The 58237-nt window shown below is 39.4% G+C and overlaps 1 long non-coding RNA gene and 1 pseudogene across 1 annotated transcript; both read left to right on the forward strand.

The window, feature by feature from the left end:
* Positions 1–6441: 6441 nt before the first annotated feature.
* On the forward strand, positions 6442–13297 carry LOC140847250 (uncharacterized). Its single transcript, XR_012127065.1, has 3 exons — positions 6442–6531; positions 11894–12119; positions 13144–13297. It is a non-coding gene; the product is annotated as an uncharacterized lncRNA (long non-coding RNA).
* Positions 13298–42351: 29054 nt separating this feature from the next.
* Positions 42352–45506, forward strand: LOC108383968 (olfactory receptor 4C11-like; annotated as a pseudogene).
* Positions 45507–58237: the final 12731 nt, after the last annotated feature.

Here is a 58237-nt window from a genome sequence, read left to right on the forward strand (position 1 = left end):
CCTGAGACGGGGTCTCCTTCCAATATGAGGACACAGTTACATTGGGGACACCAGCTTTAGGAGACAGCAGAATGCCAGAGGGCATGAAATACAGCTGAGGTCTATGAGCTACTCTTTTCTGCTGAGAGCTCCACTGCTCCCTGCCCACTGCCACCTCCTCCGGGCTCCAATCTAGTAGAGTCTCATACACAGACATCGTGAGAGTTTACTAAGAGTTCTGGCTAGTAGTGACTAAGGGTTACAAACAGACAATGAGTAAGGTCTGCCTCTTATGAACTTTTCTTTTTTCTCCCTAGATCCCAAATGAAAGTTGCCTACAAAAGCTTACAGTTTCTTATAGTGACCTACTGCCAGCAATGCTCCCTCCCAATGCCTCCCACCAGATCAGGCAAGTCAACCCACCCCTTGTTCTCACTGTTGTCAGAGGACCTTAAAGGGGCAACCATAACTCTGCCAAGGAGCAAAACACACATCTGGGAAGACAATCAGATTCTTTCTTCTGGCAGGATTTCAGGACCTAAAAAGTAAAATCATGAGGAAACATGACAGAAGCTAGACAGTACAGCATTCGGACCTCTGAGACAGCCTCCAGGCTGTGTGTAAATCCCCTGGAAAGAGAAGGAAGGAAAGAGGCATAGAATTCACAATTAAACTTCATTTCTTCTTCCCCATTTTGTCAACCATTGGCATGCTCTGGGATCGATTTGGGAAACATTAAAGAGATCTAAGAATGTATCGACAGAAGTTTGTGTGGATTCAGGTAATAGGTAATGAAGGGACACAGGAAAAAGGAAAGAAAATGCCAGTACAATGACTTTTCCAATGTCAAGGGCTAGTCCTTAGTGACCAATTCCTAGAGAAGAAACAAGCAGACAGGTCAAGCTTGGCCTAAATCATGTTTAAGGAATTTTTCTAAACTGAAACCAGAGAATATGTCTGTAATAATTTCTTTTTCTCTGACTTCATTTCAAAAAAGATATCTGGTTATGTTATCCAAAGTTAAGACATCCAACTTCCCACTACCACCACTGGCTTGGGTAATTTAATCTCCCTGCAACTTAATTTCCTCATCCATAAAATAAGACACATGCAAAAAGTATTTTCCATGTGTCAATTTCATGAAATCATGCTAAATACTCACTATTTTATAAATATTACTGGTTTTTAGGCAGCCTTCCCTCTTCACCTTGAGTTATGCCAAAAAGCAATCAGTATGTGATAATGTATACTGATACATATTTTAAATTTCAAAAACGCTTGAGGATTCTCATCAAATACACTCGCATAATTCCCTGGGAAATCTTGGGCTCATGTTCAAGATGACAAATAGTCTTCTTCCCAAAACTACAGAAGTCAAACCAAAGTATGAATTCCAAGTAGTAATGCCAACACAAACCCTGGGAGACTCTAGAGCAGGGTGAGCTACCCCTTAACTGGAGGACAGAAGGAGGAAAAACGCAGCTGGGGGCCATCCTGAGGGCCTCATGGGAGGGAGAATTTTAAGTTCTGTTCTTGCCTTTCCTCTGAATTGCTTGGAGACAATCACTGGTTCCTCAGTAGGAACCAGTAACAATTACCCAGTGTCATCAGGACAAAATCAGAGCAGCATTAGGTTGGCTGATAAAAGCAGGACAAGGGCTGAAAAGCAAGCTTCGGGTGGTCACTCCTCTCGTCCTCATCTCCAAAGCCCCCAGGTGACAACCTCCTCAATGCTGGCTGTGCACAGACTCTCACACCGTGACCAGAGTTGTTACTTGAGATTCTATCCCCAGGATCATCACCTTCCCTCATGTCAAATGTACCTGAGAAAAACATATTTCAGGTCCTTGCTTCCACTGAGGGTGACTATATAATACCTCCCCCAAGCCAGGACATTTTAAAAGTGAAAAGGATGTGTAGTTAATAATTATGCTAAGACCACTGCAGGTCAAAACAATCAGACACCTGAGGAGCACAACTGCTGAGAAGGAAATACAACAAACCGAACAACAGACCATCTGAGGCAAAACTACTGGAACATACTCACCAAGATTTTAAATAAGTATGAGAAATACACTTTAAGTTATAAGGGACGACATCAATAACATGAAATGAGAGTAAGAAATCATAAGAAAAAAATCTAAGAGGAAATCTTAAGTATAAAAGTGTAGTTGTTGAAATACTCAGTGGAATAATAATAGCTTGGATCCATGTGAGAGCAAACTAGTTTAGAGTTGGAAGATGAGATCGAGAAACTCTGCAGAAAAGAATAGAAAAGAAGAAAAGAATAGAGAGAACATGCAAGAAAAAAGCCAGTTGATATGGACAATAAAAACAGATCCCTAATGTCTGGATTATAGTTATCTGAGAATAAATGGAAAAAAAAAATGTAGAAGTGGCACTATTTAAAAAATAATGACAAATTTTCCCAAAATTAAAGAATATCACAGAAGTGATATTTCATCTAACAAATGTTTCAGTGGAACTTACTAAGTGCCAGGCATTGTCCTGATGCTTCATGATATTACTTAAATTGATTCTCATTAAAATACTAAAGTTAGTTACTATTACTCATTTTAACCTATTCACAGGCCTTGAAACATTCACATATTTCTAACATCAATCACACTGTTTTGTAAGCCACTAATCTCACCAATCACTGTTTGCAATCTTCACTGTGGAAATGGACAATATTTCAGGTCATTGCTCCGAGATGGGACAGCTGAAGCCCTTGTAGTAGCTGTCTCTGGGAAGTGGCCCTACCCATGGGCAGTGCATCCCCCATCAGGGCAAACAGCTGCCCCTAGAGGAGAAGCTTCAAGGAGGCCATCACTGGTACGTGCACGTTATTACTGGCACACTGCTGAAGCTGTTGTGTTTTTAAGGAAGTTGTAGGCATACAACAAAGTCTTTAAACTGTCTGTGCCAAGTTTCATTTGCATATAGCTTATATTTATTATGAAAGAAGGCACCAATGTATTCCTCATTCTATTAACCAAGGATGTGAATTATGCTTTAAATTCAGTAAATTTGAGTCTTATTACTTACCTATTTCTTTTTGGACATATGAAACAGATATACAAGGTTCTTCTTTAATATCTGCATAGTATTGTTTTGTGGCTCAATTTAATCTAGAATTAATCTAAGAAAAAGACAAGCACATATCATTTTATATTCAATGTGTTTAAAACATATATGACATCCCCCAGTTAGAAAGAAAGTCACACATGGAACTTACTAGATATAAATCAGCATTCTAAACTCTGGAATTCACAAATATAAAATCTACAGTATTGTGGAATTTTATCAATCCTGTGAAACATACATTCTGTATTTGCCCTTAGTATTTTAGTTCAAGAAATAAGGGAAAATTTTTTTTGAATGTTCAGTAAAATTTAATGAAAACTTAAAATTTTAAATAAAACTTTATAAACTTTAAGTTTAGGTCAAGTATAGGACATTTTAAAAGATTGCCCACTTGCTACACAAAATGCAGACAGAATGAAAAAAAGCCTATTTCAAATCAATTTTACATCATCATAGTAATTTATGATATATCCATCCATAAATATTCTGTATAATATATCAAAGGGTGGAAAAGATGGCCCCTCAACAATTCACAGAGCAGATTTATGTCACCCAAGAAAACTAGATGTCATTGGAAAATAAAAAGACTCTGTTGCCAAGCACATTGCCAAGTTAGCAAGTGTAACATGTCTACACTGAGGGAAGCCAGAAACATGCCACAAGCCCCTATTTTAAGTAAGGAGAGAAAAACAAAAGATATAGAAAAATACTTGTGATGGAGGCCAGTGATAGGAGACAGGCATCATGACTAATTTTCCAAACAATCTGAGATATAAACAGTATAGTAAGAAAAGGAGAGATTCCATCTTAAGGCTAAGATTCCATTTTAAGAGCCAGTAAGGAAGTAAGATCCCTAAAATATTCTTTAGCAGACAATAACTCAGCCCGCCTTGGGGGCAAGGCAGGTGGTCTTGACTGATATGTTCCCAGAGGGAAGTCACTATCCTGGGGAGGAACAGGATCAATAAACTCATTGTGTTAAGTATATTCTTATTACTTTAAGAATTAGCTGGAGGACTGATAACAGGAGGAGGCATGGTGTCTATCACCTAAGCGTCTTGACACCACTTGACAACTACACCCCTGGCCCTTTGTCACATTCCTGAAAAATCCTTAAAAACGGGAACCCCCAACCTTTCAGTTCAGTGCCTCCTGAGGACATCCACACTTTTTCTCTCTTCAAGTGGGTGTTTAAATAAAGCTTTCTCACTGCTCAGCTTAATTGTGTTTTGTCTCTCTGCACTTTTACAGTGATAAGCATCTTTACTTCTTTGCTATTTCATTCTATTTCCAAGTCTCCACCTCATCTCCACTTTATCTCTGGTAAGTAGGCAGAGGGGCAGGAGGCTGCTGAGAGCTCAGGTTTGGGCCTGTGTGTCCCTGTCGCCTGGGTGACCCTGACCCAACTAAAGCTTCAGGAGTCACCTGAAAATCTCCCTTCTTTGGGATGTTTTAAGAATATAATCTCACTCCATCCTGGGCTCTGTGGCTCCCTGAATCCTGGGGTGGTGGGGGCTGGTGCCCACCCTGTGCAGATCTGGGCGGACAGGGGAATGCCAGGTGACCCTGGCCTAAGGAGCTGGCCAGGGAGACGTCCCTATGCGGAGAAGTTCAACAGGCTCCCACTCCCCCACCCTGCACTGTCCTGCCCTCAGCTGCTGGCAAGGCCTCCGCCATTCTAGCACTCCTCTCTCCTCTCGCTCTGAAGAATTCCTTCCTCACCTGCGCTCTTCCAACCTGCTGGAGAATTCTCTCTCATTCACAGTCAAGAACCCCCCCCAGTCCAGGTGGAAGTTTCACCTAGTGCACAGGGAGAGACCTCCCAGACACAGCTGCCTGGCAACACTTACAGACCAAAATGAATATAAATGTTCATTTTGAATTGGCTTGGGCACAGTTACCTGTAAATAGTCTTTACAAGTGAACAGGAGCACCAGCTCATGCTCAGTGGGAGTAGGAATTCAAGCTACCAGGCTCCTGACGATTTTTGCTCCAGAGAGGGAGGCCCGAGAACCAGAACAGGCCAAGGCAGAGACGGATTTCTGGTGGCCCCTGAGCTCGGCACGGCCAGGATCCACTTACCTGCAGGTAAGGCTGTTTTTGTGCTTGGAAGGGACTGGGGCAAAGGGACAGCTTGGCACAGAAGGATGTGGTAACTCAGATACTTTTCCTAAGTGAGAGTAAACCTGAGTAGGGATCCTGGTGGCAGTTTCTCTCCTGCTACCTTTCAGGATAACGCCTTTCCCTTTTTATTTTTAACCACCCCCACCCCACTCGGGCCCCAAACAAACCGTCAAGTCAAATCTAGGCCCAATTCCTGGGCAGCAACACTGTCGCTGCTATTTGGTCCTTCATCAGCCTAGTGCCCTGCCCCCAACCACCCAAGAGGGAGGGGATTCCGGGAGGTCCCCAGGAGGAGGAAGGCACTTAAATAGTGCCCCTCACAGCTGAGCCTAAGGCAAACCTTTCTGTCTGTGGGCCCCAAAGAACCCCATCCTTCCTCCTCTCCCCACCCTTCCTCCTCCCCCCACCCTCTAGCTGTCCCTCTAAAACCTTATACTCTTCTCACTCTATGAGGATGAGGGCAACATTAACAGGCATAGAGGGGATGGGACCCCCTTGTCCGCAGACACCTACCTCTAGAACTTCACCTGATGCCTGTACTGAGTCAGTACTGGAGTAAGAATCCTGTGTCCATGGCAACCCCGAACAGTGGATTCCAGGTGGTCGTGAGATCATAGCAGAGCGGGGATACAATACACTTCTTCCAGATTGCAAACTTAAAATTAGACACTGTTCCCCTTAAGATGGGGGTGGGGGTGCCAAGATCAGAGATCCCAGGGTGATCTTAGGGAAGACTGTCCAGGCTGTTAGTTTTTCTCTGGTATCCAAAGGAGGGCATGCTTCTTAAATACTCGGATTCTGAAGGTCACATTGAAGTTTCGGTTTTCCCTGTCGGTTGGAGAGAATACCCAGAGGGCTGAATGTTTTCTGGCTAATAATAAATTTAACGGCCTTGCGTGTGCGCAGTAGTGGCCGCGGGCAGAGGCCCTCGGGCGGCGCCGAGGGAGGCTGGCGCCCACTCGCCTCTGGACGCGCGGGAGGCGGAAGTCGGAGCCCGCGGCGCGGCCTGTGCCGGCAGCCCGAGGATGGGTAGTGAGCCGCCGGCAGGCTGCGCTCCCGGGAGACGGAAACGCCACCAGGGGGCGCAGCCCGCTGCGGAAGGGCGGGGACGGGGCGGCCCGAGGCGGGGACGGGAGAGGGGCGTGGGGCGTATGTCCACGCGGAGCTGTTGGTGGGACGCTCGCGGCTGGCGGCTTCGGGCCCCTCCGTGAAGTGGGGGCCCCGGCGCACGAGGGCCCAGCGCGCGGACGGCGGGCGGTGCGCGCGGGACGCGGGCTGAGCGGGGGGACGGGCTTCTCGGCGCTGGAGCAGGTCACCAGCTGGGACCACGGGGTTATGGTGGTACGACCACCGTCGTGTGTGTGATTATACCAAATAAGGCCGAGCCGAGGCCCGGAGGGCGGGTTTGGAAGGGGCAGAGTTGGGCTTTGGCCGCGCGGGAGCCGTGAGAAGGGCGCAGGGTGCAGGGATTCGGGGTTTCCGTTTAGCGCTGAGCCTCAAAGTCCACCACAGGGGAGGACGTGACGACGGGGCTGCAGATGGTCCAGGAGTAGGTGGGAAGGCTGACGACCTGAAGATCCTGACAGGGTTGAAGAATTGGCGTGTTGAGGACACAGGCTGCAGGGACTGGAGGTTGAGGTCTAAGTGTTGGATGTCAGACTATGACTTCAGTCTCTAGACCCTCCCAGAGGTCAAACTGAGGTCCCCAAGTGAGTAGAAGCAGGTGCTCACACATCACATTATTGGCCTGAACTCCCTGGCACAGCCCAAGGCCCGAGGTGTACACACATTCACCTGGCAAAATAGTCCAAGCGCTGAAAGGTCACCTCCCAGGAGACTGCTTTGCACGTACAAGATTTAAATAGCCTTCACCTGCTCAGTTAGCCCACTTCTACTCACATTTTGAGAGATAGATTTAGAATCCTACTTTAAAATTTTATTTATTCCCAAACCTATAAATACAAATCTAATTACTTTTTACCTTAAAAATATGATACTATGTACAATATACACCTTGGTTTTTTCACTTAAACTTGTTTCATGTCTGTAAAAAATATTTTTTTTTCATTCTTTTTGATGGCTGAAATTTATTGACCAGTTTTCTATTAATAGTTGTTTGGGGTCTCTTTTTCATTTTTTTGTTAGTTCAAATAAGATTGAAATTTATAACTGTGTATGTATAATTTTCCTGATGTTCTAATATGCTTTTAAGATTTATCTGTATAAGTAAAATTACTGGAGCAAATGGTATGTACATTTCTAATGCCAATAGATAGTGCCTGTCAACTGTCAACTACACTTTTCTGTAAGGTTTCACCAAGTTGTAGAGTTTCTTTCTAGCAATCTGAAGAGTGCCTGCTTCCCCATGCTCTTGACAACAGTGAATTTTAAGACATTTTTATGTCTGTCAATACTATAGGAATAATATCTTTGTAGCATTATTTTTATTTCACCCAGGATGAGTAAAGTTGAGGATCTTTTCAAGTGTTTGAGTTGCTTTTATTCCTTTTCAGTGAACTATTTGTATACATTTTTTGTCTAGATTTCTTGTGACTTATTGGTCTTTTTACTGATCTGAAGGAGCTCAAATTTAAAAATTGATATCTAATTGATGTACAACATTGCATTAATTTTAGGTGTATACACATTTGATGTATGCATATATTGATTGCAAAATGATCACCACAATAAATTTAGTTAACATCCATCACCACAAATAGTTACAAACTTTTTCCTTGTGATGACAACTTTTAAGATCTACTCTCTCAGCAACTTTCAAATGTACAATATTGTTAACTATGGTCACCATGCTGTAGATTACATCTTTGACTTACTCATCTTAAAAGTGGAAGTTTGTGCTTTATGAAAAAGTAGTTTTATACTAGTGTGTGTGTGTGTGTGTGTGTGTGTGTGTGTGTGTGTACCAGCCATCTGTATGTATTATGCAATAGAAATATTTTCCTGTGATTTCTGTTATTTCTTTATTTACGTTGGATTGTGTTATATATTTCTTAAGTCCATATGGTTCAATTGACCAGTTTTTCCTTTTATGTTTTTTGGGATTATTTGTTATATTGTCCTTAAAAAGACCTTTCTCCACTCTAAATTATGAAAAATATCCTCTCAGGGTTTCTTTTACTATTTATCATTTTGTATTAAAAATTTAAATCTTTGCTCATCTGGAATGTGTTCTGGTGTAAGATACAAAGTAGAGCTGAACTCATTTTGGTTCCAGTGGCTACCCAGTTATCCCAACACTGTCTATTAAATAATCCATGTATTTTTCATTAATTTGAAAAGCCACCTTGACATTGTATAAACTGCTACTTGTGTATTGGGGTCTATTTATAGACCTCTGGTCTGTTTCATTGGTCAGTCTATCAAATTTTGTGTCAGTACCACTTTTTTTTATGGTCTGAGTGGGCAAATGAGAAAGGCTAGTGTTGTCTTCTGCAGGATGTAAAATTTTGGTGGAGGTACAACATACAGAAAAGTGTACAAATCACAGGAATAAGGCTCAGTGAGAATTCGGGGTCAATTACAGTACAGTGTGTATTTAGTATGCATAACCAGTACTCAGAGCAAGAAACCAATGTCCAGAAGCCCCTTCTGACTATTACACTCAACCAATATCTTGGCTTAATGCTGACCTCTAATAGCTTATTAGCTGTGCCAGTTTTGCAAATAGCAGTTGAATATTCAGTGTCTATTCTTGGGTTTGGCTCCTTTCACTCAACATATGTGTGTAAAATTCAACTGTGTTGGTGCATATAGCTGTAGTTTGTTCAGTCATTGCTGTATATTATATTGTATAAATATAGCACCTTTTATTCATTTTACTGTTAATGGATATTTGGGGATTTTCAAGGCTTTGCTATTATGAATAGTGCTTATAGAACATTTTTTACATGTTATTTGGTGAACATATATTCACATTTCTGTTGGATATGTAAACAGGAATGTACTGGGTCTTAGGGGATGTGTATGCTCAACCCATAGTAGCCAGATGGTTTTCCAAAGTGATTGTATCAGTGCCTGAGAGTTTCCATTGCTGCACATCTCTGCCAAAACTTGGTATTTTTAGTAGAACCTATTGATGCCCCACCCATTTCAGTGCACATGGGCATCTTAAACTGTTTCCCTGAGTTTTCCAGGCCACCACAATCCCTTAGGACTCCCTCAAACTATGTGAGAAGGGTAGGGGATTAACAAGCCCTGAGCAGAGATCTCAACCAGTGACCAATGGGAGGCCAGCTTCCCTGAACTTTGGGCAGTGCAGCTCTGAAGCACATATTCTACCCTTGCTCCTGGAGTTCCCTGGAGGGCTTACGCTCCAGCTGGCAGCAGTGACAACTTGCCTGATGACACATCCTATACCTGTCACCTTGCTTTGCCTTCCCTCTCTCACGTTTCCACTCCCCCCCTGGTGTTTTCAACCCTTGCCCAGGGCCCACTTCTGGGGGAATCCAAATTAAGAATCTTTTTTTTTTCATTTTAGTGGCTGTGGTGGGTAGGGAGGTGTTAAAGGGAAAATATGTCTAAGAAGTCTCTTAAGGGGAGGAGGTGATAATGAAAAAAGGTTGAGTAACACTGGTCTAGATCTATGCTCCATATCCAATATATTGAGATAAGTTTCCAGTTTAATTTTTTTCATTTGTATGTGTTTTTCCAGTTTCAAAAGCACCATTTGTTGAAAACTTTTTTCCCCATCAAATTGCCTTAGCAACTTTGTCCAAAACTAATCAATAACATAGATGTGGGCTCTTTCTGGACCCTATTCTGTTCCATTGGCTTCTTTGTCTGTTTTGCCAGTTCCACATTGTCCTGACTACACTTGCTCTATAGTGTGTCTTAAATCAAGCTGTATGCTCTTCCAGCCCTTTTCTTGCATTTCAAGATCGTTTTCACTATTGGTGCTTTGCATTTCCATGCTAACTTTAGGACCAGCTTGTTTTTTACAAATACCACTGGAATTCTTATCAGGTTTCTGTTCAATCTGTGTATCAATTTGGGGAGACCAGGAAACTTGGTCTTCCAATCCATCATGACATACCTCTCTTTTATGTAGGTTTTTGTTTTTTATAAATAGGTTTATGTATTTGATGCTATTGTAAATGATAATTTTTATTTCATTTCTCAGATTTCTTGCTAACATATAAAAATGAAATTGGTTTTCTTATGTAGTTCAATCAGTCTAGTTGCAAATATTGGATTCATAACAATAATGTTATTTATTTGTGTTATCTCTTAATATAAAACAAATCCAAAATACTGATGAATAGCAATATACACATTGGGTTGGTGCATTCATTTCTTTTTTCTTTGCATTCATTTTTTAGATAAAATATTGTTGGGGTAACAACTACCAATTCATACTAAAGTGAGAGACTAAAGAAAATACTATAGAATATTGTGTTCCAATAATATACAACAAGGATGGTTTTAAGTTTCCTTAATCCCCATATGAAAACATTGTGACTAATTTACCTCTTTTTATTCTACTAGACTTTCTCCAATCTCATACTCAATGTTATTTTATCAGCATAACATACCTTATTATATTTAGGCATATGTATACTGAACCATGTTTAAGTTATATATTAAAGTTTTAAAAAGTCATTAAATATTTTTACTCAATAATTTAATAAATTTAAAATAATTAAATTTGCCCTTATGAAAAACCAGTATGTTGATCACACTTAGGTAAGAGTGCAGAAGCAGAATATACATGGAGCTTACATAGCTGTATTCCTTTTTAATGTATATCCTTATATACTGGTGCTTTGTTTCTGTAGTAGATAGTCTCAAAGGTAGGATTTCTGGATCAAAAAATATGTGCATCTAAGTTAGGAAGCATAACAATAAAATAAACATTCATGAACCCATGAACTCAAGGAGAATGAAAATACTTCTGATCCTGTGGATGCTGCTGGAGGTTCCTCTCCAAGCCATTCCCCTGTTCTCTCCGCAGAGGTGACTGCTCATCTGAAGGCTGCTATGCTCATAGCCCCTTGCTTTTCTTTATAGTCTAGACAGATGATAGATGATAGGTAGGTAGGCAGATGCATACATACCTACATCAGGACTTAGGCCTGAACAGCATATTATTTGTTACATTCATTTTTAAGCTTTATAAAAATGGCTATCATGATGAATTAGTATTTACCTTGAGGCATATTTTGATCACTAAAAACTATTAGTAAAATTGCTGGCATTGTTTGCATAGTTCACAAAAATATTATTCTGTAAAATACATGAATAACATTTTTTTGTTACTACATATCAGTGACTCTTCAACTTAAAAGTGGTGAAAGACAGACTAACTGTACATGCTTTTCATATATATTATCCACATTATTTTCTAGGTGCATGACCCTGTCCAGATTTTTAGAAATTAGTCATTTTGGCAAGAAAAACCTTGCTGAACTTTGTAAAGTACAAAATAGACACATGGGAGGTTTTTGAACCTGGAGAAAGCTAGTTTTCTATACATTTTTTCATAACTGTTTCTTATACAGATATCTTAATTGCTGTAACACTAATTTGTTACACTAGATGGAGACATGAGGCATAATTACTACAAATGCCTTCAAAAAGGAAAAATAACTTGGTATCTTGAGAACATAATTACTTACAAAAGAGAAACTATTACTTGTAAGATGTCATCTTAAAGGATATGATCTTCCATGTAATGAACTGTCAGCCCTAGGGAGAAACATCAGCCAGGGGCTGACACTGAGTAGTAACAGTTCATCAGTGAGCTGAAGGGGCTTCTTCGTTTGTTCACCCACGCAATGGAGGAGATCATCTTCTCATCCACTGACCATGCGTTCTTCAAGCACCTACTGCACCAGGAGCTGGGGTCCTTGACATAAGGAGGACACAGTTGTAGTCCTCAAGAAGTTCTCAGCCTTGGCTGAGTAGGGGAGGTAAGTGTGTAAGCTATCAAGTAGAATATATTTGGGGGAACTATTGAAGGGGGTAACACTGAGTTCAGTGGTGACATCGAGAGAGAAATGGATTTCTCTTACTGAGTAGGAAGAGATGCCTGGGTGAGTTTTCAGGGATGAGTAACTCATAGACGTCAAGGATGGGAAGACTAGAACAGCGGTCCAGACAAAATGCAGTGAAGGCCTGAATCAAGTGGGTACCTGTAGGGATAGAAAGGAGGAGATGAATGTACAAGATGTGGGGCAGCAGAATAGGTCAGGCTTAGTAGCTAAATGATTGTGGGGATCAAGGGGAGGAAGAGATTTCCTAGATAGCTTAGGACGAGGACTATGGAGGTCGGCATAAAAATTCAATGTGACTAAGAGAAACAGAAAGAAATAAAGCACCTCTCCTTATATCTTAACTTGTAAACTAACTCCCACCCTTCCCCTCTTGAGATCTCAACCCATTCTCTGTGTACTCTTGCATGTGAACTTATTCCTCCTGCCAGATGAGTCAGTCTCAGATTTATGCTGATATGTACTAAATTTCCTGTAAAAGTAAGAAACCAGTGTGTCATGGCTCTTGCTCTCTCCTTCCTCTTGTCCTCTTTCTCTCATGCACGTGTGCACCACACACAGCTGCTCACATGCAGGGACAGGAACATAGAAAAAGGTGTAGTGTCACTTATAGAAACTTACAAATAAAAAGATATGAAACAACTATTTGTACAGCAGAAAAAACAGTCTAAATCTCATAACAAATCCCAAGAAACCATGATTATTAGGACAGGTCATAATTTAAGTGTTCTTGAATCCTGGAATAGAATATGGGCCTTACTTCATATGTTTAAGTCATGATACATACTCATATATTTGGAAAGTTAGCTAAGTTGTTTTATAAGTTTTTTAAGTCTAGAATTTTAAGGTTTGGGTCTTCAGTCTTCCTTTTAATCTCCACTGTGACCTTGGCTCTGTTCTGACGTAAAGTCCATCTGTTGAATCTTACCTGTCTCTAACACAGAGAGGACGATACATACCCAAGGAGCATGCAGGATGCTGGGAGAAGCCAACCTGCCGTGGCCCGGCGAATGAGCCCAGACAGCTTCCAGAAGCAAGTTGAGAGGAAAGAGAAGCTAGAGTCACAGAGAGCAACTTCCTTCCAGAGTGGATCAAGTGCCAGAAAAAAAATAAAAAATTCTGACTTGCTTTAGAAATTTGTGCGTTCTTTTGACTTGCATGGTGGTGAAGCAAAATGAATTTGATGTGTATATTTGAGTCCCATCCGGAGTTCTCCCAGCCTACCAATCCTATCAGCATCATGTCTGCCTGTATTGACACTTTTATCTACCTGCAAAACCACTTCTAATCTTCTCACCCTCCTGCCCCCTCATCTCAGTGGCACAAAAAGAGCAGACAGCATAGGGGGTGAGCACAGGCAATGGGGACGATGCGGACAGACTCAACAAGTACAAACCCTACCTGCCTTTAGAGCATATTTCTGGGAAAATTTAGAAAGGCTCAAGCCAAACTGTATGAAGTACCATGAGTTGGTGGAAGGACTGTAAGAGGCTTATGTCAAAAGGTCTTGGGTCATAAGGTTCCTCAGAGAAGTGGTTGATTCTTGGCCTGGAGTAGGGGAAATCTAATTGAGCATGGAAATCTTGTGCCAGAAAACAGGGAAGTACTCAAAACAACAACAGTCCCACAATGATAAGGCATGAGCCCTGCCTAATGGGGTTCCCAGGAGCCACAGCTGGAACAATTAGAGCAAAAGATGAGTAACTATAATATTGGGTTATGATCCATTGAGTAAAATAAGTATCCATGAGTCCATACACCCCAGTATAAATACATTCCAAGTCACTACTGGTAAACATCACAATAATAATCCTGCAGGCAAGGGCCACTGGTAGGTACTAAGATCCAGGGTGAAAGCCTGAGGAAAACAGAATATCAGCATAGTCTTAATGTATCTCCTCCAAGATATTTACCAATTTCAAAGAAAAAAATACTAAATTTACAACAGAAGTCTGACAGATACCATCTTCCCCAAGTGATCAAGGTTCACCTCGTCAGTAATAGGACATGTCAACACTGTGTATATCCCTGTGTCCTGAGAGGATGCACAGAGAAGGACATGCACCTCAGGGGTATTCCTGCAAAAGTGCATAACCTCAACTTTTGGTGGGAAAAAAAACACACCTCATTTGAGGGACTTTCACAAAATACCTGATCATCACTCTTCAGAAGGGTCAAGGCCCTGAAAGTCAAATACTGAGGCTCTCTCCCAGATCAGAAGAAACTAAGGAGATGCAATAACTAAATGCAACGTGAGATTCTGGACTTGATCCCAGAAAGAGAGACAAAAGGACACTAGAGAAAAAACCGATGAAATTCAGAAAAGGTCTGTAGTTCAATTAGTAGTGTGGTAACAATGCTAATTTTCTGGTTTTGACAAACTATGGTTGTATAATTGTTAACAAATGAAGCTGGATGAAGGATATGCTTTAATTCTCTGTACTATTTTTAAAACTTTTTTATAAATCTAAAATTATTTAAAATTACAAGGTTTCTCTTTTAAGAGCTTGGTTCAAATCTTGGATCTAACATGTATTCATTCTATCACCCTTCTGGGCCTCATTTTACTTACTTAAGAGGGAATTTGGATGGTATATCCTAAGTCCACTGTTGAGAACAAGAGAGTTGTGTTTTTACCCACAGTATTTGCCTTCCTTCCCTTCTGCAGACCAAATGACCATGAATCGGCTGTTGTTGAGAGGGGGGTACATGAAGACTGTTTAAAACAGTTGTGAAATGATAATTGCAGGTAATTGATCTCTACAGTTCAAGTTTCCAGTTTAAGGCAGATGATACAGGACTGGAGAATTCTTCCCAGCTTGTTAGGGGTCAGAAGGTATTTTAGTATTATGCCAAGCAGAAATTTACTTGCCCAAAAATATTGCTAAAGAAAGAATTTTAGTCTAGAAGAAAACATAAACAGAGTGTTACTAGTTAAAGTCTATTGGAATTATGACATGTCATTTTGTTTCAAAATTTCCTTGAAGTCATCATTGTCTTTTTAGAATTAGTAATACATCAGCCAAAAATGAAAGAACTGCTTGTTCTTGTAATGGATAAATATATTGTTGAAACTCTCTGCATCTCTAATCCTAGTATCTAAGGAGAATGTCCCAGGCAGGCTTTGGTAGTTAAAAAACAAATCAGCCTGGCAGTGTCCATTTGCCTTGATAGCCTCCCACCCACCCACATATGCATTTTTCTTGACCACTATGGATGTTCCACACTCTCTCCTCCCAGCAGTTTCTGCCTCCCTGTTCTCATTCTCCTGAGATAACACCACGTCTAATTCAACGTGAATCAGAGTTCAAGGATACAATGCCTCAAACTAGGAGAGGTCCCCTTTTCATTAGACTTTCCGAGTTCAGTAAGGTTTTCTTCAGTTGCTGATAATCACAAATTTTCATCCTCTTTGTTCGTCCACCTTTTTCTTTTTTCCAGGTTCTATTCATCAAGGTTCTCCTTCAATGCAACAAAAAGTGCTTTTTATACTTTGCCCACTTGGTACGTTTTCTAAGTGTTATAGGAAGTTCAGTTTGTTTGGTTTTAGTTTTTTAAGTTTATCGGAAAACACCTGCAATCAAATCTCTATAGAGTAGACATCACCCAGGAAACTCTCTAGAAGTTATTTAGAATGATTATTTATTTTCAGGAAAATGAATGAGATGTTTCCATGGGCCTCACCCTACAGAGGGCCTGTAACCGTGGGCCCAGAGGAAGGCACAGGCTTTCGGCCTCACTCAGCAGCCCCACTGCAGGACAGCGGTCACACGGTTGGTGGCAACAGTGTGAGGTCAGAGCTGATCGTATGTGTGACCCCTTGCAATTGCCTGGACCTCCGCTCAGCTGTGTATCGATCACCACCCAATCAAAGGCGGCTCCTCTGTCATCAGTCCTCCATTCTCCTAGGGAGTGGCTTGAATCCCTGACAGGATTAACCGAGATATCTGAATATTTATCCCTTCAAGCACCAAAACACAAATATTATTTGAACTGTTCTCTGTAGAATGTTTATGTGTTTACCCTTTTTTGCATTTAAAGTAGCATATACTGCATATAACTTAACCTTTCGGACAAACCCTACTGTAAAATGTGATGCCCTTTGGCTTGGGAACGTACAGCATCATCTGAATTTGTTTCAGCTCTTCTCAGCCCACACTCTTGAATTGCAGGTTGTACGTTTTCCTTTTCTCCTTCACTGCCAAGGCGTCAGTTCCTGCATGGTGACCAGTGTACCTACCTGTGGGCTTCAGCTGCTTCTAATCCGACATTGGTTTAGGAATGAGATACCCAAAGCCATAATGTTGCACATAAAATAAGAGTCTGTGGAGCCAGAGGCCTGACAATCTCTCACGTTATTAACAAACATGAGCTTTTGATTTAGAATAAGGGAAGGAAGCCAGAAAGAAAAGAAAATGAGACATTGAACTTGATGATTGAAAAGTCTCTTTCGAGCAGCCAAGTATAAAAATATGAAATGAAATTGATCTCTAATTGAGGCATACTTCATGTAAATAAAATGCACAGATATTCAGTGTGTAGTGTAAGTTCTGACACATGTACATACCTGTGCAACCCAATTACTCAAAGCCAGATAAAGAGCATCTCCACCAACCCTGAATTCCCTTGTGCATTTTTAAGCCAGTGCTCTCCTGCTCCCAGCACACACAGACGCAGAGACAGCAACCATTCCCATTTCTATTGCTATAGATTCATTTGCCTGACTTTGAACTTTATACGAATGTAATCATGTAATATGTACTCTTCCACAGCTGGTATCTTTTGTTCAGTGTCATATTTTGGAGGTTCAAGTTGTTACTTGTATCAGTGGTTCACTTTTTTAAATTGTTGAATAGTAGTTCATCGTACAAATAGGGCACAATTTGTTTACCCCAACTTCTGTTGATGGAACTTGGGTTGTTTCCAGCCTGGAAGTATTATAATTAAAGCCCCATGACTCATAAACACAGAGAAAAGACTGGTAGCTGCAACAGGGAAGGGGGATGGAGGATAGGTGAAATAAGGGAAGGGAAAAAAGTAATGAAAGCCCTATGAATATTTAAGAATAAGTCTTTCTGTGGACATATGTTTTTATTTCTCCTAAGAGTAAATACCTAAGAGTAGAATTTTTTTAACAGGCCCTATCTTACTACTTGTTTTCATAATGACTTATACATACATAATCACTTCCTAAATGTTACTGATAGGCTTTTAATTTTTAGGATTAACCTATGGATAAAGCAAGTGAAATGTAGTTATAGTTACAGAAGAGCAAAAAGAGCATGAGAGATAAAAGCAAGAGCCTGTGCAAAGGCCCTGAGGAGGAGACTGCTGACATACCTGAGGACCTGGTGCAGGTCATGTGGCTGGAGCCACTCTGAAGGGAACAGTGGTAATAAATCTCAAGCACTATTTTTGAACTCTTAAATTTATTATCTTTTTGGTATGAGCTGATTTTCTGTGAGACATTAAAGGTATTTCTCTGAGAGCTAAAAGAAATGAGACTAAGGGGAAAGGTAAATTTAAAAAGAATTGTAATAGAAAATGAGATGACTCATTTGATGTCAAGTATTAGGATGCCAGTCCTAAAAACAGAGAAGAGGTCTATCACTGAGTGACCCTCATCACAGCCCCGTCTCACTGAGCTTTACTAGAAGGATGGGCTCAGAGAACTATTTCTTTTCTTGGTTTCCTATCTGCCTCTTTTATGAAATAGGGGAATAATCAAGTCCTTTCCTACCGTGATGTACTCAACAAGTACAAACCCTACCTGCCTTTAGAGCATATTTCTTGGAAAATTTACGAAAGGCTCAAGCCAAACTGTTTATGAAGTACCGTGAGTGTGGTGCATTGTTGTGTGTGGGGTATGGTGGGTTGTATTGTGTGTTGTTTGTTGAGTTGTTTGGTGTGCTGTGTTTGTTGGTTGTTTAGTGTGGTGTGTGTGGTGTGGTGTGTGGTTTTTGGTGTGTGGTGTGTGTGGTTTGTGAAGTGTGGTGTGGTAATGTGCTGTGTGTGGCCTTTTGTGTGGTTTTGTATGATGTGGGTGGTGCATTGTTGTGTGGTGTTTTGTGGTGTTTCATGTGTGTGATGTGTTTTGTGTTGTGTGGTGTGTGGTGTGTGTACTGTTGCGTGGCGTGTATTGCATGTGTTTGGGTTTTGTGTCTATGGTGATATGTGTGGTGTGCAGTGTGGGTGTGTTTTGTGTTGTATGTGCAGTGTGTCATGTGTGTGTCTTTGTGTTGTGTGTTGCTTTCAGGTGTGTGGTGTATAGTGTGTGGTATTGTGTGGTTTTTTTCTGTGTGGTGTGTGGTATGTGTGGTGTGTGGTTATGTGATGATTTTTGTATATGGTATTGTGTGTAGTTTGTTGAGTTGTTTGGTGTGGCATTTGTTGGTTACTTAGTGTGGTGTGTGTTTTGTGAAGTGTGGTGTTCTGTGTGGTTTGGTGTGATATGTGTGGTGCATTCTTTTGTGTGGTTTGGTGCTGTTTTGTTGTGTGGTGTCTGGTGTGTGGGATTGTGTGTCATTTGTTGTGCTTTTTTGGTGTGATGTGCTTGTTCATGGATTAGATTTGGGTTCCATTTTTTTGGATTTTTCGATCAGGTGTCCAGGTCATGGCTTAGGGTTAGAGTTGGGTTTCGGTTTAGCTTTATGGTGATGATATAGTTGTTGTTAGATTTATGTCAATGGGTTAGGTTTAAGATACGAATTCACTTTGTCCATTGATCAACAGTGATGTGTGGGTCAGGGTGAGTTTGAGGATGAGTTTTAGGGTTGGGCTACACCTAGGATAAGGTATTAAGTATTAAGAGGACATGGTTGTTTCTTTTGTCTCCTAATGATCCAGGCAATTGGTCAGGGTGTGGGATGATGGTTATGCTTCTGGGGTAAATGTTAGTGCTCTGATAAAGGTCGAGGTTTCCAGTATGGTTTGAAGGCTTTGAGTACCATGTGCTGGGTAAGTGTTCCTCTTGTGGTTCATGTTCAAGGGTTAGAGTATATGGTTGGGTTCAGGGTTTCTTGTTCAGGTTAGGGTTCAACTCTGGGGTTCTGGTTCAGTGGTTATAGTCATTTTCAGGGGTTCAGGACTTCAGGATCTGGGTCCCAGGTTAGGGGAAAGTGTTAGGGATGGCTTAGGGGTGAGGCTTACAGTGAAGATATCATTATGATTAGATATAGGGTAAGGGGCTCTGGTGAGAATAAGTGTTCAGTTTAACTTTGAAACAACAGTGGAAGTGTGGGTCTGTGTGAGGGTTCGTGTTAGAGTTACATCTAGTATTAGGGTGAAATTATGCTTATGCTTAAAGTTAGGGTAAGGGCTTACATTAGGAGAAAGGTTAAGGTTGTGTTTCAGTTAACACTGAAGTGTGCATGAGACTGAGTTAGGTGTTAAGGGCCGTGGTTTGAGTCAGGTTTAGGTTTAGGTGTAGGATGAAGTTATGACTTCAATTAGAGTTAGTGTAAGGGTTCACAGTTAGGTTCAGGGTTCACTTTAAATTCAGGTTAATAGTGAGGTGTGGGTGAGGCTGAGGGTGAGGGGTGATGGGTGATGGTTAGGGAGAGTGTAAGGATGAGTGTGAAGTTTAGGCTTCATATTGAACATTCTCACTGCCATTTTCATAGGGGAATACTGGGCTCAGAGAGGGGTCACCTGGCATTCCTCCCATACCCATGCAGTTTCTAGGGACATTGCCACAGCACAGTACAGGCACACAGCCCACACTCTCTAGGAGCCGATGGCCGGAACCAGATGGCTTTCTGTTTGAGTCATGTGTGTCACCATGGCTCAAAGCACAAGCAGGAGCATTTAATCTGAGTCACATTTTATCCACTTTCACCATGATTTTCAGCCCCAACATCACCAAAGACTGCACCCACATTTGATGGCCCAGAGCCTGAAGTGGGAACCTGCTCTCCTAACCAGGCAGACTCTGTCTCTAAAACAGTCATCACAGTCTCCACTGTGACAACGTGGATCTCCAGCAAGTGTGGTGCTCATGAAAATTTGGGCTGCAGTTTATTGTTAGGTTTAGGGATAGATTAATGATTAGAATTAGGGTTATGGTGAGGTGTGGGTGAGGGTTAGGGTTATGTGTTATGGTGTTAGGCTCATGGATAGAATAAGGCACAGGTTTAGAGTGAGGGGAATCACCTAATGGGGAAGAATCTATCTAAGCTAACTTAAAGATGATATTCTAATCAGATGAATTTCAACATGGACTTCCCTTAAACATAGGAAACTAAGTGACTGAATTGGGAAACATAATATCCATATCATTGAACAAAATATTCCAGGATAATCTCTTTTGATAATTCAATTGCAGGTATAACCCATTTTCATAGTCCTTGCTTCAAAACTATATATGCTCTTAGAGTTTAGTAGATCCTATACCTACAGTGAGCAGCAATGGGCTCACCTCAAAATGTCTGCTATGCTGAGTACTTTCTGATAATCCAGGCAAGAATTCACTTGCCTTAATATTTCTAGTTCCAAGACCAAGCTACATGACTTGATTCAGGGACACTCTATACCTTCACAGCCAGCAGGAAAATGATGGATTATCTCCCTGACTCTAAATCTAGTTTGGTCTATTTTGTCCAGTCTTTCCATTTGGCTGGAGAATTATGATGACAGTATTTCAGCCTGGAAAACCTTGGCAAATATTCTTTAATCAGAAGATGAGCCACTTGATACCACCTGCCATAATGCACCCCATCTGGAAGACTGAGCTGAGTTTATCTGCAATGGGTTTTCTCACCTTCTGACACTGAATTCAGGGGCAGGATATTCTTCTCTGTTGCTTGTTTTCCTGTACCTTTTAGATGCTGAACAGCATTCATTCTGACATTGCCAAATATCCCCAAAGCAAAAAGTCATTCATACTGGAGTTCCAGTGCCTCAGAGTTGGAGAACAGGAAGCATCTGGGCATAACTGGAAGCAATGCCCACACCCTTACCCAGATGAGAGGTCTTGATGGACAAGCCCGAATTCCAGACCCCTTTTTGGAATGGAAATTGCTTTCTTCAGAGCAGCATCTCACATTTTGATCCTTGTGTGATACAAACATTTTATGAGGAGGATTTGAAGGATGGCTCCCAGCTGATATCCCACTGAAAAACCTTTTTAGGCAAAGGGACCATGAAGCCTAAGGAGTGTCATGACCCACTATAATACAAAGCAATAAAATTTTCCACTTTGTTGATGACAGTAGTTTTCTGGAATGATTGATGGTTATGTGTCTGCCCAAGGTTGATATTTGAAGATTGAAAGAAGTCTAATCAATGCAGATTTCCCAGTCTGTGAAAAGACTCAGGATGCAGATCATTGAGACCTATGCAAGGCAGGAGAAGCAAGAGAAAAGAAGGATGAAAACAAAACCTCAAATGACTCCATTGAGCTATTCTAGAGCTCAGTATACCAGGAAGAGAGATTCAGCAGGAAACATTTCCTTCTGTTTCTACCAGAAACCCAGAAGGAAATCTTATGTCCATAAAGGTGAGGCTACCAAGAGAGCCATGGACATAAAGGGCAGATCCAAGGACCTGAAGAATCACCCTGCTGCAGTCCCTCAGCACATGCAACCAGAGTCTGGAGAGGACATGGCTGCTTTCCTCTATGCCTGTGCCTTTAGGGGAGGGATTAGGTTTAAGGTTCAGGAATTCAGGATTTTGAGATCTGGGGTGTAGGTTTGAGGTTAGGGTTGGGGTTGGGTTTGAGTTAGGTTTATGATGAAGATATCATTATGATTTAAGTTAGGATAAGGGTTCAGTTTAGCTTTTGACCAACCTTAGGTGTGGGTCATGGAGAGTGTGAGGAAGTGTGTTATGACTATAACATCATTTCATATTATGGTTAGGATAAGGTTTAGCCTTAGGTTGAGGTTATGGTTATGGTTATGGTTAAAGTTATATTAAAGGGTTAGGTTAGGAGAAGGGTTTAGTTTGTCATTCCGTCAACACTGAAGTGCCGGTGAGGGTGAGGTCAGGGTTTAGTGCTAGGGTGAGGGTTAGGGTTAGGGTTAGGTGCAGGGGGAAGTTAGGGCTTCAGTTAGAGTTTGTGTAAGTGATTTGGGTTACAGTCAGGGTTCAGTTTAGCTCTGGGCAACAGTGAGTTGTGGGTGAGCCTGAGGATGACAGGTGAGAGTGAGTGTGAGTGTGAGTGTGAATTTTTTGCTGCAGGCTGCTTTCTCATCCCAATTTTTCCAATGGGAAGTCTGGACTCAGACATGGTTCACCTGGCTTTCCTTCTGATCCCTGCCTTTTCTAGGAACATGGCTACAGGTCAACCCAGGATTAGGATTCACACTCGCTAGGGTCAGGGAGGAACGGAGTACTTTCTATATGAGCCAAAGTGTCCCCATGGCCCAAAGCACAAGCAGGAGCCTCAGATATAGTTCCATTATACCTGCAGCCACCAGGGCAATCATCCTCCACCCAGCGAAGAACAACATCCACACCTGAGCTCTCAGGCCCTGAAGGGGGAACAGTCTCTCCTCACCAGGCAGCCTCCATCTCTAGGAATGAGCCTTCACAGACACCACGGTGACATCTGTATCTATGGCAATGCTGGGGCTCCTGCAAGTCCTCCATAACAAAACTGCTTCCCGTTGGATGCATCCACCTCAGAGCTCTGAGGAGCTATGACATAATAGACAAAAGCATGGAGTTTTTTCACATGTATTTAGTGCTCTGTGATGACATATCAAAATTTTTGAACTCCAGCACACATTCCACACCTTCTGCCTTCACCCAGGCACACAAACATTTGTTACCCTTGGTCTGGGCCAGAGATTTAGGGGGAGAATCAAGGGTTAGCTGTCAGGATTCCAGATCGCCCAGGGTTAGTATTGGATTTGGATCCAGTGGTAGAAGGTGAGATTCAGGCGTCAGTTTCATATACAGGAGTCACACTTGGGTTTTGAGTTCAGTCACAGTGGTTATGTACTTGGTATGTATTCAGGGATTTGGGGTCCAGGATGTGGTTGTGTATTCAGGGACTATGGTGGGAGTTTGTGGGTTCATGGGCCTTGAGTTGGGTGTGGGTAAGTTTAAAGATGTAGCTTTCAGGGTTAGGGTTAAGTTTAGTTATAAGTTTGGGGATGATATGTAGGGTTACAGTGAGGTGTACCTGAGGGTTAGGGTTATGGGTTAGGGTGTTAGGTTTAGGAATAGACTTAGGAATACCTTTAGAGCAAGAGGTATCAGCGTTTTTGAAAGGCTATCTCCAAGCTAACTTATAGATGATCTTCTCCGTGACGTGAAATTTCAACCCAAACTTGACTTAAATATGGGAAACTAAATGTATGAATTTGGAAACAGAGTATCCATACATGTAAACAAAATGTTCTGTGGTAATTCTTCACGTGAGAGTTCAATTGCTGGGGTAACCAGTTTTCACAGTCCTGACTTCCAATCTGTATATGCTCCTACACTTAGTAGATCCTAAGCCCACACTGAGCGTCAGGGCTCACATAAAGATGGCTGACAGTCTGGGTTCTCTTCAACAATCCTTCCAAGGATTCAGGTGCTTTAACATTCCCAGTTCCAGGACCAAGCTACATGACCTGAATCATGGACCCCCTACACCTTTATAGCCAGTAGGAAAACATAGTGGAATATATTTTTTATCCATTATCTCTAACTGGCTGGAGAATTGTAAGGACACTAGTCCCACCTTGAACATCATGTGAAATCTCCTTAAATCAAATGATGAGCCTCTTAATACCACCTTCCACAATGAACCCCATCTGAAAGGCTGAGATGAATTTGTCTTCAGTGGTTTTTCCCACCTTCTGACCCTGAATTTTGGTGAAAAGATAGTCTTATCTATTGCTTGTTGCCCTTTGCATTGCTGTTGGTGAGCAGCATGAACTCCAACATTGCCAAATATCCCCAGAGGTAAAATCATCCATGCTTGAGTTCCCCAGATTTGGAGAACAGGAGGTTTCCTGGCATAACTGCAAGCAATGCCCCATTTCTTACCCAGATAAGAACTATTGATGCATAAGTCAACATTACAGACCCATTTTTGGCATGGAAAATGTGTTTGTTTTATTAGTGCAGCAAATCACAGAATAGGGTTTTCTAAAAGTTTAATCCCATAATCCAGATCAGATGTGAGGATCTGTTGCTAGTGTGTACCACATTTTAAAGCTTTTCTTTTTCAGGAACAAACATTTGATGGCAAGGGACTAAATGACAGGTACTTACTGATATCCCAGAAAAGGCTTTTTTACACAAGGATCATGAAGCCTAAGGAGTATCATGGCCATGGTCTCAATACAAAGTGACATTTTCCCCTTCATTTGTCAACTGGTGATTGTTTGCCCCATGTCAGTGTTTGGAGACTACCAGAAGCCTAATCAACACAGGTCTCAGTCTGAGAATAGATTCACCCAGGATGCAGATCAGGTGCTGGCAGAAGAGACTGTTGCAAGACAGAGAAAAGAAGAAACATGAAAACACAACAAAAATAATTCAGCCACTTAGCACCCTATCTTCAGAAACAGAGATTTCAGCAGAAAACATGTCCTTTCTGTTTTTACCAGAATCACTAAAGGTAAACATATCTTCAAAAAGGTGGGGCTACCAAGAGACCAGTGCACCATGGGAACACCCAAGATAACAATTAATTGTTCTGCTACAGTCCTTCAACATGTGCAGTCAGGGTCTGAGAAGGACATGGCTGTTTCTTTCAATTCCTAAGGCTCCAGGTGAGAGGTGAGGGTGAGAGCTGACAGGTATGCTTCAGAGGTAAGTGTTAGGTTTGGATAACCATCCAGTGATCCAGGTTGGGTTGTAGGCTTTGGGATAAGTGTGAGGGGGCAGGTTATGGATCAGGGATCATGACAACAGTTTCAGCTTTGTGTTTGGGTTAGGGTTTGGAGTTCAGGTTCGTGATATACTCTGGGGCTCTGGTTCAGTGGTTAGAGATAGAGTTCAGGATCTCAGGACCAGTATGAGTTAAGGGTGAGAGATGGGTTTGCCTTATGTTGATGGTGAAGATATTGTTATGGTTAGAGTTAGGGTAAAGGTTTAGGGTTAGGATAGTTTTCAGTTTAGCTTTCTACCAACAGTGAGGTGTGGGTCAGATTGAGGGTGAGAATGAGGGTTTGGGCTATGTCTAGGATTAGGGTTAGATTGAGAATTAGTTTAGGGTGAAGTTACGGTTATGGTTAGACTTAGGGCAAGGGTTTAGGTTAGGAGAAGGGTTAAGTTTGTCTTTTAGGTAACAGTGAACTGTGAGTGAGGGTGAGTTTAGGGTTTAGGGCCTCAGTTACTGTCACGTTTAGTGTTAGGTGCAGGGTGAAGTTATGACATTGTTTAGTTAGTGTAAGGGGTTAGATTTAGGGTCATCGTTCAGTTTAGGTCCAAGCTAATAGTGAGCTGTGTTGAGGCTTATGCTGAAGAGGGAGAGTTGGGGGGAGTGGAGGGGGAGGTTTAGGCTGCATGTTGTACCTTCTCATACCATTTTTCCAAGGGAATGCTGAGCTCACATGGAATTTTTCCCAGACATCTGCCTTCGCTATGGATGTGTCTAAAGGACAGCCCAGGAACAGAACCCACACTCAAAAGGGACAGGATGGAAACATTTTGGAAATAATGTCTATGAGCCATAGTGATCACTGTGGCCCAAAGAACAAACAGGAGCCTTGGCTATGGGTTCCATTTTCTCTACATTCATCAGGGTGAGCAGCTCCTACCTTGCTGAGGTCCACACTCACATCTGATATCCCAGGCACTGAAGGGGGAACCTGCTCTCCTCACCAGGCAGTCTCTGCCTCTAGTGAACAGTCTCCACAGTCACCACTGTGACTTCATGTCCAGGTTTTGGATTATGTTCAAGTGCTAGGTTTGTGTTTGGGTTTAGAGTTTGGGGTTCAGGTTCAGGTTCAACACTGCAGTTTTGGTTCAGGGATTCAGGATTTGGGGATCCAGGATCCAGGTTAGTGGAAACTGGGTTTATGTTAGGTTTACCCTGAGAATATCATTATGCTTAGAGTTAGGTTAAAGTGTGAGGGTTAGAAGAAGGGTTCAGTTTAGCTTTTGACCAACATTGAATTGTGGGTCAGGGTGAGGTGAGGATGACTGTTAGGGTTAGAACTACATCTAGGAAGAGGGTCAGGTTAAAGGTTAGATTTAGGGTAAAGTTATGGATATCTTTAGTGTTAATGTAAGGGTTTAGGTTAAGAGAAGGGTTAAGTGTGTTTTGGTCAACAATGAAGTGTGAGTGAGGGTGAGGTTATGGTTTAGCTAGGGTATGTACAGGTTTAGAGTTACATTCAGAGTGAAGTTATCACTCAGTTGTACTTAAAGTAAGTGGTTAGGGTTAGGATCAGTGTTCAGGTTAGCTGTAGGCTAACAGTGAGGTGTGGGCGAGGATGAGGTTGAGGGATGAGGGGTGAGAGGAAGGGAAGTATTTAGGCTACAGTTTGAGCTTTCTCATCCCCACTTTTGTGAGGGGAATTCTGGGCTCAGTGTTGGGTCACCTGGCATTCCTCCAGACCCCTGCCTTTTCTAAAAAGTGCCTGTAGGCCAGGCCAGGAGCAGGACTCACTCTCACTAGGGCTGAACAAGAACAGAATGGCTTTCTCTTTGAGACATTTGGGTCATTGTGGTCCAAAGCACAAAGAGGCTTCTTCAATCTGGATTTCATTTTCCCTACAACTGTCAGGGTGATCAGCCCCCATGTCTGAGGACTGGACCCTCAGCTGAGGACCCAAGATCCGAAGGTCAAAACTGCTCACCTCAACAGGTAGCCTGTGTCCCCAGGAAACCACTGTCACAGTTGCCACTGTGACATCATGGATCTGTGTTGACACTGATGCTCATGCAAGTTCACCATACTAGAAATGCTTACCAATCAGTGTATCCTCTGCACAGCCATTAGAAGCTGCCAAACCTCAGATGGTGCACATCAGGGATTCAGTCACGTATATGTTTCTCAGTCTCCGCCATGGCACATCCCAATCCTTGAACCACCAGCACTCATTCCACACCTCCTGTATCAGTACCTCCACAAGAGCATCCACTCCCCTGGGTCCTGGTAAGAAATCAGGATGAGAGTCAAGGGTTAGCTGTCATGGTTCCAGCGTTGCATGGTTAGACTTTGGACATGTGTTCAGTGGCTTGGGGTGGTTCCAGGAGTCAGGTCCATGCTTAGAATTCAGAACGGGTTTGTGTTCAGTTGCACTGGCTTTTGTTTGAGCTTTAGGCTTCAGGGTTTCAGATCAGGTTTCTTGCACAGGCCTTAAGGTGTGGGTTTGTGGGTTCAGGTTTTTGGTGTCAGGGTGTGGGTAAGGTATAAGATTTAGGGTTCAGTGTTATGGTTAGAGATAGCATTGAGGATTTAGATTATGGTGAGGGTTGGGCTTAGGTGTAGGGATGAGGTTTAGTGTTAAGTTAGAGAAAGGGTTAGGGGTTGGTGTATGGGTTAGTCAGGTGTGGATGATTGGTAGGTTTATGGATTAGGATAAGTGTTAGGCTTAGTGATAGTCATAGACATAGGTTTAGAGGGCAGGGCATCACCTTATGTGGAAGACTGTCTTCAAGCTAAATTGTAGATGACATTCTCACAGTGATGAAGTTTCAACATGAACAAACCATAGGACACTAAATGATTGAATGGGATAAAACTCTATGTTAGAATTCAATTATTGTGGTAAACAATTTTCATAATCCTGGTTTCAAAACTTTATATGATCTTACACTTTAGTAGGCCCCAATCCTCTAATAACTAAAATGCACTCACGTCACAATGTCTGTTCCTTCTAAATCATCCAGGCAAGAATTCAGTTGCTTTAACTTCCCATGTGATAGGATCAAGCTATAGGACTTGAATCATGAACTCCCTACTGCTTTACAGCCAGGAGGAGAACATGGTAAACTACCTCCACAACTATAGATGTTTGTCTGTTTTGCCCATTCTTTCCATTTGGCTGGAGAAATGTGAGGACACTGGTGCACCTGGAAAATAATGGCTAATCATCTGAAATAAAATGATGAGCCATGTGATACCACCTGCCACAGTGAACCCCACATGGAAGTTTTCACTGAGTTTGTCTGCAGGGTGTTTTCTCACCTTCTGACACTGAGTTTTGGGGGCAGCAGAGTATTTTCTGTTGCCTGTAGCTTAGTGCACTGTCAGTGGTTAGTAGCATGCATTCTGATATTGCCAAAATCATACATGCTTGAGTTCCACCACCCAGAGTTGGAGAACAGGAGGCATCCTGGCATAACTGCAAGCCATTCCCCATCACTTACACAGGTGAGAACTCTTGATGGACAAGTCCACCTTCCAGAACCATTTTTGGCATGAAATGGTTTTACTACAACATCATCTAAAAGAATTCACTTTTCTAAAAGTTCAATCTCATAATCCAGATCATACACATGAAAATCTGTTGCTAGTGTGTAACATCTCAAAGATGTCCCTTCTCAGGAGCAAACATTTGATGAGGAGGAACTAAAGGAAATTCCAAACAGATATCACACTGACATGGTTAAAGCTTTGGTAAAGCAATCAAATTGCCCAAATTTCAGTACAAAGCAACAAAATTTGCCCCTTTATTGATGACAGGAAATGTAGTTTTCCAGAAAGACCCATGGTTGTGTGTTTGCCCCAAGTCAATATTTGAAGATTGCAAGTAGCCTAGTTACCACAGCTTTCTCAGTCTCAGAAAATATTCACTCATGATGCAGATCAGCTGCTGGAAATTGACACCTAGGCAGGACAGGACAAACAAGAGAGAAGAAATATGAAAACAAATCCCTATATGACTCCTTTCATCTAGGTTAGAGGACTGTCTACTAGGAAGAGGTATTTGGCAATAAAAATTTTCTTTCTGTTTTTACCAGTACCCCACAATGAAGTCATTTGTGCCTAAAGGGGGAACTACCATGTAATCTATGCTCCTAAATGGAGATCCTAGGAACAAATCAACAATTCTCCTGCAGTCTTTCAGCATATGTAACTGGGGGCTGAAGAGGACATGGTTGTTGTTTTTGATTCCTAAGGCTCCAGGTTGAGAGGTCATGGTGGGAGTCAATGGTTAGACTTAAGGGGCAAGGGGTGTGGTTTGTATAAGGGTCCATCCAGGGTTCTAACTTGTGTTGACAGCTTCAGGCTCTGGTATAATTCAGGGTTCAGGTGCATTTCTGTTCAAGGGTTAGATTTTGAATTAGGGTTCAGTGTTTGGGGTTAAGGTACAGGTTCAACTCTGGGGTTCTGCTTCAGGGATTAGATTTCAGGCTCTGGGGTTTGGCATACTGAATCTCATGTCCAGTTTATGGGTAAGGGTAAAGGTTGAGTTTGGGTTAGGATTACATTGAAGATGCCATTTTGGCAAGAGTTAGGGGCTGGGTGAGGGTTTGGATAAGGGTTCATTTTAGCATTCAACCAACATTGTTGTGTGGGTCAGGTTGACGGTGAGGATTACTGTTAGTTTATACCCACATCTAGGATTAGGATTAGCTCAATGTTTAACTTTACAGTGAAGTTATGGTTTTGGTTGGAGTTAGTATTAGGAGATAGGTGAGGAGAAGGGTTGTTTTTCTTTCGGATAACAGTGAAGTGTGGGTGAGGTTAGGAGTTAGGGCCACGTTCAAGATTAGGTGTTGGGTGAAGTTATGGCTTCAGTTAGAGTTAACTTAAGGGGTTAGGTTACATGCCTCTGCCTTTTCTAGGAATGTGGCTACAGGAGACAGCAAAAGAGCAGGACTCTGTCACTGGGGTAGGACAGGAACCAAATGGCTTTATGAGCCATATGTGTCACCATGGCCCAAAGTACAAACAGGCTCCTCGGATTTCAGTTCCATTTGCTCTCCAAGGCTGTCAGCCCTCACCTGGCCATGGAACACACCCACACCTGAGTCCTTGGACCCTAAGGGAGAACCTGCTCTCCTCTTTGGACAGCCTCGATCTCTAGAAAGTAGTCCTCACAGTTGACGCTCTGACATATAATGGATCTATGGCAATGGTGGTGCTCATGCAAGTAAGTACTCTGTACTAGAAGTGCTTCTCTTGGGACACGTGCACTGTAGAGCCCTGAGAAGTTCTATCATCATCTCAGACAGTGAGCAGCACGGGTTCAGTCACATGTGTGGAGAGCTCTGCCACAGCACATCCAAATTCATGAACTGCCTTTTTTATCCATGCAGCCACACAAGCCTCCACTCCCCTGGGACTGGGTCTTGGGATCAGGTTGAGAGTCCAGGGTTAGCTCTCAGGTTTCCCAGGGTTACACAGTAGGCTTTGTTTTGGGGTTCAGGGATCTAGAGTATTGTTGAAGTGTCAGTTGCATGCTTAGGATTCAGAACTGAAATTTGGGTTCAGTTTCAGTAGTTAGGTTTGGGGTTTATGTTCAGGTTTCAGAGCTCAGGATCCAGCCTCTTTTTCTAGGCTTATGGTGGGCGATTGTGATTTCAGGGTTTTGGTGTCAGAGTGTTGGTAAAGTTTAAATTTAGGTTTGAGGATTAGCATTTGAGTTATTATTGAGGGTTGGTGTTAGGGCTATTATTAGCGTAAGTCTTTGGTTTATGGCTGATTCTTGGGTTTATGTTTAGGGATAGGTTTATGGGTTTGGGATAGGGTTCGGGTTACAGTGAGTCGTGAGTGAGGTTTATGATTGTCAGTTAGTGTAAGTGTTAGGATTAATGGTGGAGTTATTCATGGCTTTAGGGCTGGATACATCAGTGAATGAGGAACACTGTATTCAAGCTAACCTTTAGATGATCTCACTGAGATGTAGTAAGTGCCACAGCAGCTCACAAGCAGGCACCTTGGATAATAGTTACCTTTTTTAATAACTTCCAGTGTGTTCAGCTCACCCCTCTCTGCAGATCACAGCCACATCTGAGGATCCAGGCCTGCTCTTCTCACCAGGAAGCCTCTGTATCTAGGAAACAGTCATCACAGATGCCACTGCCACACCATGAATCTAGGGCAACACTGGGGCTCTTGCAATTCCTCCATACCAGAAAGTGCTGTTTGCAAGGTAACTTACAGATGATCTTCTCACAGAGAGGAAATTTCAACATTCATTTCCCTTAACCACAGAAGAGCTGTGAGAAGCTGCATTGACTCAGACAGTGAATATCAGGAGATCACTCACATACATGGATCACTCCTCCATGGCATGTTGGTATGTGTGAACCCCCAGGATATGATCCACATCTCATGCCTCCATCAAGCCCACAGGCATCCATTCCCCTCAGTCCAGGTTAGGGATCAGGGTGAAAGTTAAGGCTCAGCTGTCTGTGTCTGCTGTGTTCAGGCTTAAGCTTTGCATTTTGGTCCTGGGTTTTAGGATTTGGTTCATGTGTCAGTTTCAAAATCAGGAGTCAGAACTGGGGTTTGTGTTTGGTGACAGTGGTTATGTTTTGGGTTTTTGTTTAGAGCTTTGGGGTTCTGTATCAGGTTTCTTATTCAAGGATCAGGGTTTGTTGGTTCAGGAGTTTGGTTCAGAGTTAGGTTTTAGGTTTGAGGGTTAAGGTGAGGATGTGTGTTATGCTTAGAGTCAGGGATGAGGGTTAAGGGGTTGGGTTAGCATTACAGTGAGATGTGGATGAGGGTTAGGGTTTTGTGTTAGGGTAAGTTTTACACTAATGGATAGAAGTAGCTACAGTCTTTGAGCAGTGGAAACAGCTAATGGGGAGCACTATCTCCAAGTGAACTCAGATGTCCTTAACACAGAGGTGAAATTTCACCATGAACTATAAGATATTAAATAATTGAATATCAAAACTGAATAATCATTATGTTGAATGAAATATAGATGGGTAAATATGTGAGAATTCAATTGCTGTGGTAAACAATTTTCATATCCAGGCTTCAGAACTATATATGCTGTCACAGTTCAGTAGGTCCTAAGTACACAGTGAGTGACAATGGACTCACATCAAGACATCTGCTAGGCTGGGATCCTTCTTGATAATCAGGCAAGAATTCAGTTGCTTTAGCACTCCCAGTACTAAGACCAAGCTGTGTCACTTGACTCTTGGACTCCCTACACCTTCACAGCCAGCAGGAGAAAATGGTGGAATACCTCCCTAATTGTCTTGCCAATGGGTTTCAGCCCCGGGCAAGTTTGCTATGGATTCAATGTGACCAGAGAAATTGACAGTAAAACATTCTTTGGGGTGAAAGGGTTTATTACCCGGCTTGTTCTCCTGGTGGTAGTTGATGCACGTTAAAGTGAAAATTGACAGCAATCAACTTGTTCTTCAGTAGTTAAGTAGATAAACAAATTTTGGTACAAATAGTCAGTGACAAATGTGGATTATTTAGTGATAAAATGAAATGGCATATCAAGACTTAAAATATGCATGAATCTAAAATGTATTTTGCTCAGTGGAAAAGAAAACAATCTGAACAAGCTATATTATGATTCCAACTATGACCTTCTGAAAAAGACAAAACAACTCTGAAAAGTTCAGTCCTTGGTAGAGGTTTGAGGAGAGGGTAGGAGAGTTGAAAGTGAATCACAGGTTATTTTTAGGACAGTGAAACTGTTCTATATGAAACTGTAATGGTGGACACACAACACACTTGTCAAAGCCCATGGAACTTAAGAGCACAAAGAGTCAACGTTAACTCATGCAAATTAAAAAAATCACTGAAAGTGTCTCAAGATCCCAGCAGGGGATGCAGAATGTGAAAAACGAATCCAGTGGTTTTACAAATGTCTGAAACTACTTCACTAAAAGGAGTGGGAGGAACAGTGTTCATTAAGTAACTTTAGAAATGAGTGAAAATGGTAAGATAAAGGCAAATAAAGGTAAAAGAATTACATCTAAATTCTGTAGTCTAGTTAATGTTGTTTCCCGTAGAAGTAGCTATTAGAAATTCTGATTCTGCTCTACATGTATACTAGAACTGGACCATAATGTCCTCCCTCTGAAAGGGTATAAAATCAATGACACTTCAGTGTCAAAGAGGACACCTAACACCCAGATCTCACTTTCTAATACCATTTCTAATAAAAGAACCATGGTTCCTTGGAAAAATGGCTGACTAGGTGTGAGGCCAGGAAAATGAGTCCAAAACCATTTTGTAGTAGCAGAAAGTAAGAAAGTACTAAAAAAAAAGAAACAAAAAAACTTATGATTTTGGAATATGTCAAAGGTCAAAGACACAAGAACCCAACTGAAAGAGCTCTCAATGGCCAAAACCAAAAAGTTTTGAGCAAGGAAATAAATGTAGAACTGGATTACAACCCAAAGTATAAAGTTCATACTGAAATGAATGAATGAGAGAGAGGGGACAAATCTCCCATGCAGAAGAATCCCAGATAATTCACACAGACACTTCACCACCAGGGAGGTGGAACATAAGTCCCTTCTCGATACTCTGGGTTGCTCATAGAAACGTCTTTCCAAAGAGTACAGTGTGGGGAGCAGGAGAGGAGAGTCACATTACAGTGAAGAGACCTGACAAACATTACTTCATCCGGACAATCAAGGTCAACGTGAATAGTATGTGTCCTTGATATGGTGAAGTCAGAATGGCATTTTACCTTCGTGGTCTTCCTTCCAAAAACCCATAATTTCAGACTAATCATGAGGAAAACATCATCCAAGTTCCCAGTTAAGGGACAGTCTACAAAATGACCCACCAGGACTAAAAATGCTAAGGTCATCAAAAACCATCACCACCATAAAGGACCTAAGAAGACATGATGACTGAATATAATGTGTCCTGGATGAGATCCTCAAACAGGGAAAGTACATTAGGTAAAAACTAAGGAAATCTGAATAAAGAACATTATTTAATTAATAATAATGCATTAATATTGGTTTATTAGTTATAACAAATATACTAATGCAAGAGGTTAATAATAGGAGAAACTGGGAATGGGGTATATGGAAATCTCTACAGTGTCCTTGCAATTTTTCTGTAAACTTAAAACTTTTAAAAAGTATATTTAAAAAGGAAGAAACAAAACTGGAAAGGTAAGCCCCCAAAACTTATCAGTAGTTGTGTTTCAGTGATGGGATTTCAGGTGATTTTTCTTTTTGCTCATCTACATTTTTAAAATAATACTATTGGGTTTGGTTTTTCAGATCTTGAAGGCTGGACATTAAGCCTAATGCTCTTCACCATTCCGTCTCTTGCTGCTTCAGGTAGGCAGGGCTTTTAGCCCTTGTTCAGCAGGTCACACCTGTTACCACCTCCAGGGATGGATCCCCACTGCATTGAGGATCTCACCACTGGGATGGCAGTCCTGGAAGGTCAGTCCACTGTGTGGTTTGTAGGTGTTAGAGATGCCAAGAAAGACATGGTTCCCACAGACAGTGGATAGAGTAACACTTTATTCGCACATCCACGAGACAGAACAAGATCAGCCTCAATAGTAAACAATGGTCCTGCACAGTGCCTCTTGCCCCACAGCTGACACAGGTCTGCATGCACCCTTCTTGTGATGCAGGTGAAGAGCCTCCTTCTCTCCCCACCAGGACAAAATACAGCCATAAGGATAGCCACGTGTACATGCTTTGAGCACAACAAGGAAGACCTCATCACACCCAGAACAGGGAAAGAGATTCCCAAACAAGGGGCTATGCCCAATGCAGGCTGCGATGGTTTCTTATCTCTGCGCAAGGACAAGTTCCAGTCCAAGGCACACTCTTAAGCCGCCCTGCAAGCATCAGCGGGCTGTGCATGACTGCCTTTCCCCAAATCATTCATCGGGATACACACCTGACAGGGTAACGTCTTTTTGAAAAAATGTAAAGGAAATATAAATATCTCATAGTGATAGAGGTAAGTCATTTTAAATATCAGGGGGAATACAGTGAGCTGTTATTATTAGAGAAAGAATAACTTCTGAAAATTAGATTTTAGGAATCATACCAAAAAGAAAACAGCAAAACGAATACAGTCGGCCCTTGAACACAGTTTCACCTGCTCAGGTCCACTTGTACATGGATTTTTTCAATAAATATATTGGAAAATTTTTTGGAGGTTTGTGACAAAAAATTATTTTCTCTAACTTACTTTATTGCAAGAATACTGTACATAATACATGTAATGTACAAAATATATGTTCGACTCTGTTACCCATAGGCTTCTGGTCAACAGTAAGTTTTCAGTAGTTCTGTTTGGGGCCAGGAAGAAATTACATACATTTGCAGCTGCACAGGGTTTGGAGCCCTAGTCCCTGCATTGTCCAAGGGTCAACTGTAATGCCTGGTAGAAGTAAAATCTCGAGCTCTCCAGAAAGACAATCCTCTGTATGTTATGCAAGTCAGAGGAGACAGAGAAGAATTTCTTTCACCAAGGATGGCAGTGTCTCAGAGGGGATATGAGAAGACATCAGTCCTGTTGGCTGATACAGGGATTCCTCTAAAACTTGCCATCTGCATTGGCCTAAAGTGCCAAACTCCAGTGACAGCACATTTATTTGCCACCAAGGCAGTTGGCTTCATTTCCAGATACAAGTTACATGCATCAAGACCACATACTCTGTGAGAATTTGTTTGTTGTTTGTAAAACGAACAGCTAATGAATGATAATTGTGAATTGAGACAAATATTACTTTAAAATGACTAGAAAACTTGTATGGATATCAAAGTTAAGAATGGAAGTTCTACCTTGGCAATTATTCAGCTTCTCAGGGCCTCAGTTTCTTCACTGGTATAATGAACATATCTGTAGTCCTTACCTCGTAGTTGCTGTCAGGGTTAAGTTTAATTAATACACGTTCAGTGCTAAGAATGGCATCTGGCAAGTTGCAAGTTCTATATAAACGAGCTGTTATTTAAGTAAGGGTACTCAGTGACTTTTAACCATCTCTCTTACTTTCATATTTCACTCAGATCTCCAATCCCAGCGTCATATTAATATCCACTCCTCCCTACCCCAAGCTCTACCAGCTTCTCACTCACTTCTCTGTACATATCCATTCTCCGAGTTACCCAGAGGCAAAGCCTGCAGATTCTGCAGATTCTTCCCTTTTTCACTCCTCTTGCCAGAGTGACCACATCCTTTAAGTCAACCTTTTTTTATGATTCTTGCATTTTTCTCCCCATTGCCATCACTAATACTGAACTTAAGAAAGAGTCCATCAATAATCTATGAACTTGTTACTCTACTTCCTTCAAACACCACACCCCACTCATACCTGATGCCATGTTAAATTTTCTTTTTATCTTTATAGCAACTTTGTTGAGTTATAATTCACATTCCATAAAGTTCACACTATTAAAGTGTACCATTCAATAGCTGTTCATATATTCAAAGATTTGTGCAACTATCACCACTATCTAATTTCAAAATGTTTTCACCATCACCCAAAGAAACCCAATGCCCATTAGCAGTCATTCTTATTTTCCCACACCTTCAGCCAATCCCTAATATTTTCTGTCTCTATGGATTTGCCTAATGTCACACGCTCATCAGTAACTTATTATTATCCAATCTTTTTTATTATAGCCATCCTAATGACTGTAAAGTATTACCTCCTATTTTTTATTTGTGTTCCCCTTATGACTAATTTCATGTGCTTTATTGATCATTTGGTTATTCTCTGGAGAAATGTCTATTTAAATCATTTTCTATTATTAATTGGGTTACTTGTCTTTTTATTTTTGAGATGTGAGAGTTCATTATATACTATGGATGTAAGTCCTTTCACAGATAAATGTTTTGTAAACATTTTCTCCCGTCCGTTGGGTTCTGTTTTCAATTTCTTGATGTTCTTTGAAACACAAAAGTTTAATTTCTGTGCATTCCAATTTATCTGACTTTCCTTTTGTTGTTGATGCTTTTTGTGTCATGTCCAAGAAACCATTGACTATCCAAGGTCATAAAGATACAGTCCTATGTCTGCTTCTAAGGGTTTAATAGCTTTACATTGTACATTTGGGTCTATGGCCCATTTTGAGCAAATTTTGTGTACAATGTGAGGTAAGTGTCCAGTCTCATTCTTTTGCATGTAGTTATTCAGTTATCCCAGCACCATTTGTTGAAAAAACTATTCTTTTCCCATTAAATTGTCTTGGTACCCTTGCTGAAAATCAATTGACCCTAAAGGTAAGGGTTTATTTCTGAATTGTCATCTGTATTACATTGATATACATGCCTATCTTTATGCTGGTACCATAGTCTTGATTACTATAGCTGGTGTGGTAAGTTTTGAAGTCAGGAAGTATGAAGTCTTCTTTAATTTCTTCCAACAATGCTTTATAGTTTACAGAGTACAAGTTTTACACTTTTGCTAAATTCATTCTTAGGTATTTTATTCTTTTGAGTCTATATAAATGGGATTGTTTTCTTAATTTCAATTTTGAATTGCTCACCACTAGAGTATAGACATAGAATTAAATTTTATATATTGATCTTGTCTCCTACAGCCTTATTGAACTCATTTATTTTGTTTTCATTTTTTTATTATTTTATTTATTTATTTAAAATTTTTTAAATCAAGGTATGACTGATATACACTATTATGTGTACTAAACATAATACCCCTCAGTCCCCTTCTCCCTCCCACACCCCTCGTCATTGGTAGCCACTAGTTCATTCTTGAAGTCTGTGAGTCTGCTGCCATTTTGTTCCTTCAGTTTTGCTTCATTGTTATACTCCACAAATGAGGGAAATCATTTGGCATTTATCTTTCTCCACCTGGCTTATTTCACTGAGCATATCCTCCAGCTCCATCCATGTTGTTGCAAAAGGTAGGATTTATTTCTTTGTTACAGCTGAATAGTATTCCATTGTGTATATGTACTGCATTTTCTTTTTCCATTCGTCTACTGATGGACACTAAGGTTGCTTCCATATCTTGGCTATTGTAAAAAGTGCTGCAATAAACATAGGGGTGCATATGTCTTTTTGAATCTGAGAAGGTGTATTCTTTGGGTAAATTCCAAGGAGTAGGATTCCAGGGTCAAATGCTATTTCTATTTTTAGTTTTTTGAGGAACCTCTATATTGCTCTTCACAATTGTTGAACTAGCTTACATTCCCACCAGCAGTATAGGAGGGTTCCCCTTTCTCCACATCCTCACCAGCATTTGTTTTGTTATTCTTAGTCTTTTCAATGCTGGCCATCCTTAGTGGTGTGAGGTGATATCTCATTATGGTTTTAATTTGCATTTCCCTGACGATTAGTGATGTGGAGTATCTTTTCATTTGTCTGTTGACCATCTGAATTTTCTCTTTGGAGAACTGTCTCTTCATATGCTCTGCCCATTTGTTAACCAGGTTATTTGTTTTTTGGGTGTTGAGGCATGTAAGTTCTTTATATATTTTGGATATTAACCCCTTATCAGATATGTCATTTACAAATATATTCTCCCATACTGTAGGATGCCTTTTTGTTTTGTTGATGATATCTTTGCTGTACAAAACCTTTTTAGTTTGATGTAGTCCATGAGTTCATTTTTCCTTTTGTTTCCCTTTCTTGAGGAGATGGGTTCAGGAAGAATTTGCTCATGCTTATATTCAGGAGATGTTTGCCTATGTTGTCTTCTAACAGTTCTATGGTTTCATGACTTACATTCAAGTCTTTAATCCATTTCGAGTTTACTTTCATGTAAGGGGTTAAACAATAATCCAGTTTCATTCTCTTGCATGTAGCTATCCAGTTTTGCCAACACCAGCTGTTGAAGAGGCTGTCATTTCCTCATTGTATGTCCATGGCTCCTTTATCATATGTTAATTGACCATGTATGGCTGACTTTATATCAGGGCTCCCTAGTCTGTTCCATTGGTCTATGGGTCTGTTCTGGTGCCAGTACCAAACTGTCTTGATTACTGTGGCTTTGTAGTACAGCTTGAAATTGGGGAGCGTAGTTCCCCCTGCTTTATTTTTCTTTCTCAGAATTGCTTTGGCTACTCAAGGTCTTTTGTGGTTCCATATAATTTTAGGACAATTTTGTCTAGTTCATTGAAGAATGCTTTTGATATTTTGATAAGAATTGCATTAAATCTATAGATTGCTTTAGGCAGGATGGCCATTTTGACAATATTAATTATTCCTATCCAGGACCATGGTATGTGCTTCCATTTATTGGTATCCTCTCTATTTTCTCTCATGAGTGTCTTGTAGTTTTCAGAGTATAGGTTTTTCACTTCCTTGGTTAGGTTTATTCCTAGGTATTTTATTCTTTTTGATGCAATTGTAAATGTAATTGTTTTCCTGATTTCTCTCTGCTAGTTCATTGTTAGTGTATAGGAATGCAACAGATTTCTCTGTATTAATTTTGTATCCTGCAACTTTGCTGAATTCAGATATTAGATCTAGTAGTTTTATAGTGGATTCTTTAGGGTTTTTTATGTACAGTATCATGTCATCTGCAAACAGGGACAGTTTAACCTGTTCCTTGCCAATCTGGATGCCTTTTATTTCTTTGTGTTGTCTGATTGCTGTGGCTAGGACCTCCAGTACTATGTTGAATAGAAGTGGGGAGAGTGGGCATCCCTGTCTTGTTCCCAATCTTAAAGGAAAAGGTTTTAGCTTCTCACTGTCAATTATAGTGTTGGCTGTTGGCTTGTCATATATGGACTTTATTATGTTGAGGTACTTGCCCTCTATACCCATTTTGTTGAGAGTTTTTATCATGAATGGATGTTGAATTTTGTCAAATGCTCTTTCAGCATCTATGGTGATGATTATGTGGTTTATGTCCTTCTTTTTGTTGATGTGGTAGGTGATGTTGATAGATTTTTGAATGTTGTACCATCCTTGCATCCCTGGCATAAATCCTACTTGATCATGATGGATGATCTTTTTGATGTATTTTTGAATTCGGTTTGCTAATATTTTGTTGAGTGTTTCTGCATCTATGTTTGTCAGGGATATTGGTCTGTAATTTTCTTTTTTTGTGGTGTCTTTGGCTTGTTTTGGTATTAGAGTGATGCTGGCCTCATAGGAGTTTGGAAGTATTCCCTCCTCTTCTATTTTTTGGAAAACTTTAAGGAGAATGGGTATTAGGTCTTCACTAAATGTTTGATAAAATTAAGTGATAAAGCCATCTGTTCCAGGACTTTTGTTCTTAGGTAGGTATTTAATTACCATTTTAATTTCATTGCTGGTAATTGATCTATTTAGATTTTCTGTTTCTTCCTTGGTCAGCTTTGGAAGGTTGGAAATGGAAAGTTGTCCATTTCCTCCAAGTTATCCAGTTTGCTAGCATATAATTTTTCATAGTATTCTTCAATTAATGGTTTTTCTGTGGTGTCAGTAGTCATTTTTCCTTTCTTATTTCTGATTCTGTTTATGTGAGTAGACTCTCTTGTTTTCTTGATAAGTCTGGTTAGGGGTTTATCTATTTTCTTTATTTTCTCAAAGAGCCAGCTCTTGCTTTCATTGATTCTTTCTATTGTTTTATTCTTCTCAATTTTATTTATTTCTGCTCTAATATTTGTTATGTCCCTCCTTCTATGGACTTTGGACCTCATTTGTTCTTCTTTTTCTAGTTTCATTAATTGTGAGTTTAGACTGCTTATATGGGATTGTTCTTCTTTCCTGAGGTAGGCCTGTATTGCAATATACTTTCCTCTTAGCACAGCCTTGACTGCATCCCACAGATTTTGTGGTGTTGAATTATTGTTGTCATTTGTCTCCATATATCACTTGATCCCTGTTTTTATTTGGTCATTGATTCATTGGTTATTTAGGAGCATGTTGTGAAGCCTGTATGTGTTTGTGGGATTATTCATTTTCTTTGTGTAATTTATTTCTAGTTTCATACCCTTGTGGTCTGAAAAACTGGTTGGTACAATTTCAATATTTTTGAGTTTACTGAGGCTCTTTTTATGGCCTAGCATATGATCTATTCTTGAAAATGTTCCATGTGCACTTGAGAAGAATGTGTATTCTATTGCTTTTGGGTGTAGATGTCTGTTAGATCCATCTGTTCTAATGTGTTGTTCAGTGCCTGTCTCCTTACTTATCTTCTGTCTGGTTGATCTGTCCTTCAGAGTGGAGTGGTGTGTTGAAGTGTCCTAGAGTGAATGCATTGCATTCTATCTCCCATTTTAATTGTGTTAGTATTTGTTTCACATATGTGGGTGCTCCTGTGTTGGGAGCATAGATATTTATAATGGTTATATCTTCTTGTTGAATTGACCCCTTTACCATTATGTAATGTCCTTCTTTGTCTCTTGTTACTTTCTTTGTTTTGATGTCTCTTTTTTTCTGATGGAAGTACTGCAACTCCTACTTTTTTCTTAGTTGCATTAAATATCTTTTTCTATCCTTTCACTTTTAGTCTGTGTATGTCTTTGCATTTAAAGTGAGTCTGTAGTAGGCAGCATATAGGTGGGTCCTGTTTTCTATCCATTCGATGACTCTATGTGTTTTAGAAGTGTTTCATAATCTAACATAAGATGTTTTATCATTACACATGAGAAGTGCTTTATAATCTCACATGAGAAGACATGCACAGAAAGTCCTCATGGCAATGTATTACTAGGTAAGGACTATTTGATAGATGAGGAAGATAAGCAATTAGAAACAGTTTCTGCTGGAGTCTTCCAGGAAATGCTCAATGGAGATGATAATTTTACTGTGGATATAGAAGGCCATTGGTTTCCCTTCTCAGTGGTAACTGAGTATTCAATAGACCTGAACAGTATTGGATTGTATATATAGGAAATCCTCTTAATTTTCTCACTCATTCAACAAATATTTATTATTAAAGATGTACCTTTTTTATAGGTATTTAAATTCAGCAGTGAACAGAAAAAAATGACCTTCGCTATGCTGTTTCATTCTAATGTTTATCAGTGTAATATCTATCATTCTAATTTTTATATAATACATAAGCATATATTATATATATTTACATATATAAATTATGTAAACTATACAAATGTGTCAGTCTGTCTATCCCTATCTAGGTAGATGGATAGATAGATACATTTTAATAATATTTAGTTGTTAGAATCTGCAAACAAGATTTCATTTCTCTTTGCTGAGGAGTTATAAAAAAAGCGTGTTTTGAAAACCTCTAAGGCTGCAAGTGAACCTGTAGTTGCTGGCAATGTGGAGTCTATGATGTAGTGAAGAGCACTAAATTCCAGAACTGCCTCTATGCTGGCTCACTCTCTTACTCAAGCTCCTGATCTTAATGTTGCCCAAAGAATTTCATTGTCCCTCCAACCTACATCAGAAAACATTGTTATACATGGATAATAGGCCAATATGAATAACAAACCACCTGCTAAGGTAAGATTTTTAAAGGCTTTATTTTTAATGCAGCATGATTATGACATATTTTCAAATATTACCAAAGGGAGTTATTTTTAGAGGTAGGTCACCCTCCGACCTCTGATACCAAAAATGCAATTTCCCCTTCTAGACACCAAAAATAGTATGCTATTTTGGTACTCCCCTAAATACAATTAATTTATATGTGTGTGATATATATTATTCTGCTGTTCATGAAAATATTATCATCCTAAGCATACAATTTTCACTCTACAACATATTTCACTTTACAACATATTTTAGAAACCATGACATGTATACTTGCTTCATTTTTCTTAATGAATACTTAAAGTACCATTTTGATTCATTCACTCCTTTCTGATCAGCATAGAAGTTGTTTCCTATGGAAAAGGAAAAGTGGAAAGGGCTGCAATGATTGTATTTGTGCCTGTGAGTTAGATTATCTAAAGCAAATGGAATAATTAGACATATGTCTATGTGCAGTTGTAATATTATAGGTGTTAAAAATCATGCCATAAGAGTTAGCAACTGTAACTTCAGGAAAAGGAAATCCCAGGGCAAAATACCTCTAAAACCAAAATCAGTCAAAGGGAGAAATAAAGTTTAAAACACATTTATAGCTTACAAACTGTGGTCCAGGGCTATCTCTCCTGCTCAAGCAGAAGCAAACCAGCATTCCCCATAACCTCTCAGGTTCAAATAAGCCCTCTATTACCCACGTAATTACCCACTGATATGGAGATGGTTACCTCTCTCCACCCATGAGGAATGACTGTTGATATGCAGCTGCACTAAAGCCAGGTGAGATATTGTGGAAATATTACAATTTTACCCACAACACCCATTTACAATCCTACCAAAAATATGTGGGATTGACTGTTTCCCACATGATTTTCATCAATACTTGTTAAAACACATATATCAAAAAGACCACTTTGTTAATCTGATAGGTGAAAAACATGTCTAGTTGGAATTTTAATTTGAATGTATTTTATTGTGAATGAAATGGAGCATCTTTTCACAGCTTAATTCTTTTTAATAAGAAGGGTTTCTTTTGAAATCGGTTCATTTACCCATTATTCATTAGTACTATGTTTTTAAATTGATCTCTGAAATCCATTTAGAGCTGAGGAAATTATGCTTTTATCTGTGCCTATGTGTTGTAAACATATTTTATTAGCTTAGTACTTATGCTTTTAACTGTGTTATTATTTGGAAAATATATGTAATAAGGTACATAAAGTAATTTGTCCATTGTTGGTATATATGAATAAATATTTCCTTTCTATTTCTGCCATCTCTTGCTAAATCAGCATATGAGACATCAAATAATATAGATCCAAGAATTCTACTGAAAAGTTTCAACCATTACTTGATTTCTGAGAGTATTTTCTAAATACCTGGAGCTTAGTATAACACAAAATTTGAAAGAATGTTCTGTTTTAAGGCAAATGTTCTTACTCTATTTGTACTTCATTTTAGTTTTAGTACCTCCTCATTTCTTAAGAAAATATGTTGAAAGTCTCAAAAACACCCATACTGAATAAGTGAAAGAATTTAACATTGATTATCATGGTATAATTTTAAAAATACAAAGTTTAATCAAAGAATCAGAATTTAGAACTGTAAATAAATTGAAATGATTGAAAGTTGAATGAAAGGAAGCAAACTTAAATAAGGCAAGAGATTAAAATAAGTTGCATGACCGACTGTGTGGTCATTGCTAAAATTTTTCTTTCTCTCCCAATTACCTCCCATCCATTTCTCTCCCTTTTTCTCACTTCCCATGTGTGGGTGTGTGTTTAGGTTTTAGTAAAGATACTAGCAAATGTTTCTACATCATTCCAAGAATACTCAGAATATTTACTATTCAATATTTTATAATCAGACTACCAGGTTCAAATCATGTAAATTATTTAATATTTAAATAATATTTATTATTATTTTATTAACGTGAATGTTTATTATTGCTGGACAATCATTTACTGTTTCATTATTGATGTATTTCATTGTTTTCATAAGCTATCAGATAAATAAATTCAATAAGTAATATTTCCACTTGATTGAGAAAAAACAACAGAAGTGATTTCCCACTTGTGAGTGGCACATCCTTGATCAACCATGTGTATTTGACTGTAAATGTGGTATTCATTTCAAAATATTTATTTCCTTTGCAGATGAACTATTTCTAATATATTCTTATCTTCATCCACTGAAATAAAGCAAAATAACAGTGTAACTGAGTTCATACTATTAGGATTGACGCAGGATCCTATGAGGCAGAAAATGATTTTGTAATCTTCTTCATATTCTATGTAGAAACTGTAGTGGGGAATTTGCTTATTATTATGACCATCAAGTCCAGCTGGACACTTTGGAGCCCCATGTACTTCTTCCTGTTTTTTTTGTCCCTTGCTGATTCCTGCTTTCAATTTCCACAGCTCCTAGACTAATTATGGATGCTCCCTCTGCAAAGAAAATCATATCTTATAAAGAGTGCATTTCTCAAGTCTTTGTACTACATTTATTTGTCTTCATGCTCATTGCCATTGCTCACTATGTGGCCATCTGTAAGCCCTTGCATTACCCCACCATAATGAGAAAGCATTACCTCTGCATCATCCTTATTACTCTTGCATGGATTGGGTCTTTTATACATTCTATGGCTCAGAATATCCTGGCCTTGAGATTGCCTTTCTGTGGACCCAATTTGATCATTATTGCTGTGATATGCAGCCCTTATTGAAACTTGCATGCATGTATACTTATGTGACCACCTGCTGTTGGTGTCTAATAGTGAGGTCATTTGCTCAAACAGTTTTGTGATTCTTATGATCTCGTACATTGTCATCTTGCATTCTCTATGAAACCACAACACAGAAGGAAGGAAAAAAGCTCTCTCCATTTGCATGTCCCACATCATTGTAGTCATATTGTTCTTTGGTTCATGCATATTCATATATGAATGTCCCCCAACTACTTTCTCCATGGACAAGATGGTGTCCATATTTTATACTGTTGGGACACCCTTTCTCAACCCCCTCATCTACACACTGAGGAATCCAGAAGTGAAAAATGCCATGAGAAAGCTATGGGATATAAAAATTACCTTAGAAAGCAAAAGATGAATTGAAGGGCTTGGTTGAGTACTTACTGTGTTATGGTTTATTGAATCGCTACATATATCAATATTACAGTGTGTATCCTTACTGCCCATGCACTCAAATACAATGTACTTGATTTCCTTACCTTTTTTTCTGTGTTTCTATCCTCAGACTAGTAGCTTTCCTAACATTGTCAGCCTGATTCTTTCTTTACCTGAGAGTTCAATTCTGGCATTGCTGATTGCTCACAACACAGTATACACTCTGGTTTGGTGAGAAGAAAGACATACATACATATACACATATATACAATCACAAGTGTTCAAACATGCGTACATCCATAAAATGTAGCTAGTTCATTATGATTTGCAGTGCCCTCCAGAGCACCTTTCAAATAAAGTGCCCTGCTTTCTCTTAATCACTTAAAGCCAAAGGAACTAACTTTGTATATCAAAAAGTTTGTTTCATTACATCATTAGTCTAGCTTTGAAAAGTTCCATACTATTGAATCAAAGCTTTTTTGTTTTCTTTGGCTATTAAGATAAATGAGATATTATGTATGAGATTTTAAAGATGTACTGTTACAGAGACCTTAAGATAATTCAGTTATTTGTATGATTGATGTATAGTCGCTACAACAATAGAATTCTATAACTATAATTGTAAGAAGAAAGTAAAAAAGCATGTTTTTAAGATTAAATAAAAATAAAAAATACATCAGAGATACAACACACATATTTTTTTAGATTGAAGTACCAAAGTTACTTGAAACAAATCTGATTTGATGAAAAAAAGTGATATTATTATATGTAAAGCTGGAGATTGTCAGTGAAATGGGCAAAATACAATAGGCATTCAGATAGTACTCATGATGCTTGTGTTTAGTTAGTGGAGTTAGAGAGAACCACTGTTTCAGTCCATTATTGCCACCTTCTTTCTTTCCCTGCACTTTCCTCATAAAGGTATCATACATATTGTTATTAAAATTGCCAATAAAATTTTGGTGCCCAAGGCAGCAGAACAGATTTTCAGTGACATATTGGCTGTGCACACCAGGGGTTATATCATGAACAATTAATAATCATCTATTAACAGTGTACTAAAGTGTACCACCTCCTTAGTAATTGGTATAAGATTCCATTTCGTTTTTTTGGGATATCAATATTGTTAGCATTTATTTATTTATTTATTTATTTAGGTACCATTAATGTACAATTACATGAGCGATATTATGGTTACTAGACTACCCCATCATCAAGTTCCTCCCACATACCCCATTACAGTCATTCGCCATCAGCATAGTAAGATGCTACAGAATCACTACTTGTCACCTGTGTGTTTTACAGCCCTCCCCATGCCCCCTACATATGTGTGCGCTAATTGTAATGCTCCTTTATCCCCCTTATCACGTCCTTCCCACTCATCCTCCCTAGTCCCTTTGCCTTTGGTAACTGTTATCCCATTCTTGTGTTCTGTGAGTCTGCTGCTGTTCCTTCTGTTTTTTTTCATTGTTCTTATACTCCACAGATGAGTGAAATCATTTGATACTTGTCTTTCTCTGCCTAGCTTATTTCACAAAGCCTAATACCCTCGAGCTTCATTGATGTTGTTGCAAATGATAGGATTTGTTTTCTTCTTATGGCTGAATATTCTACTGTGTATATGTACCACCTCTTCTTTATCCATTCATCTACTGATGGACACTTATGTTGCTTCCATTTCTTGGCTATTGTAAACAGTGCTGCAATAAACATAGAGGTGCACATGTCTCTTTAAAACTGGGCTCCTGCATTCTTAGGGTAAATTCCTAGGAGTGGAATTCTTGGGTCAAATGGTATTTCTATTTTGAGTTTTTGAGGAACCTCCATACTGCTTCCCACCAGCAGTGTAGCAGTGTTCCCCTTTCTATACATCCTCGCCAACATTTGTTGGTTTTTTTTTTGTCTTTTGGATGGTGGCTATCCTTTTGGATGGTATGAGGTGATATCTCATTGTGGTTTTAATTTGCATTTCTCTGATGGCCAAAAATGTGGAGCATCATTTCATGTGACTATTGGCTATCTGAATTTCTTCCTTGGAGAAGTGTCTGTTCACCTCTTCTGCCCATTTTTTAATTGGATTATTTGCTTATTGTTTGTTGTGGTGTGTGAGATCTTTATATAATTTGGATGTCAACCCTTATAGGATATGTCATTTATGAATATATTCTCCCATACTGTAGGATGCCTTTTTGTTCTATTGATGATGTTCTTTGCTGTACAGAAGCTTTTCAGCTTGGTATAGTTCCACTTGTTTATTTTTTATTTTGTTTCCCTTGCATGAGGAGATATGTTCATGAAGAAATGGCTCATGTTTATGTCCAAAAGATTTCTGCCTATGTTTTTTTCTAAGAGTTTTATGGTTTCATGACTTACATTCAGGGCTTTGATCCATTTTGAATTTACTTTTGTGTATGGGGTTAGACAGTGATCCAATGTCATTCTCTTACATGTAGCTGTCCAGTTTTGCCAACACCAGCTGTTGAATAGGCTGCCATTTCCCCATTGTATATCTATGGCTCATTTATCACATATTAATTGACCATATATGTTAGGACTAATATCTGGACTCTCTATTCTGTTCCACTGTTTTGTGTGTCTGTTCTTGTGCTACAACAAAATAGTCTTGATTACTGTGCTTTGTAGTACAGTTTGAAGTTGGGAAGCAAGATTCCTCCTGCTTTATTCTTCTTTCTCAGGATTGCCTTGGCTATTTGGGGTCTTTTGTGCTTCCATACAAATTTTAGAACTATTTGTTCCAGTTCATTGAAGAATGCTGTTGTTATTTTGATACGGATTGCATTGAATCTGTATATTGCTTTAAGCAGGATGGCCATTTTGACAATATTAATTCTTCCTAGCCAGGAGCATTGGATGAATTTTCATTTGTTAGTGTCCTCTTTAATTTCTCTTAAGAGTGTTTTGTAGTTTTCAGGGTATAGTTCTTTCACTTCCTTGATTAGGTTTATTCCTAGGTATTTTATTCTTTTTGATGCAGTTGTGAATGGAATTTTTTACCTGAATTCTCCTTCTGCTAGCTCATCATTAGTATATAGGAATACAACAGATTTCTGTGTATCAACTTTGTATCCTGCAACTTTGCTGAATTCAGATATTAGCTCTAGTAGTTTTGGAGTGGAGGTTTTAGGATTTTTTTATGTACAATATCATGTCATCTACAAACAGTGACAGTTTGACTTCTTCCTTACCAGTCTGGATGCCATGTATTTCTTTGTTTGTCTGATTGACATGGCTAGGACCTCCAGTACTGTATCGAATAAAAGTGGAGAGAGTGGGCATCCCTGTCTTGATCCTGATCTTAGATGAAAAGCTTTCAGCTTCTCACTGTTAAGTATGATGTTGGCTGATGGTTTGTAATATATGGCCTTTATTATGTTGAGATACTTGTCCTGTATGCATATTTTGTTGAGAGTTTTTATCAGAATGGATGTTAAATTTTGGTGAATGCTTTTTCAGCATCTATGAAGATGATCATGTGGTTTTTGTCCTTCTTTTTGTTGATGTGGTGGATGATGTTGATGGAATTTTTAATGCTGTACCATCCTTGCATCCCTGGGATGAATCCCATTCGGTCATGGTGTATGATCCTCTTGACATATTTTTAAAATCGGTTTGCTATTATTTTGTTCAGTATTTTTGCATCTATGTCTATCAGGGATATTGGTCTGTAATTTTCTTTTTTGGTGGGTTCTTTGCCTGGTTTTGGTATTAGGGTGATGCTGGCTTCATAGAATGAGTTTGGGAGTATTCTCTCCTCTTCTATTTTTTGGAAAACTTTAAGGAGAATGGGTATATGTCTTCTCTGTATGTCTGAAAAAATTCAGTGGTAAATCAATCTGGCCCAGGGTTTTTGCTCTTGCATAGTTTTTTGACTACCACTTCAATTTCATTGCTGGTAATTGGTCTGTTTAGATTTTCTGTTTCTTCCTTGGTCAGCCATGGAAGGTTGTATTTTTCTAGGAAGTTGTCCATTTCTTCTAGGTTTTCCAGCTTGCTTGCAAGTAGGTTTTCATAGTATTCCCTAATAATTCTTTGTGTTTCTGTGGGGTCTGTCATGATTTTTCCTTTCTCATTTCTGATTCTGTTGATGTGTGTTGATTCTGTTTTTCTCTTAATAAGTCTGGCTAGGGGGTTATCTATTTTGTGTATTTTCTCAAAGAACCAGGTCTTGGTTTCATTGATTTTTTTCTATTGTTTTATTCTTCTCAATTTTATTTCTTCTCTAATCTTCATTATGTACCTCTTCTGCTGACTTTAGGCCTCATTTGCTCTTCTTTTTCCAGTTTCAATAATTGTGACTTTAGACTATTCATTTGGGATTGTTCTTCCTTCTTTCAATATGCCTGGATTGCTATGTACTTTCCTCTTAGAACTGCTTTTGCTCCTTCCCACAGAAGTTGAAGTTTGTGTTGTTTTTGTCATTTGTTTCCATGTATTATTTGATCTCTATTTTAATTTGGTCATTGATCCATTGATTATTTAGGAGCATGTTGTTAAGCTTCCATGTGTTTGTGAGCCTATTTGCTTTCTTTCTACAATTTATTTCTAGTTTTATACCTTTATGGTCCAAGAAGTTGGTTGTTAGAATTTCAATCTTTTTGAATTTACTGAGGATCTTTTTGTGGCCTAGTATGTGGTCTATTCTAGAAAATGTTCCATGTGCACTTGCAAAGAATGTGTATCCTGCTGCTTTTGGATGTAGAGTTCTATAGATGTCTATTAGATCCATCTGTTCTAGTGTGTTGTTCAGTGCCTGTATGTCCTTACTTATTTTCTGTCTGGTGGATCTGTCCTTTGGAGTGAGTGGTATGTTGAAGTCTCCTAAAATGAATGCATTGCATTCTGTTTCCTCCTTTAATTCTGTTTCTATTTGTTTCACATATGTTGGTGTTCCTGTATTGGGTGTATGTATGTTTATAATAGTTATATCCTCTTGTGGACTGACTCCTTTATCATTATGTAATGTCCTTCTTTGTCCCTTGTTACTTTCTTTGTTTTGAAGTCTATTTTGTCTGATACTAGTACTGCAACACATGCTTTTTTCTCCCCATGGTTTGCATGAAATATCTTTTTCCATCCCTTGAGTTTTAGTCTGTGTATGTCTTTTGGTTTGAGGTGAGTGTCTTGTAAGCAGCATACAGATGTGTCTTGCTTCTTTATCCATTCTATTTCTCTGTGTCTTTTGATTGGTTCAGTCCATTTGCATTTAGGGTGATTATTGAAAGACATGTATTTATTGCCATTGCAAGCTTTAGGTTCGTGATTACCAAATGTTCAAGGTTAGCTGCTTTAGTATCTAACTGTATAACTTAACTCACTTATTGAGTGACTATAAACACTGTCTGATGATTCTTTATTTTTCTCCCTTCTTATTTCTCCTTCTCCATTCTTATATATTTGGTGTTTTATTCTGTGCTCTTTTGTATTTCGTTTAACTGCTTTTGTGAGTAGTTGATTTTATTTTTTGTCTTTATTTAGTATTTGGTTGGTCTGCTTTCTTTTCTGTGATTTTATTTTCACTTGTAACATTTCTTTAACCTTAGGAGTACCTCTATCTAGATCAATCCCATTAAAGTACCTTATAGAGATGGTTTGTGGGAGGCAAATTCCCTCAACTTTGCTTGTCTGGTAATTGTTTAATCTGTCCTTCAAATTTTAATGATAATGTTGCTGAATACAGTATTCTTGGTTCAAGACCCTTCTGTTTCATGCATTAAGTGTATCATGCCATTCTATTCTGGACTGTAAGGTTTCTATTGAGAAGTCTGATGATAGCCTGATGGGTTTTCCTTCCTAAGTGATCCTTTTTCTCTCTCTGGCTGCCTTTAATACTCTGTGCTTGTCCTTGATCTTTGCCATTTTAATTATTATGTATCTTGGTGTTGTCTTCCTTGGGTCCCTTGTGTTGGGAGTTCTGTGGGCTTCCTTGAGACAATTTCCTCCCCCAGTTTGGGAAGTTTTTCGGCAATTATTTCTTCAAAGACACTCTCTATCCCTTTTTCTCTCTCTTTTTCTTCTGGTACCCCTATAATGTGAATATTGTTCCATTTGGATTGGTAACACAGTCACACAGTTGTCTTAATATTCTTTCATTCCTGGAGATCCTTTTATCTCTCTGTGCCACAACTTCTTTGTATTCCTGTTTTCTGATTTCTATTCCATTAACAGTGTCTTGCACTTCATCCAGTCTGCTCGTATGACCTTCTATTGATTGTTGCATTTCTGATGTCTCCCTCCAGACCTTGTCCCTTAGATCTTGCATATTTCTCTGCAGGTCCATCGGCATGGTTATGACTTTTATTTTGAATTCATTTTCAGGAAGATTGGTTATGTCTATCTTGCCAGGCCCTCTGTCTGGTGGTGTTTTAGTGATTTTGGACTGGACCAGGTTCTTCTGCCTTTTCATGGCAATGGAAGTGATCTCTGGATGTGGCATGTGTGTCAGTTGGAAGAACAAAGTCTCTTCCTGCTTTCTGTTCACCTTGCCCTTCTCTGCTGCCTGTGCCAGTTACCCTCACACAAGGAGCCTTCTCTTGGTTCATCCCCTGAGGTACCATGCAGGGGGCGGCCCTCAGGATATCCTAGGACTCTGCAGGGCGTTACAGACATGCCAGGTGTGTTCTCCTGCAAGAACTTCATGCCTTCATGCCTTCTGGACCTTAGCCAGCTTTGTCTTTCTGTTCCAAGCAACTGCACGTAGGCAGCAGCCTCTGGGTTTGTCCTCATTAGCTTTGCACTGGGAGAAGATTCTGTGTGGTTGCTGTGGGCAGGGCTTCTCCCTGGCTAGTCTACAGAAGTGGTGGGTCAGAAGTTTGCTTGCATTGCCGGCATGGGAGAATGAACGGCAGGCTTCTTATCACCATGAGGGACTTTGGAGCTGTGTTGCCACACATGGGGTTAGGGTGCCTGAAGTTCCTTAATATTCCCAGCCTGCTGGGCTGAGTGTGCTGGTACGATTTTGTCCACTTGTTAAACCCTTGTCCCTTTAAGACTTTTAAAGTGCCCACTTTTCTTTTGTCCCAGGGAAGCCTGCTGTGGGAACCAGATCGCAGTCTCCATCTTAGAATTTACTTTTCCATTTCTCTAATATCCAGTACACCGTGCAATGTGTGCCTGTGTTCCTGGGGCAGATTACTAGGGCTGGTTATTTAGCAGTCCTGAGCTTCCACTCCCTCCCCACTCTGATTCTTTTTGTCCCATCCATGAGCTGTGATGGGGGGAATGTGATGGGGGGTCCCACAGGGTCATGGCTTTGTATCTTACCCTTTTCATGGGATGCTGAATTCTCACAGATGTATATGTAGCCTGTCTTTTGTATTGTATCTTCTTGTCTCTCTTTTAGGAATAGTTGTATTTGCTATATTTTCAAAATATGTATGGTTTTGGGAAGAGATTTCTGACACCCTGCTCATGTTGCCATGTTGAGCTCCATTGCATTTTTAATACTGTTGTTCATTATTTAAGTGGAAAACCTTACCAATACCAATATTGTCCTCCTAACAAGGATTATTTTAAAATAAATTCAGTGAAATAACACATATTTTGTGTTTTGACATTATGAATCTCAGTGTCTGCTCTGGTGTCCCAGCAATTCATTCTTGAGGAGGGACATATAATTAACACAATTTAGAAACGTCATGATCCATCACAAATTTATCTAATGCACTTCTCTATAACACCAGCACATGTACACACACATCCACACACACACACACACACACACACACACACACACACACACACACACAAATATACATACTATTGGTGTTCATGGTGATTTGCTTTTCAGATAAGTGAAGGTAAGAGGCCTAGGGGAAATTAAAGTAAGCCTATGTGTCTGTTTAAAAATAATGTTAAGATAATAGAATAAGAAGAATTTATGTAGGAAAAGAAAATGCATAAGCTTTTATGTAGGTCAAAAGTACTTGGAGTCATGCTGCCTAAAGCAATCTACAGGTTCAATGCAACCCCTACCGAAATACCAACAGCATTCTTCAATGAATTAGAGCAAATAGTTCTGAAATTCATATGGAACCACAAGAGACCCTAAATAGTCAAAGAAATCCAGAGAAAGAAGAATAAAGTGGGGGGGAATTACGCTCCCTGACTTCAGGCTCTACTACAAAGCAACAGTAAAAAAGAAAATTTGGTACTGGCACAAGAAAAGACCCACAGACCAGTGGAACAGAGTAGAGATCCCAGATACAAAGCCAAACATATATGGTCAATTAATATACAATAAAGGAGCCATGGATATACAATGGGGAAATGACAGCCTCTTCAACAGCTGGTGTTGGCAAAACTGGACAGCTACATGTAAGAGAATGAAACTGTATTCACAAAAGCAAACTAAAAATGGATCAAAGACCTGAATGTAAGTCATGAAACCATCAAACTCTTAGAAAAGAACATAGGCAAAAGTCTCTTGAAAATAAACATGAGCAACTTCTTCATGAACATATCTCCCCATGCAAGGGAAACAAAAACAAAAATGAACAAGTGGGATGACATCAAACTAAAAAGCTTTGGTACAGCAAAGAACACTATCAGTAGAACAAAAAGGCATCCTACAGTATGGGGGAATATACTCATAAATAACATATCCAATAAGGGGTTGACATCCAAATTGTATAAAGAGCTCACACTCCTCAACAAACAATAAGCAAATAAGCCAATTAAAAAATGGACAGAGGAGTTGAACAGACACTTCTCCAAAGAAATTCAGATGGCCAACAGGCACATGAAAAGATGCTCCACATCACTAATCGTCAGAGAAATGCAAATTAAAATCACAATGAGACATCACCTCAGACCAGTTAGGATGGCCAACATCCAAAAGACAAACAACAACAAATGTTGGTGAGGATGTGGAGAAAGGGGAACCCTCCTATGCTGCTGATGGGAATGTGAGTTAGATCAATGATTGTGGAAAGCAGTATGGAGGTTCCTCAAGAAACTCAAAATAGAAATACCATTTGACCAGGAATTCCACTCCTAGGAATTTACCCTAAGAACGCAGGAGCCCAGTTTGAAAGAGACATATGCACCCCTATGTTTATCACAGCACTTTTTACAACAGCCAAGAAATGGAAGCAACCTGTATCCATCAATGGATGAATGGATAAAGAATATGTGGTACATATACAAAATAGAATATTATTCAGCCATACAAAGAAAACAAATCCTACCATTTACAACAACATGGATGGGGCTAAAGGGTATTATGCCCAGGGAAATAAGCCAGACAGTGAAAGGCAAGTATCAAATGATTTCACTCATCTGTGGAGTATAAGAACAAAGGAAAAACTGAGGGAACAAAACTACTGCAGACTCACGGAACCCAAGAATGGACTAACATTTACCAAAGGGAAAGGAACTGAGAAGGATGGGTGGGAAGGGAGGGATAAGGGGGAAAAGGGAGCATTATGATTAGCACACATGATGTAGCAGGGTGTGGGCACGAGGAAGGCAGAATACCACAAAGAAGTCAAGTAGTGACTCAATAGCATCTTACTATGCTCGTGGATAGTGACTCTAATGGGGTATGTGGTGGGACTTGATAATGGGGAAGTCTAGTAACCATAATGTTGCTCACATAATTGTACATTAAGGATACCAAAAAAAGACTTAGAGTCAAATTATAACTGGGAGAATGAAATAAAAGGTTAAAAATTTCTGAGATACTACATCTATTCAGTGGAGGTGAAGATCAGCTCTCAAAAGTGATTCACTTAAAAATGAAATCATGAATCCTAATTATTTTTTCATCTTAGAAACAAATGTGTCTGATATGTGTTTAATGTTTATTTGTTTTTACTATATTTGTGTCTCACAAAAATAGTAAAAAATTATATGTTCTTTCTGAAAATTTACAGATGAAAAGTCTTAAGTTCAGAAAAGTACACAAATTCCTTGAGTTTGTCCTGCTAAGAAGTGTCACAAGTCAGGTTGTAAACCAGTTATTTACAAAGTCTCCTATGACAATAACAAATACCTCTATCCTACATTATACCTTATTTAAAAGATCTTTTTATGTGGCTGAAATCACAGGAAACATTAAGAAATTGATGCAATCATAACCTGTAATTATTTTAGCTTCAAGATAGGTGGCAGAATATAATGAAGATTATGACTTTTGGAGTCATTAACTGAACCTAAATACTCAACTACCACTTTTTATAACAGCTTTATTGAGATACTTCTGACATGCAAAAATTATATATATTTAAGGTATGCAACTTGATTTTTGATATATTAATAATGTGAAAACATCACCACAATTAAACTAATTAGCATATCCACTGTCTCTATAGAGTTACCATTGTGTGTGTGTGTGTTCAATTAGAAGATTGAATTTAAGATCTATTTTTTTGCAATTAGCAGGTATACCTTATGGTATTGTTAACTATAGTCACCATTCTGTATACTAGATCTCTAGAACTTGTTCATTCTACATAACTAAAACCTGTACCCTTTGACCAATATCTCACAATTCCCCATAATACCTGGCCCCAGGTAACCACTACTAGAGTCTCTGCTTCTGTGAACTGGACTGATTTCCACAGTTAGCTCATGCAGTATACCTCTTTCTGTGCCTTGTTTATTTCAGTTAACATAATGTCCTACAGCTCAATCCATGCTGTTGTAAATGGAATATTTTTCTCTTTTTTAAGTCTTGGTAACAGATATATTACATTTTGTGTATTGCTTCATCAGTCAAAGTTGGTAAGATTGCATCCATGCTTTGGCCATTGTGAATAATGCTGCAGTGAACATCGGAATGCAGATATTCCTCCATGACTATGATTTCAGTTTCTTTATATAGATAGCCTGCAGTAGGATTTATGAATGGTAGTTCTATTTTAAACTTTTTGAAGAACTTCTGTAGTCTTTTCTGTAATGGCTGTAGCAATTTACATTACTGCCAGGAGTGTACATGTGTTCCCTTCACTCCACATTCTCACCAATATTTGTTATCATGAGTCTTTTTAATAACAGCCATCCTGACATGTGTGAACTGCTATTTTTAATACAGATTAGAGGAGATATAATTAACGTAGCCTTGTGTGAGTTCAAAATGTATAACCTGTTGTTTTGATACACATATATATTACAAAATGATTACCACCACAGCATTACTTAACATCTCTATGATAACACCATCCCCTTTTTTTGGTGAGAAAACCTAAGGTCTCCTCTTTTAACAACTTACAAATATATAATATAGTATTATTGACAGTATTTAATGTCTACTAATACAGTATAATTATCATGCTGTACATTAGATCCACAGAGCTTATTTGTCTTAAAACTGGAAGGTTGTACCCTTTGACCAGAATCTTCCCTGTTTCCACTATCCCCCAGCCAATGGTAACTACCATTATGCTCGCTATTTCTATTAGTTTGGCTATTTTAGATTCTACATTTCAATGATATCATGCAGTATGTATTTTTCTCTGCATGACATTTATCTCTTACCATCATGCCCTCAAGTTCCAAGCATGATGTCACAGATGGTAGGATTTCTTAATTCTCATGGCTTCTTAATATTCCATTATATGTATATGTCTTTGTCTTGCATATATACACAAAAAAACACACACTGTATTTCCATATATAGTATATGCATGTGTTATTGTCTCCCATATGGAAGATTAGTTAGCCACATACATCATATGTATGTAGATGTATTTGTGGATCCCCTCTTCTGCTCCACTGGTATATACCTGTTTTTGTTATGCCAATATCTTACTTTTTGGATTACCAGACCTTTGTAATAGAATGTGAGATTAACAGTTGGAATGCCTCAGCTTTGTTCTTGCTTAAGAGGCTTTGGCTGTTAGAGATCTTTTGTAGCTTCAGATGAATTTTCTTTTCTATTTCTTAAAAAACATCAGTAGGATTTTACAGAGATGGAATTAAATCTGTAGATCACTTTAAGTACTAAGATATTTTAACAATATTAACTCTTCCAATATATGAACAGAGGATGTCTTTCCATTTGTGTGTGTCTTTTGTAATTTTCTTCATCAATGTTTTATAATTTTCAGTGTACAAGTTTTTAAAAATTTGGTTAGGCTAATTTTAAGTAATTATTCTTTTTATTGCTAATGTGAATGAGATGGTGTTATTTTCATTTTGAATACTTCATTGTCAGTGTATAGTAACACTGACAATGTTCTAACATTAGTGTGTTTGTGTTTGTTTAGTCTTTGTTTTTCCACATATATGATCATGTCATGTGGAAACAGATCATTTTACTTGTTCCCTTCTGAGTTGGTTGTCTTTTTTTTTTGCCTACCTGCTCCAGCTAGAACTTCCAGTATTATGTTGAATAGAGGTGGTAAGAGTGGCATATTTGTCCTATTCTGGGTCCTAGAAGAAAATCTGTCACTTTTTTCACCATTGTGTATGATGTTAGCTGGGCAGTTTTCATGCATGACCTTACTTTGTGGAGTTCCATCTCTACTATTTTGTTGCATGTTTATCATGAAATGGTGCTGTATTTTTGCAAAAGTTTTCTCTGAATTTATTGAGTTGTTAATGTGGTTTTCATCTTTCATTCTGTAATTGTGTAGCATGATATTTATTGATTTTTTTGCACACTGAACCATCCTTGCAACTCAGGTACAAATCTCAAATGGTTGTGATGAATAATCATTTTAATGTGCTGCTGAATTCAGTGTAAGAGTGTTT

The sequence above is a fragment of the Manis javanica genome, chromosome 18 (genome assembly GCF_040802235.1).
Source record: "Manis javanica isolate MJ-LG chromosome 18, MJ_LKY, whole genome shotgun sequence".
NCBI classification, from domain to species: domain Eukaryota; kingdom Metazoa; phylum Chordata; class Mammalia; order Pholidota; family Manidae; genus Manis; species Manis javanica.